The sequence below is a fragment of the Chanodichthys erythropterus genome, chromosome 12 (genome assembly GCF_024489055.1).
Source record: "Chanodichthys erythropterus isolate Z2021 chromosome 12, ASM2448905v1, whole genome shotgun sequence".
In the NCBI taxonomy this organism is placed as follows: Eukaryota; Metazoa; Chordata; class Actinopteri; order Cypriniformes; family Xenocyprididae; genus Chanodichthys; species Chanodichthys erythropterus.
In genome coordinates this window covers 20,699,414-20,771,502 of record NC_090232.1, presented here as the reverse complement: position 1 = coordinate 20,771,502, position 72,089 = coordinate 20,699,414, and the positions used below count along the sequence as shown (strand labels likewise).

General features: G+C 38.6%; 3 protein-coding genes across 4 annotated transcripts in view; 1 reads left to right on the top strand and 2 right to left on the bottom strand.

The window, feature by feature from the left end:
• Positions 1-32,844: 32,844 nt before the first annotated feature.
• dctpp1 (dCTP pyrophosphatase 1) lies at positions 32,845-34,513 on the bottom strand. The gene has a single exon (XM_067404878.1). It carries the CDS (start codon positions 34,385-34,387, stop codon positions 33,896-33,898), a length of 492 nt encoding a protein of 163 aa, XP_067260979.1. The 5' UTR covers positions 34,388-34,513; the 3' UTR covers positions 32,845-33,895.
• Positions 34,514-34,541: 28 nt separating this feature from the next.
• Positions 34,542-60,472, top strand: gatb (glutamyl-tRNA(Gln) amidotransferase, subunit B). The gene is made up of 13 exons (XM_067404877.1): positions 34,542-34,830; positions 40,165-40,315; positions 40,452-40,565; positions 45,864-46,062; positions 46,151-46,273; positions 49,386-49,499; positions 50,449-50,533; positions 55,165-55,209; positions 56,846-57,038; positions 58,733-58,866; positions 59,351-59,429; positions 59,552-59,686; positions 59,899-60,472. Exons 1-13 carry the CDS (start codon positions 34,667-34,669, stop codon positions 60,022-60,024), a joined length of 1,662 nt encoding a protein of 553 aa, XP_067260978.1. The 5' UTR covers positions 34,542-34,666; the 3' UTR covers positions 60,025-60,472.
• A 1,819-nt stretch (positions 60,473-62,291) lies between these two features.
• The window catches only part of fhip1aa (FHF complex subunit HOOK interacting protein 1Aa), a 40,699-nt gene continuing 30,901 nt past the window's right edge, over positions 62,292-72,089 (bottom strand). For both annotated transcript variants that reach the window (XM_067403017.1, XM_067403016.1), the window contains exons 9-13: positions 71,132-71,331; positions 69,441-70,388; positions 68,358-68,536; positions 65,965-66,079; positions 62,292-64,993 (exon numbers count right to left, since the gene is read on the bottom strand). In XM_067403017.1, coding sequence (XP_067259118.1) covers positions 64,791-64,993; positions 65,965-66,079; positions 68,358-68,536; positions 69,441-70,388; positions 71,132-71,331 — 1,645 coding nt within the window. In that variant the 3' untranslated portion in view covers positions 62,292-64,790. The remainder of the gene's footprint in view (positions 64,994-65,964; positions 66,080-68,357; positions 68,537-69,440; positions 70,389-71,131; positions 71,332-72,089) is intronic.

Here is a 72,089-nt window from a genome sequence, read left to right as displayed (position 1 = left end):
GTATGGGAACCTTTCAGCGTGATTGCGTCTGAAGCATGTGTAGAATCATCCCGTGATACATGATGGAGTACCGCTGAAGCTATAAAGGATGCCCAAACCAAACTTCGTTAGCTTCTGGTTGGCTCCAGGCTGTAGAATTTTATAAATGTGTGCAGAGAGGACCAGCCCGCCACATCACACACTTCTTGAGGGGAAACTCCTGACAATAATGCTGAGAGGCAGCCATACTTCTTGTTGAATGAACTCTAAGAACTACAGTTGAAGGAAGGTCATGTGCCTCATAAGCCATAGAAATATCATAAACAATCTACCTGCTTATTCTTTGCTTGGTCGCTGAGGAACCCCAACCGGGTGAACTAAACCATACCAGCAATTGGTCAGTTTTACGCCACTGGGTAGCATGGTGGATGTAACAGTCAAGTCCCCTAAATGGGCAAAGCAAGTTGAGAATCTCTTGGTCCACTGTTTGAAAAGGAGGAGGACTGAAGGCCTGCAGCACAATATTAAGGATGGTCTAAAAAAAAGTCCAGAGTTCAAGAGTTGGCCCCCCTCAGGGGCCAAACCCACAGTTTCCATATAACAATTGTTCAGTAACACAAACTGAGTATAAAGTTAATAAATGTAAGTAAAAAAGTTCGCAAGCAATTACTGAAGACAAGGAAATAGTTAGTAATAAAATAAGAACAAAGAAACAAAGCAATAGGACAAATAAATATAATAGAGCAAAGATATACAAATTAAATAGAGCTTGCTAAGTTTTTCTGGTAGGTCTACCTAACAGAAGAAATACCACAGAAATTGAATAATAAAATGTAAAACAAAACATAGCCTTCACTGTATGAATTTAATACACACCAATACTTAAAGCTACGAAAGTGATTCAGTCAAGAACAGTGAGTAACTGTTGTTTGATTAACATTAATGGCACAGACAGCAGAAGGTATATTAGGCTGCTGTCACTTTAAGAGCAAATGCACGGACCTGATATACTGACACAGATTCTATTCTCCCAACTGTCTACCTTCACTCAAGACATAAACCAACTGTGTTTACATGAATACTCAAATTTGGACACATTTTTGTGTGTAATTGACTATTTAGCCACGCACTGATGTGCAGCCTTCTGTGTGTGGCTAAGCGATCAAATAGTGATTATGAGTTCTCTTTTGTGGTATATTACACTTTTAATAACTGCATGGATATATTTGCATACCACGATACATGAAATATATACAAAAACTTAAATCGATTCACATTTTTATATCATCCCCACAGTACAGTATATATCGTCATATCAACAAGTCCTTGCAAGCATTAATGCTTAAACACACTTGACTAGCTAGTTGCTAAAACCAACCACCAATTAACAATCAAGACTGACTGGCTAACGCTAGTTTTCCACTTGCCACTCCCCTTTTATTCTTTCATGTTATCTGAAGGCAAATCTGAATAATGTTCCAATTTAAACTTAATAAGTAGAATCAACCATGACACCCTCACCTTATCTTATTCCTTATTAATACAGAAAATTCGCTCACACAATGGTAGATGTGTCAGGTTGCAGGTGAAGGAGTGAGGCAAGGACTCAGGTGCAGAGTGATGGGCTTTTATTTAATAAAAATAAACAGACAACAAAAACTACCGCACTGGCGAAAAACACAAGCAGCTTGACTGACAGGGCTAGGCAGGACTGAAACAAGCAAGGCACAGGACCAGGAAACATCAGACAACAAACTGGCACAGGACTGCAAACACAAGGAGAATAAATAGAGCAGCAAACAAGAAGGGTAACGAGGAAGAGACAGGTAGAGCAACTGAACCAATAATCAGGCAACAAGATTGGCAGGGTCAAGACAATAGGCAGGAGAGCACATGGCCAAAAGAAACAAACAAGACAAGCCATGAGCTCATACCAAAAATGACAAAAACACGAACACACGGCCAGCAAACACAATCACAAGCCATGTGCTCAAACAAATCAAGACACGAACATGCAGCTAATGAGAAGCCGTATGTTCACACAAAACATGACAACATGAAAGCACACAGCCAGTGAAAAACACAAACCCCGTGCTACACAGAACACAACAACAAGAGCGCCTGGCCAATAAAAACATAAACCAAGCGCTGACAAAAAACACAAGACAAGAGTGCACCTCGAGTGAATGAACACACAGCTCATGCGCTCCCAAGAGATGGAGCGTGAGTATCTGAACCCCGACACGGAACCACGAGTGTCATAATCCGAACACCACACTCCAAACATAAAACAAGGCACACAGACAAGAGAGCGCATGGCTTGAGCACACTAAAAACCATGCACTCACACAATAAGAGCCCTGATACAAGAGTGTCAGGGCTCTGTCACCTAACCAGGAATAAACTAGACCGAAGTGACAGAATCCTGACAAGATGGAGTCACAAACTGGAGCTCATGTGCATGAAAGTTGGTGTTGGGGGGCCAGCAGATATAGTATAGTATTATAGTAACAGAAATATATATATATATATTTTTTTTCATTCAAATACATATTTTAAATACAAGTATCTGAAATACTGCCCATCAATGTCTGCAGGACTCATTGAGACATTGATTGTAGATTCCACATTCTCAAAAAGTCCAAGGGAATCAAGACTGACCTCTGGTGTATTTTGAGTTGTAGCCCAATGCCCTGAAGTGGATGACCGGCAGGGAACAACCAAACACACTCCTCCAATACTCTCTTCAGAGGCTACTAGTGCCGCAACATTCCCGGGCAGACACTGAGCAATGAACTCGCTGGAAACCACTGTGCCCCAAAGAACCGGAGGTGGAAGGAGTGGTAGAACGATTCCCTGAGTGCACCAAAATGAAGAGCACACACTTAGGGCCCTATTTTTACGATCTGAAACGCAAGTGTCAAAGCGCGAAGCGCAAGTAACTTTGTGGGCGGGTCTCGGCGCTGTTGCTATTTTCCCGGCGGGATAAATGGCTCTTGCGCCCGGCGCAAATCTAAAATGGGTTGGTCTGAAGTAGCTTCATTATTCATAGGTGTGGTTTGGGCGTAACGTGAAATAAACCAATCAGAGCGTCATCCAACATTCCCTTTAAAAGCAGGTGCGCAAGTTCCATTATGGATTGCTATTATTATGGCGTATTTACCAGGCGCACGCCAGGAGCGGTTCACAGCCGAGGAGACTGATGTTCTTGTAAGAGCAGTGAAAGACAGAGAAGTTGTGTTGTATGGGGATGGGAGAAACCCACCCAAAATAGCGTCGGTTAAACAGGTTTTTTCACATCTTCGTGGCACACCACAATGATTTCCGTCATCTCATGTGTTAATATTTTTTTAGTGTAACAATTTATGATTTGCAAAAATAACTTGCATTTGTGTAGATTACATGAGCAAAGTGTATGCGCGTTGTGCACGCTATACATTATGGTCAAGCATGCGCCCTTAAAATAGCATAATGAACAACGCGCAACGCGCCACTGACTTGTTTTTTCTGGTCAGTGGCCCAATTGTTTAATGGAACAGCAAAATAGCACCAGGGATTGTTTGCGCCGGAACACGCCTCCTTTTTTGCGCTGAACCGCCCAGGGAGCGCAAGTTCATTCACTAGTTTAGCGACGTGCTTCTGTGGAGGGAAAAGCACGCTTAGCGCGGGTGCAAAATAGGAATGACACATGCGTCGGTGTACAAAGTCAATTGCGCTGGGTGCAAGTTAGGGCCCTTAGAGTTGGTGTGGACAACTTCTCACCGGGGAGGCCTGCCTTCAGAAGCCTGAGCCCTCTGGTGTCAGGACTTCTTTCCCAAAGCCTTCTTAAGCCAGGTGCACACTGTGCGATTTATAATAGTCCTTTACAATGGTTGCTTGTCAGACTATACGAACATGATCCTCATGTCACACTGTGGGATCTCAGCTGTCATTTATGTCAGACTGTACGACAGTGAAGACGCGTTAAAAACGGACGCACGCATGAAAACTTGTCCGGAGTTTTACATCATCAACTCACACAGGTTCGGTGACTGTGAGCTGCATTACACGCGGGACTGAAATGGTGGCTAACAAAGACATCTCTATGGTTAATTTTGATCACGGCTTGTCTTGAAAAACGAAGACAATTTGACATTCGTCGTAGGAGAAGTCACACTGGAGAATTGTTCTCCAAATCTTCTGACACTGCCAGAATTTCGTCAGAGGTAAAATTTGATCGCAACGTCTGTGAACATGTCAAACTAGCGATCAAAGACTACAGGTTTTAGGCTAGGATTATAGGAATCTTTTAGGATTTGCAAAATTTGTCTCAGATGACCAAATCGTGGCCAAAATCGCACAGTGTGAACCAGCCTTTAAAGAGAATGACGGTCCTCAGATCTGTCAACATTCTGATGCAGCGTTGAGTTCCCTCGAAAGAAAACTGCATCTTTCACTGAAAATAAAGTAAAAGAAGGATACAAAGATAGAATTAGAGGTGAATTTATGACCTTTCTGAATGTGGCATTAAACAAAATTGGCCAAATATTGATATATGAAATAATTCAAATTTCAAATAAATTTGAAATAAATCAGCACACGTACAGTACTTATCCTCTCTATAGGTCAGCAATGAAGATGGTTTCTAAGAAGAATAAGAAATGTGTGTTTACCAACTGAACCCCAACTCAAGATGCTCATCTGCTATCTCAATGTAGCTTGTGCTGAAGACACTCAGCTCAACAGCTTTGACATCTATTCAAGCATCATGAACCTTTTCTTCTGCGTAGACTGATGCATGAATGCAACAAGCTTTGAAGAAATCGGAATGATCATTCCACTCATTATGTAAGGCAAATTTTAGACCCCAAGCCTTGAGGTAGTTTCAAGAGGGACCCCCTCCTGGGTTGAGGATGCAGCTGTCGCTCTATTCTCTCTGGCATCAGTGATCTATATCTTCTGTGCCAGGGAGCTACTGGTTTGCAATTGCTATTTTGATGGGAATAAATGTGGATAAATAAAATGAAATAAATTAATGAAACAGAGGAGTAACGGCACGTTTCAGGCAAACAAAAGCCTGGGTGTGCCAGGAGATTAGTGCCAATATTGATTTTTTTTCATTCTATTCAAGAAGAAACAGCGCTAAATGATAATACTTGTGTACATACTATTGTTGTGTCTTGTTTTGAGTAGTGGAAAGTGGAAATTTGCAGCATTTCCCAAGGATCTAATCAAAATAAATCATTCTCTGAGAGATTTTAGAAGATTGCAGCAATGGTTTTTGAATAGTGACAGATTTATGCTCCATCCTTGCTGAATTACTATTATGGACACATACCTATGGCATACAAAAAATCCTCTGAAACCAGTTCTTTTACCCATTTCCCAAACAAATGCTGGCCTCACTTCGAACTGATGGATGACAAAAGGATGGAAAATATCTTTGAACCAATATTAAAAAAGACTTGATGGTGAAAAACTAATAAGTATTCAATTTAACAGGCAGCCTGAAGCAGGAGCCAAACAGGTGTTCACCATTTAGAGAACTTTGATGACAAAGACACTGTAAAATGTCTCTTCAGAGAAAACTGTGAGGTTAGTTCTTCAAAAACCCACTGGCAAGATGACAGTAAGAGGAATGTGCTCGTCATAGAGGAATTAATAAATTAAGCTAGAAGGATAAAGGATTGTTTGAAGGATAATTTTCTGATACCTAGATTTGTCAGTGATGGGGTTTATTTGACAGATTAGAATTCACAACATTTATATTATTTCTCTGAGGGAATTTGCCCACACTGATTCAGGTTTTTGGGAGAAACTGTTTTGTTGTATAACTAGTATATATATATATATATTATTATTATTATTATTTTTATTTTTTTTTGGGGGGGAGGTATTATTAAAATAATTATTTTATTAGTAGTATTAGTATTGGTGTTGTTAAATAAAATAAATAAACTTCTCAGTATAAAGTATAAAGTATAAAGCCTAAAATAAAGTAGTAACAACATTGAAAGTCCATGTGTGGGTTTTTGCTTGTTCTCTTGAGATTATTTTCTCCATTCCAAATCAGAAAGCTTAGAAAAATAAAATAATGTGTCAAGAGTGTTCCCAAATTGTGTTTATTTCTATTCTTGTTTAGTTGGAAGAGAGATGTCCTATTTTTACGTATATTCACATCGCAACCACTCAAAAATAATCATTTCCAAAGTGTTTCTCCTTTTTTTCTTATCAATTGCATAATAGCAGATAGCCAAGGCTATATACTTTTAAATAAGATTTTATTGTTTTTTTTTTTTCCACTGCTACAACTTCCTTTTTTTTTTTTTTTTTACATACCACAGAACAATCATTAGATCTGTTTTATTAACATTTAAAGATAATGATTTTGTTGGTAAATTGTTAATTGTTACAATTTATTTAGCAATAGTAGTGTATTAGAGATGCTTGAAAATCTGTTGAAGTCTATTGATTTGTGCTCATTTAGAAACATTAGGCTAATCTCAGTCAATCCATTATAAGTGAAGGAAGTGAAAAATCTGCAGTAAACTTTGATGTATTTTTCAGTTATATTTCCTTTTGAGCCATAACACAAGATATAACAAAACAGTTAAAATGCTTATGTGGAAATTATTGCAAAATGCAGATATTAGTGAACAAAATGCAGATATTCAAACAAAACTTCACTACAGAAAAATACATTTAAAATGTTTTTTTGTTTTTTTTTACAAACTAGAGGGTTGTAAAAAATAAAAAAATAAATAACTCCTTCAGATTAATTATGATCATGTGACCATATTAGGCTCTTTGTCTCAATGGCCTTTCACTGTTTGGATGAGTTTCATTCATGCACCATTGTTTGAGCATTCAGTGTTTGAATTATAGATGGAGGTCATGTTTTGTTCTGTTTAATCAGAAAAGACATTACGGTATCCATGGTTTCCAGTGAAGTGGGGTAGTGTGTGTGTTTTTTGTAGGGCGAGGGGTGAAGGCTGATAAACAAGCTTTATGTGTGAGGACAGCACTTTAGTTCACCCCGCTTTTTTTCTGTCTATCCTGCTCTCTCTTTTCTACCCCCTTCTTTTTCACTCAGCCCTTTGAACATGGAGGCCTTGGATTTGTGAAGAGTTGTGGGAACAGCAGGGTTCTGAATAGGTGGCCTTCACTCTCTGGTGCTCCGAGCGGCCCTCTTCTACAGGGAGCTGAGCCAAAAAGAGCTTTCACTATGACTCTGAATGGAAATACGAAAACAGATCCCACGAACAAGAGAGGGCCCAACTATAGGGCCCTACTGTAATTAGTTATCTTTTTACCTGGCAACCCTCTTGCTCACAGTGCACTTTCTATTGAGTGTAGTTCAGATGTGGCATAGAGATTCGGGGCTGAATCTCACTAACTCTCCTCTCGTTTGTACCACTGGGGCCCTTGAGAGGGATCAGCAAAGACCCTCGATGGGCGGATTTGTGTCTTAATAAGGCAGGATATAATCGCTATTTTGAGCTTTTGGGGTCCTCTGAGGTATGCGCCCCCAAGTGGATGCCCCACTATATTACATGGCAGTACATTTTATATTTTCCATCAAGAGATTGGTAGCACTTTAGGTAACACTTTGTTTTACAGTGTCATTGTTACATATGTTACATGTATTTACTGTAGTAATAACTAGAAATTATGCATAATTATGTGCAATTAACCCTAAACCAAACCCTCATCCTAACCCTAACCCTATAGTTATTACATGTAGTTCATTGTCATTACTCAGAAATTAAATGTATAATTACAGTGTAATACTGACACCTTAAAAAAAAAGTGTAACCGCACTTTATTTTACAGCCCTGTTTCGCATGTACATACTATGTACTTATTGTAGTAATGACACTAACTGGGTAATATGTACTAACCCTGAAACGACACCTAAACCTAAAATTAAAGGGTTAGTTCACCCAAAAATGAAAATTCTGTCATTAATTACATTAAACTTTGAAGCTTTATGAATCTTTTGTTTCAAATCAGTGGTTCGGAGCATATGAAAGTCACATGATTTCAGTAAACGAGGCTTTGTTACGTCATAAGTGTTTCGAAATTTCAAAAGTTCACGTGACTTTGGCAGTTTGATACACACTCCGAACCACTGATTCGAAACAAAAGATTCATAAAGCTTTGAAGCTTCATGAAGCAGTGTTTTAAAATCTCCCTCCATCACTATATTATTGAATATTATTGAATAAAGTCGTTATTTTGTTTTTTTAGCGCACAAAAAGTATTCTCGTCGCTCCATAACATTAAGGTGGAACCACTTTAGTCACATGAATGTTTTAAATATATCTTTAGTAGCTTTCTGGGCATTTGAAAGTGTTAATTGTCTTGCTGTCAATGGAAGCTTCACTGAGCCATCAGATTTTATCGAAAAATATCCTAATTTGTGTTCCGAAGAGGAACGAAGGTCTTACGGGTGTGGAACGACATGAGGGTGAGTAATATTCATTTTTGAGTGAACTAACCCTTTAACCCATGTTGTTACCTTACATTACTCAGTATTTTCATTGGTAAGTACACTGTAAGTACATTGAAAGTGCACAAAATAAAGTGCAACCAAGAGGGTAGTGTTTTGCTGGTTAACATACAGTTATAGCTCTTTCTGACAAATGTTGTAACATAGAATTAGCATGAGTAGCATTATACAAATGTTTTTTTTTTTTTCATTTTATAATATGAGATGGGGGAAGATGCCACCCTTAACAATGTGCATATACTTTATATTTTAAGATATATATTTAAAGGTGACATTAACATAAAATACTAAATTAAAGATTCTATTAAAATTATGTTTTGACAATTTAGTTGAATAACAGATGGCAAAATGCCAATAAAAACAATTTCCTGTATTAGCTCCTTGATATCCATAAAGTATGACTGCAAGGGCCAGTTCGCACAGAACACGGTTTTGCAGTTAAAAACCTGAGACGCAGGTCAGTGGAACAAAAAAAGATGCATTTTTTAAAAGTTGAACTTCTTTTAACTTGACCGCCAAATTTTTTTAAATGCCCTGTCATGTTTAATATGTTGCAAAAGACATGAGATGTAACAGTTAAAGGGATACTACACCCAAAAATGAATTCTGTCATCATTTACCCACCCAAACAAACCTGATTTGTTTTTGTTTTTTTTTTTCTCTCTCTCTACTGAACACAAAAGAAGATGTTTTGAAGAATCTGGGTAACAAAACAGTTGATGAGCCCCATTAACTTCCATTGCATTTTTTTTTTTTTCCATACTATGGAATATTCTTCAAAATATCTTCTTTTGTGTTCAGCAGAGGAAAGAAATTTATACTAGTTTGGAACAACTTGCGAGTTAGTAAATGATAACAGATTTTGAATTTTTGGGTGAATAATGCTTTTAAAGATGTCCGTCTAGCACATTTACTTTGAACATGAAAAAGTAGCACAGTGGTATGGAAAAACACTTTCTGGGTAAACAGTGCCTATTTCACTATTCAAATGTACTATTACAATGAAAATCAAATGGAAAACTGCAAGCAGGTGAGACACAAAATGAGGAACTGGGAGGAATGAACATAGCAAACTACGAATAGCTAATAATGACAACACCGACAACACAAAACGTCTCGGTTACGTATGTAACCCTCGTTCCCTGAAGGAGGGAACGGAGACGTACGTCAGTAGTGACCGACGAATTGGTATATCGCTTAGAGAGCCCTATCATCTTCGTGTAAACTAAAACAAGCCAATGGAATTGGCGTGCGATATTTGCATAATGCGCACCGCCCCCAACAGGTGTATATAAATAGGAAGCAGATGCAATCGCACTCTGTTTTTCGCTGAGGAGACAACTGGTGTCCGCACTACAGCGAGGGTACAGAAACTGTGGCGACGGGACGTACGTCTCCGTTCCCTCCTTCAGGGAACGAGGGTTACATACGTAACCGAGACGTTCCCTTTCAGTCGGTCACGTTCGACGTACGTCAGTAGTGACCGACGAATTGGGATCCCAACTAAAGCGCCACAGTTACGAAACCCCTTCCAGTGCCCAGCACAAGCTCAGCCGCCCATAGCACCGGCTGGCGGTGAAGGGGGCGAGCTTACACCGAGAGAGTCTACTGCTGTCTAACCACTACCCACTAAGTAAACTAGACACACTGGGGAAGCGAACCCGTAAGGGACGCTGCGGAAACCACTACCTACCCAATGGGGGAGGAGTTTACGTGGGAATACACACATGGACTGGCCCGGGGGGGCAGTACGCATATGGAGTCCCTGGGATGGCTCCACCTGGTTAGGGGGAGACTCATCTGACAGGTGACAGCAGAGCTGGCTCTGCTAAGGGAAAGACACGGACTCGGCCTGTAGGGAGTTTTAAACCGTGGAAAATACACATATCGGACCGCTCACGTAGAGGGGTCACGACATATGGGCCCCAGCCAACAGACAGCGTCAGCGACGGATGTAGGCCTGGCATCAGACACTCCGCAATGTCCGAGCCGAAGGGGGAGGCGGAGGAACTCGACAGGGTTCGCCAAGCGGGGAACGCGACTGGAGTGAAAGTATGCACGTATCCGGCCAGTGGCGGGAATGGCATTGCAAGCCGACACTTAGAGTTGGTACAACACGTCTACCGACTAGTGGATGCGAGTACACGCGAGGATACCGGCTGTACACGTAGGCTATAAAACCTAGCGAACGTGTTAGGTGTCGCCCAGCCCGCAGCTCTACAGATATCTGTCAGCGAGGCGCCATGAGCCAGCGCCCAGGAAGAGGCCACCCCTCTGGTGGAGTGGGCTCTCAACCCGAGCGGGCAAGGCACGCCCTGGGATTCGTACGCCAAGGCGATGGCATCCACTATCCAGTGGGCCATCCTCTGCTTGGAGACAGCCTTCCCTTCTGCTGGCCTCCGTAACAGATGAAGAGCTGATCTGAGGTCCTAAAGCTTCGCGTTCTGTCCACGTAAACGCGCAGAGCGCGGACGGGACAGAGCAAAGCTAGGGCTGGGTCTGCCTCCTCCGAGGGCAGCGCTTGCAGGTTCACTACCTGATCTCTGAAGGGAGTGGTAGGAACCTTGGGCACGTATCCAGGCCGGGGTCTCAGGATGACGTGAGAAGCACCGGGCCCGAATTCTAGGCACGTTTCGTCGACCGAAAATGCATGCAGATCCCCTACCCTCTTCAGGGAAGCCAATGCAACCAGAAGAACCGTCTTAAGAGACATTAGTTTCAGGTCGACTGATTGCAAAGGTTCGAAGGGATGACCCCGGAGAGCTGTGAGAACCAGGGTCAAATCCCAAGAGGGTACGGAGGAAGGGCGAGGAGGATTCAGTCTCCTGGCCCCCCTCAGGAATCTGACGATCAGATCGTGTTTCCCCAGGGACTTACCCTCAACTGCATGGTGATGTGCGGCAATGGCGGCAACATACACCTTGAGGGTGGAGGGAGACAGCCTTCGCTCCAACCCATCTTGCAGAAAGGAAAGCACGGATCCGACCGAACATGATCGGGGGTCCTCTCGGCGAGAGGCGCACCATTTGACGAACAGGTTCCACTTCAGCGCGTAGAGATTCCTAGTAGAAGGAGCTCTAGCGGAAGTGATGGTGTCTACGACCGCTTGCGGGAGATCACTCAGAACCTCCGCATCCCGTCCAGGGACCACACGTGGAGGTTCCACAGATCGGGAGGCGGGTGCCACAGGATGCCCCGTCTCTGAGTCAGGGTGTCCTTCCTCAGAGGAATTGGCCAGGGAGGTGCTGTCACGAGGAGAATGAGGTCTGAGAATCAGGTCCGAGTGGGCCAGTACGGAGCCACTAACAGAACCTGCTCCCCGTCCTCCCTGACCTTGCACATGAATAGTGCGAGAAGGCTCACTGGGGGAAGCGCATGTTTGCGCAGACCCGGGGGCCAGCTGTGTGCCAGGGCATCCGTGCCGAGCGTGCCGCCGGTCAGGGAATAAAACCACTGGCGGAGGGCAGTTTCCGGGGAGGCAAGCAGGACTACCTGGGCCTCGCCGAACCGCTGCCCAATCAGCTGGACCGCCTGGGGGTGGAGCCGCCACTCGCCCGCAAGTAGATGCTGCCGTGACAGCTCGTCGGCTGCACGGTTGAGCACACCTGAGACACGAGTGGCCCGAAGGGACCTCAGATCCTTCTGACTCCACAACAAGAGATGGCGGGCGAGTTGCAACATGTGACGGAAGCGTAGACCACCTTGACGGTAGGTGTACGCAACGGCCGCAATGCTTAGTGAGCGGACTAGAACGTGCTTGCCTGACAACAGCTCCTTGAAGCGGGCCAGCGCAAGACGAACCGCTAGCAACTCGAGGCAATTGGTATGCCAATGCAGCTGAGGCCCCGTCCAAAGACCTGTCACTGCATGCCCATTGTACGTGGCCCCCCATCCCGTGGCAGAGACATCTGTGGAGACCACAGCGTGCCTGGACACTCGTTCGAGGGGTACTCCGGCCCACAGGAACGAAGGGTCCAACCACCGGATAAGGGTGCGACGGCAGCTCGGTGTCACGGGGACACGGAGCGTGCCGCACTGCCACGCCCATCTCGGGACCCGGCCGCGGAGCCAGTGTTGAAGCGGTCTCATATGAAGCAATCCGAGCGGCGTTACCGCGGCTGCAGATGCCATATGCCCCAGGAGCCTCTGAAAATCTTTCAGTGGAGCCGCTGTCCTGCACTTGAGCGAGCTCAGGCAGTTCAACACCGACTGGACGCGCACCTCGGTGAGACGCGCAGTCCGTGCGACCGAGTCTAGCTCGAGACCGAAACAAGAGATCCTCTACCCGGGGGCGAGTTAGCTCTTGTCCCAGTTGACCTGAAGACCCAACCGGTTGGGAGCTACAACCATGTCGGGTAGGACTTTGTACTGACATGCCCGACCCTCGAACGCAGACCGACCTAGGAAGGGTCTGCGTCGAGGCAGAATCGAGACATGAAAGTATGCGTCCTTCAGGTCTATTGCTGCAAACCAATCCTGGGGACGGTCCAGGATTGGCCGTAGCCCACCGCCCTTTTACGGTACAATGAAGTAGGGGCTGTAAAACCCCGACTTCATATCGGCTGGAGGGACCGGCTTGATTGTACCCTTCGCCAGGAGGACAGCAATCTCCACCCGGAGAACAGGAGCACTGTCCAACGACACCTGAGTGAAGTGGACAGCCCTGAAGACCGGGGGACGCCGGGCGAACTGAATCGCATAGCCGAGTCTGATAGTACGAATGAGCCAACTGGACAGGCTGGGGAGCGTGCTCCACGCTTCCAGACACTGAGCCAGCAGGACCAAAGGCACCACAGACGCACCGGGGGTGGGGCAGCAAAGCAGAGAGGGACCCGACCCGGACGGCTTGGGGGTGGCCCGGAGTGGGGTCAGACTCTGCGAGGCAGCAGTGTGCATGGGAGACCGCGCACGGGACGCGGTCTGCACCATCACACTGCCACCTGCTGGCGAATGGGGAGGGAGCTGACAGCAGCGAGGCGGAGCCTGGCACACTGGCAGACACCCCCTGTTGTGACCTGGAGTTTGAGGAAACTGCTCCTTTTGTGGCAAAGTGGGTACCGCTGGACTCCGGAGAGCCAGCGGCGGTAGATGGACAGCCGCCACAAAATCCCCCCCGGCCCTCCTCCGGGGGTGGGAGAGCAGATGGAATACTCTCCCAAAGGGCAGGAACCTTCCGCTCCAGGTCGCCCGTCTCAGGGCCGAGTTTTCCCCGACCGCTTACCACCTGGCTGGCAGAGACGGGCTGGGCACCACGTCCGCGCCCGGCACCCTGCTGTTTGGCTGGTGTAGGCTGCTGCTTTGCCAACTTAGCAGGGGCGGAGGAAGACGCAGGCGGGCGCCCTCGGCGACGAGCGGGCTGAGGCTGAGCCACGGGCGGCTGGGTGGAGGCAGCAGCGGACCGCCGTGGCATGACATGTCTGATAGCCTCAGCCTGCTTCTGTGCAGCGGAGGACTGTTGGGCACAGCTCTCCACCGCGTCGCCGAAAAGGCCAACCGGAGACACGGGGGAATCCAGGAACGGATGTTTGTCGGTCTCCCTCATGTCTGCCAAGGTCAGCCAGAGGTGGCGTTGCTGGGCTACCAGAGTAGACATCGCCTGGCCAACAGAACGCGCTGTCACCTTCGTTGCCCGGAGGGCAAGGTCAGTGGCAGCGCGCAGCTCCCCAAGCAGCTGTTGGTCAGGACCTTCCTGGGGCATCTGCGACAGCGCTTTTGCCTGATAGACCTGCAAAAGGGCCACCGCGTGCAGGGCAGAGGCAGCCTGCCCACAGGCACTGTAAGCTTTCTCAGTCAGACCGGCTGAGAATTCACAGGCCTGGGACGGGAGACGCGGCTCACCGCGCCAGCCAGCGGCCGTTGGACACAACTGCGTCGCAACAGACCGCTCGACTGGCGGGATCTTCGCGTACCCCCTGGCTAGCCCGCCGTCCAGGGAGGTGAAGGCAGACGAGGGACCAGGCCCTGTACGAGCCCCATGCGGAGCTTGCCAAGACCTGGTCACCTCATCGTGTACTTCCGGGAAGAAAGGCATTGGGGCGGGACGCTGGATTTGACCAGCGCGACCCCCCGCCAAGTACCAATCGTCCAACCGAGATGGGCCGGGACAGGGTGGAGGGTTCCACTCAAGCCCGACGCACAAGGCGGCCCGGGAGAGCACAGCCGTAAGCTCGGGATCCGACTCGGGCAACGCTACCGTCCCGGGCGGCAGCGCGTCCGAATCCTCCCCCGAGGACTCAGGCTCACCTTCCGATGCAGCGATCGACATCCGATCCGCCGCCGGCACACCAAAGGTAACGGCTGGACAGTCCGTAGAGGGCCCAGCGGAAACCAACGGTGGCACGATGGGTTGCGGTGCTGATGAGGCGGCAGGGGCCCGAGGAGCGTTTCCGCTCGGCGGGGAAGCCCTGACCGTAATCCTCCGGTCACCCTTCCTATACAGCGCCGTACCGTCATTCCGGTTCCCGGGGCCGGAAAAAACGGTCGTACGCGGCATAGGAGAGGGGACCCCCGCTTCCTGAGACTTCAGGAAGGAGAGTCTCGACCTCAGCATCGCGATAGTCATGTTCCCGCAATGGGAACATGAACCATCCACAAAAGCTGCTTCAGCGTGCAGAATGCCCAAACACGAGATGCAACGATTGTGCCCATCAGCAGGGACCAGGGAACGACCGCACCCATTAACGCACAGACGAAATGACATACTGTCAGGGTTCGTCTGTAAAGCTCTTTTAGAAGGGGAAGTCAACTCACTCGTGCTGAAGCACCCAGGGAGCGACGCGATGTGTCAGGTACACCACTCCCTGACACACCGAGGAACCGGCCCAAATCGCTACACACGCACACACTCTTTGTGTTGCTGTGAAAACAGCAGTTTTCGAGCTTATAGCTCAGCTCCTCGGAGACTCGCGACCTCGCTGAACGTGCCCTTTCACCAGCACTGAAAGCTCGCTGTAAATCCTCTTCTGAGGCAATGTTTCAGAATAAAACAAACGAAGAAAGGAGTCTTCTAAAACAGGACACCAGTGAATGGCTCCGAAGCGAAAGACAGAGTGCGATTGCATCTGCTTCCTATTTATATACACCTGTCGGGGGCGGTGCGCATTATGCAAATATCGCACGCCAATTCCATTGGCTTGTTTTAGTTTACACGAAGATGATAGGGCTCTCTAAGCGATATCCCAATTCGTCGGTCACTACTGACGTACGTCGAACGTGACCGACTGAAAGGGAACTGCTCTTATATAAGCTCAAATAATATAAAAGCTTTTATCAGATCTATGATGTTTCTAAATTCTGCAGCTTTTAACAACTATAAAATATAGTTTAGAAAGGATAAGATTAAATGTATTGCCTTGATTTATTTAAAAGAGCTAAATATTACTGAAAGACTTCATAGATTCCTAATTTCCAAATTGCAGACAAGCCATTTCCATAAAGAATACACTTGAATCAGTTTCTTTAGCTCAAAAGAAGCACCAATGTCCAAAATCTTTAGTGAGGACCAACAAACTTCAGACAGAATCGCCTGTAAAGTCAGAGGGACTCCGCTCCTCATGCACAACAGAAACCATGAGCAACACTCATCACAAATTCATTTTCCACAGATGAAATGACTAATGGGCCAGAAGGCTGGGGAGAGATGGTAAATGAATAAAAACAACCTTGCAGCAGGAGGAATGTGCTGCCGGATCTTATATTAAGCAGAATAGGAATGTAAAGCAAGCATGAAATGAAGGCGGGCAAGCAGTATTCAGCAGCATGCATGGAAAGTAGGTCAAATATGCTCGGAGAGACTCATTTCAGGATTTAATTCGCTGTTAATCCGTCTACTGTAATTTCCATATATAAACATCGGTAGTTAAACACCTATGGGGGAGAGCGAAATTAAAAACTATTTGTTACTAACAGATACTTTACATTTAAACTTTAATAAGATACTAACAGTAGAATATTTGACACGTATCTGCATTATAACCTGCAAACATCCAAGAATTGATTCAGATGTCAGCTGATTATCAGTCAGATTACTCCACCAGTGCACAGTGCAGGAAAGCTTGCATTGTCCATGAGAATTTGGACCTCTTTCAGCAACACATAAGAGTGAATATGATCCTTCTGTTTTAAAATTAATATAAACTTCTTCAACAAACATGATGAAGAGATCTGAAGCTTCCCAGCATGCCAATGAAATATGCAAGCAGACATAGCCCATGCCACAGGCGCCATACATAATCTATGACCTCACACACATAAACCAGTGCCCAGCTGTGACTCGATCATTGCTGCCTGACGCCACATTGGATAAGAGCTGTGCTACGGTTGGCGTAGATGGCGCCTTACATTATACTGAGCCAAGATTTCCCTGAACAGGGATGCCTATATATCACATTATGAGGATCAAAGCCTGTTGAAGTATAGCAGTTCCATACAGAGGAATGACCGTGACTATTTTAAACGTAAAAAGCAGAGTTGCAATGCAAAGAAATTTTATGCAGATAATGCATTCTGGGAAATAAAGTGTACTAAGCTAGCCAGTGTTATTGGTACTAAAACTAAAACAAAACTAAATTAATTTTCACTAAAGCTGGAATTAAATAAAATATAAATGAACTTTAAAAACTAAAAAAAAAAAAATAGAAATGTAGCCTTGTCAACTAACCGAAATTTTAAAAAAAAGTTACAAACAACAACAACAACTAATAAACATATTACAAAATATTACAAAATGTCAGGGTTCTGTCACTTCAGTCTTGTTTATTTCTTGGTTTTGTGACAGAGCTCTGACACTCCCGTTCTTGTCGGGTTTTTGTGTGAGCGTACGGTCTCGAGGGTTCTCGGGGCTGTGCGCTCTCTTGTCTGCGTGCCTTGTTTCATGTTGGGGGCGTGGCGTTCGGATCCCGGCACTCGTGTCTAGTTTGGTTTCGGTTTCGTGTCGGGATTCGGACACTCGCGCTCCCAGTCCTGTCTTTATTGTGAGCGCACGGTTTGTGTGTATGTTCACTTGCCGTGCGCTCTTGTCTCATGTTTTGTGTAGCACGCGGTGATTTCCACCTGCCGCGTGCTTTCATGTTGTGGTGTTGTCTTGTGCAGCACGCAGTCGGTGTTTCACGGGCTGCGTGCTCTCATGTTGTCTTGTTTTGTGTGAACACGTGGCTTATGAGTTTTCATAGTCACGTGTTCATGTGTCGTCTTGTGTAAGCACATGGCTTGTGATTTGTCTTCATTGGCCATGTGCTTGTGTCTTTGTTTTGTTTTGGTGTGAGCACATGGCTTGTCATGTGTTTCTTTGTGCCATGTGCTCTCACGTCTATTGTCTTGACCCCGCCCACCTTGTTACCTCATTATTGGTTGATTTGCCCCACCTGTCCTCCCTTGTTACCTGCCTTGTTTGCACTCCTATTTATTCTCCTTGTGTTTGCAGTCCTGTGCTGGTTCGTTGTCATATTTTTCCTGGTGTTTCCTTTTGTCAAGTCAAGTCAAGTCAAGTCAAGTCAAGTCAAGTCAAGTCAAGTCTGTTTTCCCCCACGGGGTTGTTTTTGTTGTGTTTTTGTTTTATTTTTTATTATAAATAAAAGCCCTCTTCCCTGCATTTGAGTCCTCGTCCTTCCATACCTGACACAAAAAGCACAAAATTACTAAAGTGTAAACAAAAATATACAATTTCAAAATATTAATATATATATCATAATATACAAATAATACTAAAATAAAACTGGTTCTACCTTGGTCCACAAAGTTAATATCTTAAATATAATTAAATATAGGCTATACACCGCCGATAAGGCTTAACATTATGAGCACCTTCCTAATATTGTGTTGGTCCCCCTTTTTCTGCCAAAGCAGCCCTGACCCATCGAAGTATGGACTCCACTAGACCCCTGAAGGTGTGCTGTGGTATCTGACACAAGATGTTAGAAGCAGATCCTTTAAGTCCTGTAAGTTGCGAGGTGGGGCCTCCATGGATCGGACTTGTTTGTTCAGCACATCCCACAGATGCTTTAGATTTAGAGGCCAAGTCAACACCTCAAACTCAGTGTTGTGCTCCTCAAACCATTCCTTAACCATTTTTGCTTTGTGTCAGGGTGCATTATCCTGCTGTAACAATGCTTAGGTAGGTGGTACGTGTCAATGTAGCATCCACATGGATGGAAGGACCCAAGCTTTCCCAGCAGAACATTGCCCAAAGCATCCCACTGCCTCTGCCAGCTTGCCTTCTTCCCATAGAGTATCCTGGTGCCATGTGTTCCCCAGGTAAGCGACACACAAGCACCCAGCCATCCACATGATGTAAAAGAAAACGTGATTCATTAGACCAGGTCACCTTCTTCCATTGCTCCGTGGTCCAGTTCTGATGCTCACCTGCCCACTGTTGGTGCTTTTGTCGACGGACAGAGGTCATCATGGGCACCCTGACTGGTCTGCGGCTATGCAGCCCCATACGCAACAAACTGCGATGCACTGTGTATTCTGACACCTTTCTATCAGAACCAGCATTAACTTCTTGAGAAATTTTGAGCTACAGTAGTTCGTCTGTTGGACTGGACCACACGGGCCAGCCTTCGCTCCCCATGTGCATCAATGAGCCTTGGCCGCCCATGATCCTGTCGCTGGTTCATCACTGTTCCTTCCTTGGACCACTTTTGATAGATACTGACCACTGCTGACTGGGAACACCCCACAAGAGCTGTAGTTTTGGAGATGCTCTGACCCACTCGTCTAGCCATCACAATTTGCCCATTTTTCCTTCTTCTAACACATCAACTTTAAGGACAAAATGTTCACTTGCTGCCTAACAAATCCCACTAACAGGTGTCGTGATGAAGAGATAATCAGTGTTATTCACTTCACCTGTCAGTGTTCATAATGTTATGCCTGATTGGTTTATATACTAAATACAAATTTCAATAGGTGGCATTTCATACTGTATGTATTTATCCAAAAGCCTAAAAACAAACAAAAAAAAAAAAATTCAAAAAGGCTTTGACAAGCCAAAATTCAAAGTTTGTCTTGAAAAATTATTTTAATTTCATTTTAATTCTACTTCCATACATTCATATACAAGGTGCAATTGTGCATTCTTTGCTACCTTGAAATTTAGTTCAGTTCTGACTGGAATGCTACCCTGCTAAAAAGATCTTACATCTGATCAGCGTATTGTAGTTCTGTTAAAGAAACAGTGGGAGACCATAGCTCTAAAGAGGCTGCTTGAGAGAAGTAGTGGCATTATGCCCATACAGACTAGCAGTGAGATTTAATAAAGCTTTCTGTCCTTTTTAATGATTTAATGCATGCTAGAATTGGACACCGTGGTTGTTAATTGCAATTAGCAAAATTCTGTTGCCTTACTTTGACTGAGCACACAGTTTCCACCCTTTAGCATCTGCAGATAAAGTTCCACAGTGAAAGTTGCTGTCATGCTCTACTCGGTTTCCCATTTCATCAGCAAGCTCAGTGAATCCCTCCCACACCAAGTTCTCAAGCTAAGCTCTTCACGTCTGGCAAAGTAGCCATATCTCCAGCAAATATTTGGGAGTTTTAACTTCACTATCAAGTATAAACTGACAAGGAACCTTGTTCTTGTAATCCCTGAAAATAGCATGCTGGAAAAACAGCATAACTCATTGCCCGCACCATAATCGCACCAAGCTATCCAGTATAATTATGCAGCAGGTTAAATTGCATGCATTTTAGATATCTTAAAGCTGGGAATTAGAAACTTATTTAGGTAATCAAAGCCACGTTACTTTGGAAGATGTGTTTCCTGCCCCGATATGGCATGACCTGTCATATCAGGATAAAGATGAGGCAGCTGGGAAATGATGTAGCCGGAGTGAAAAATACGTGGAGGTGTGATACGACAGACAGACGGGGACAAAACAGCTGAGGAGACTCCTCCACGTATTACATCAGATTTTGTCATTGTGATGGAGGTTTTTAAGAAAACATAGTTCTGTTTTATTCTGGGGCACGATCTGAAAGTGGAAGGACACATTATAAATCTCATCAGCCTTTTATTACAAGTATGACACGGTTTCAAATACCTAGTTGTCATTCATATTAGATACCAGTTTACCAATACCAGTCTAAAAATGAAACTTTCCAAAAACAGCAATCATTCATTTTGTCATTAAAGCTTAATAATTAGACCTAAACCATATTTGGTGACAGCTATATTATTTGAATGTATGTTCTTTTCTTTTCTGTTGTTAATTTCTTCTATCCTCAGGAAGTTGCTTGCTGTCAGTGTCTCAGCGTACTAACTGTTACAGGCGCAGTTTGGGTCATGTATATTAATTATATTTCAATTAAATATGTGACGTTTGCTCTAAATGATTTGCTGAAAGCAGATGTTTAGAGGTGAGGAGATTAGTTCAACCCACAACTAGATTCGGCAGAGGTTGTTGCTCAATTGTACAGTGTTGTGGATGTAGTAAAGTCAGGTCAAGTCAAGTCACCTTTATTTATATAGCGCTTTTTACAATGCAGATTGTATCAAAGCAGCTTTACATTGATAACTGGTACATCATTTTTGCTGCACAGCAGCTCTTCAAGAATAGTGTCAATGCAGGCAGATCAAAGCACTGTTGAATAAATTTCAAGAATACTGTTGAATATCAAATGTCAAGTGTCCCCAACTAAGCAAGCCAAAGGCGACAGCGGCAAGGAACCCAAACTCCATCAGGTGACATCAGGTGGCAAACAAGTGGCAAATAGGTGTTAAAATGGAGAAATAAACCTTGGGAGAAACCAGGCTTAGTCGGGGGGCCAGTTCTCCTCTGGCGAGTGCTTTGTTACGAATCAGGTTGCTATCATAAATCTGAAAGGATCGCAACATTCAAAGTATTTATTTCAGTTCCATCCAGTTGAGGATCGTATTCATCACGCCGGTATGGAAGGTCTGTTGAGGAACTGTGCTACTGGTTGTGGTGTCGATGAGGCCTTCACAATGGATGATCTAGTTGACTCGATCTCTGCTGATACTTCAGGGCTGCGTTGTGGTCATGTCAATGTGCAGGTCCTTGGTCTCAGCTGGATAAGGCCCGGATCCGGTTGACTACGGTAAACCTCGGGATAAACAGAAAGACTAATATTAGCGTAGATGCCATTCTTTTTCTGATGTAACGAGTACATCTGGTGTTATAGGAAGTGTTCCCGGTTCCGGCTGATCTAATTTATGCAGCCTAATAATCCTTTAACGGATTTGAAAATATAAATTGATAATGTGTTATGTGTATGCCATGTTAAAGAGATGTGTTTTTAGTCTAGATTTAAACTGACTGAATATCCCGAACAATGCTAGTTAGATTGTTCCTGAGTTTGGGTGCCAAATAGGAGAAGGATCTACCGCCTGCGGTTGATTTTGATATTCTAGGTATTATCAGCTGGCCAGAATTCTGAGATCGCAATAAACGTGAAGGACTATAATGTATTAAGAGCTCGCTTAGGTACTGGGGAACTAAACCATTTAGTGCTTTGTAAGTAATTAACAAGATTTTAAAATCTATACGATGTTTAACAGGAAGCCAATGCAGTGATGACAGAACTGGGCTAATATGGTCATACTTCCTAGTTCTAGTAAGAACTCTAGCTGCTGCTGCTGTACGAGCTGTAGTTTATTTATCAAGCGGGAGGAACAACCACCCAGTAGAGCGTTTCAGTAATCTAGCCTTGAGGTCATGAACGCATGAACTAACTGTTCTGCATTTTTCATTGAGAGCATATGTCGTAGTTTAGATATATTTTTAAGATAGAAGAATGCGGTTTTGCAGATGCTAGTAACATGGCCTTCAAATGAAAGATTGGTATCAAAGAGCACACCCAGGTTCCTAACTGACGAAGAAGACTTAACAGAGCAGCCATCAAGTGTTAGACAGTATTCTAGGTTACTGCGTGAAGTAGTTTTTGGTCCAAAAAATTAGAATCTCTGTTTTTTCTGAATTATCACACAAAACATTTTCAGTTAACAAATGTAAAAGTTTAAAATTATGTTTTATTATTCTTAATCAATCAAAGGCACAATCTGTAAGTTTTCACCAACAGAGGTCGCTTTTTCAAAACAATAACAAAGGCGAAGCTTGATGATGCTATGAAGGAGATGATGCTAGGAATGATGAGAGATGTCGTTTTCACCATGCAGAGATATATGGAATTCACAAATCATGTTCACGGATGAGGTAATGAATTTGTTTTTGTATTACCTGTACATTTGATCACAAGACTTAATGTCAACGTAATGAATTAGCTGCAAAGGAATGTGAAATGTAAAGCTATATTAGCCTGTTACTGATATGTGACTTGTAAATGATTTGGTGGGTTAATGCTGAGCAGTTTACGTGTTTAAAACAATCATATTAAAAGTAAATGTAAACAAACCACAGTATTTGCAACTAATGGCTAAATATTTTTGTGCAACACATACTGTAAGTTTGCAGCGAAGCTCTCTCCATCTCGAAAACACCACGCCAATATTGATCCTTGTTTTATTTTTGTGCAACAGAAGATGTTAGCAGCAGATCTTTTAAGTCCTGTAAGTTGTGAGGTGGGGCCTCCATGGATCGGACTTGTTTGTTCAGGACATCCCACAGATGCTCGATTGAAGAAATTGAAGAAGAAAGAGGCAGGAACCGGCTAATGATTCAATCACTTTAATAATGAAATAAACAAACTGAAAGTAAAAGCTGCAGCCCCTCATGGACGACTGCCGCACACACATAAACAAAACATAACGTAAAACAGTCTCTTGTTCTTCACTGTCGTCGCTTCTCCTTTTATGCTTTCAAAGCTCTTCTGTGAGAGATACAAGACCGGTGCAGCGCGCAGATGACGCTCATTATCAGTCACACCACCGGCTTTGCATTGTTCTCTCATGGCTCTCGGCCCCACCCTGCTTGCGACATTCTATTTGTCCCAAAGCCTCTTTGTCTCAGTTGATCTACATTTACCTTTTGTTGGATTTTCTACATGCCAATGAACAATCGTGATCCATGATGTCTGAACGGCACAACATTGGCATGCTACATGCTGTATAACCACCTTGTCCGCATTTGTCTACTATGCTGGCATGGTTTCTACGAGCGGAAACCTAGGATAGCGAGGATAATACGTCACTGATCTGCGACAATGACAAGGAACAAGCCATTATTTAAAATTGTAATTTCTCTGGATTTACAAATTACAAAACTTGGTAAATTTGGTCTTTAGCAGTATTTAGCCTCCTTGTTAGAGCGCCCAACACCCATGCCGGCAGACCCGGGTTCGAGTCCCGCTTAGAGTGGGTGGTTTGAACAAGAGGGGTTACAGTGGTGCCGTGACCCAGATGGTTGTGAGGTTTAGGGGGTAAGTGTAACTGACGTAGACCAGTAAGAGCTGAGCATGTAAACCTCACTCCCCTGAACTCAAGAGGCGCTCTAGCGACTGACGCTAGAGACTGTGGTCCCATGCCGGCAGACCTGGATTTGAGTCCAGCTTAGAGCAGGTGGTTCGAACAGAAGGGGTTACACATACATTAAAAAATATTTGAAAAACAAATGTGTCAGTATTTTTCACTAAATGTGGCCTAATATCAAACTTAGCACATTTAAAATGAGTGTTACAACTGTACCCTGCATGCACTTCTTTATTGTAACTATTAATTCTGAAAAATAGAAATGACTTTTGTAGGTATTTGACATTTATTTTATTGATAGACAGATAAAGGTGTCTCATGAGAAAAAAAAAGCCCTATGCTGATCAGTCTTTGTGCACTACAAAAAAATGTTTTTGTGCTCTACTATTCAATTGTGTACTATTGTGAATGTATGCTGTCCAGAAAACTACATTTTTTTTTTCTTGTTTGAACCTCAGTCATGCCAAATAATCATCTTTAAAATATGATGATCTCTCATAAAAAGATTGGGGAGTTTGGGGGACCATTTTATTCATTTCTAAAAGTGGAGGGATATGCTTCCCAATTATAGTAGTTGCAATACAAAAGATAATTTAATAAACTCTGATTGTGTATTGCATTCTGCTGTGTTCTGCTCTATACTGACTTGGTTGACACCTACTGTATAACTGTGCTGCCTATATACTTTGATATTGATCACTTCACGCACATGAACTGCAGTGCAAGAGTGTATTTAATGTGAGGATGTCAATTGTTCATCTGTATTCAGCTTTAGTCTCAAGTAGCATAAATTCTGCCTTCAGGCCCTGCTACCTGAGTGTTCCGAGAATTGCGCAATGCACACACTCAATTGTGCACACACACACACACCACAGATGCATGATCAGTCAATACTTAGATGAAGTGTGTAGAGTAGAAGAAGGCCATCTGTTTTTGACATCTGCATTTTTATGGTGATGATGACATTGTAGAGGTTGCCTCTCTGGAGCGACAGACTATTTAACACGCGCAACCTTAAAATTCAGCCCAAACTATTGGATATTCATGCCTCCACAAAAGAAATTAGCTCAATCTTTTATTTAAAAGGGACAACGCACCATCTGTGATTCAGCTGCTTTGTTACTGATACAGTGCACACTCACTGACAAGATTACTGTGCCATAGACAGCTGCAATAACAGGTTTTATCTCTCCGTTGATCTAATGTGTGTGATAGATCTCTGCAAATCAGGCATGTGTGTGAGTGTGTGTTAACAAAGTGATTGGATTTGCATGTCTCTGTTTGTGTATGTCTTAATGTAGAAATGCAATTTTCACATGAGTCAAGAAAATATCTGCAAGCAAACTGCATATACTTTAATGAATCACAAACTCAAACTCAATTGATTTCAGTCATATATCACAAGCAAAATGTGACATGTGAAAAATGCCCTCTGGTGGTAGCTTTTCAGACAGCCATTGGTCTGTTCTGATTGCCAGTACAGCTAGTCAATTGGAATCTCTTCCATAGCAACAGTCCTACATGGCAACAACTATCTTGAATACAAGATTTCCATTATGGTCTGCCACCCTCTCAAGAGAGACGTCAGTTGGAGTCTTTTATCCTGAGAGGGAAACTGCAGCAACAGATAAAAAGCCGCTCTCTGTATGCATCACAAATATTAACAAGTTCAAAGATTTGTGTTTTTGTATTTTTCATTTTATTTATAATAAATACAGACAGAACTGTAATAATAAAGTCTCATCAGAAATAAGATATGGCAGGTGATGTAGTCAATATAAAAGTATCACTAAAAATATAATGAATAAAAAGAAAAATCTGTCAAGGACATATAATGTGTGTTCATGATAAAGAAAAGGGGAAATAATAATATTAAAAAATTTAAAAGAAATAATTGTGTCAAGTCCTTAGTACTCTTTCTATTCATGTTGGTTTCATTTGATTTTGAAAAACATTTATACCATTTTTAAGAAAAGTTACCATCAGCTAAAAAAAAAAAAAAATAAATATATATATATATATATATATATATATATATATATATATATATATATATATATATATATATATATATATATATATATATATATATATATATAATATATATATAATATAAATATATATTCACACCCTAAATAAATGTGTGTACATAGCTTGATCTTTTTTTTTAAGAAAATTGTTTTTAAATATTTAAAGATAAAAGGTACGCTCTAAAAAATGCTGGGTTAAAAACAACCCAAGTTGGGTTAAAAATGGACAAACCCAGCGATTGGGTTGTTTTGACCCAGCTGTTGGGTTGAATCTTTAACCCAACCTGCTGGGTAGTTTTATTTAACTCAACTGATGTTTAAAAATCACTTTATTGATCAATATTGGAAAATAACATTTATTAATATGTTTAATTAATAATAATTAAATAATAAACACTTATTAAATTGCTTATTAATAAATGTTCATCTTTTGATTATTATTGTTGCCTAGTAATTATGTGTCTGATTTTTAATTTCCAAAATATTTTGCACTCATTTTAAGCCAGCCATATAGTCATTTTAAACAATAGTTGAGTTAAATAAAACTACCCAGCACATTGTGCAAACATTTAACCCAACTGCTGGGTCAAAACAACCCAATCATTGGGTTTGTCCATATTTAACCCAACTTGGGTTGTTTTTAACCCAGCATTTTTAGAGTGTGTGTTTAACGTAAATCTATAATTATTAATTATAATTATATTAATATTTTTTTAGTTCCAATGTAAAGTAACCTTTTGTTGAAATATTTTTTCAAAATTTTTATAATAATAAAAGATTAAGAATTTCATGAATGTTATCATTTTAATGAAGCAATTTTCTTCATTATGACATCAGACCAGTTGTGTCTCCCTGACATTTTTTATTTTATTCCCACTCAAAGGTCAGGAATTTCCTATTAGAAGACATATTTCCCCTAGCAAAACTGTTTAAAAGTTTTAGTAATGAATAAAGTTTAAAGGCTAAAGGGATAGTTCACCCAAAAATTAAAATTCTGTCAGTTGGTGGGCTCCTTTGATGTCCACTGTTTTTTTTTTTTCCATATATGCAAGTCAGTGGGGCTTGGTTGGTTACCCATATTCTTCTAAATATCTTCTTTTGTGTTCAGCAGAAAAGGAAATTCATACAGATTTGGAACAACTTGAAGGTGAGTAAATGATTTTTGAAACTATCCCTTTAAGTTCCATCAATAGTTTGCTTTCATTAGTTTGGTTGGATGACTTAAGGTGCTGGCAGTTTGTCAGACATGCGGGTTCAGGGAGGCCAGGTGAAAACTTTGAGAAACAGGAACTCTATAGGTGAATGGTCTTGTATTACTTCAATCTTCAATAAAATCACTATACTGCAGTACACTTTTATATTTTCTTCTCTCAGACCCTCTTTTCACCTCACCCATGAAGGTTTTGCAGGAAATAAGTGATGAAATCTGAGTTTCATGTGTACTGATCCACGCTCTGGTCCACTTATACAGAGGCTGGAGTCATCAGATCCATTACTCAAAATGTGCTGATGTTATTGCTGTGGGAATGTGTGGCACTTTAGTGTCATTGTGAGAAATTCACTAACTGCTCTTTCCCCATGCAGCACTGTTCCATCTCCACAGTATAGCACTTAGATTTGACTGACTGGATGTTACAAAGTGCACATTTTCATCCTGTGGGAAAAGGTTCTTCTATTGGATCTATATAGACGGCACCCCAGAACAACAGATTCAGATCAGCACAGGGATTAGTCCTTTCTGATGGGAGGCATGGAGCTGAATATAATATAAGCCAATAGCTGACTTGAATATTGAGAATATCTGTAAAGAGAATTAAAGTTTGAGGTTCAAACTAGGTTCAATTGTAGCTTTTCAGACAGATTTTATAGCCTGACTACTGCGTTCATGTGAAATGCAACCCATTTAAGTGCAAATGGTTTAATACAAAATTGTTATATCCACTTTGTTATATCCACAGACATTTTACTAACTACAAGTAACTTTGCAACTACATGTCAACCATCAGTCATTAGAGTATTACTGTTTGCTTAAAGGGTTAGTTCACCCAAAAAATGTCATTTATTACTCACCCTCATGTCGTTCTACACCCGTAAGACCTTCATTCATCTTCGGAACACAAATAAGATATTTTTGATGAAATCTGATGGCGCAGTGAGGCTTCTATTGTTGTCACCAAACCTCTCAAGATCCATAAAGGTACTCAAAACATATTTAAAACAGTTCATGTGAGTACAGTGGTTCTACCTTAATATTATAAAGAGACAAGAATACTTTTTCTGCGCCAAAAAAACAAAATAACAACTTTTCAACAATATCTAGTGACGGCCGATTTCAAAACACTGCTTCGAAGCTTTCTTTTGTTTCGAATCAGTGATTTGGATTCGAAACAAAAGATTCATGAAGCCTCAAAGCAGTGTTGGCCATCACTGGATATTGTTGAAAAATATTTCTTTCTTTTTTTTCTTTTTTTTGGTGCACAAAAAGTTTTCTCGATGCTTTATAATATTAAGGTTGAACCACTTTACTCACATGAACTGTTTTAAATATGTTTTAAGTACCTTTCTGGATCTTGAGAGGTTTGGTGACATTAATGGCAATAGAAGCCTCACTGCGCCATCGGATTTCATCAAAAATATCTTAATTTGTCTTCCGAAGATGAACGAAGGTCTTACGGGTGTAGAACGACATGAGGGTGAGTAATAAATTACATTATTTTTATTTTGGGGTTAACTAACCCTTTAATATCTGCTCTCACTTTATTTTGATGATCTCCAACAGACACAAGTAAATTTGCAAGGACATGTCAACCTATTCTAGTAATCCTAACTTTAAAGGTGCTAAAGAGGATCTTTTCGTCGACTGAGAAACCAAAGACTGTTAGTGAGTTTTTGAAATGAGCGCATGCGTAAGAACAACCCAACTCCTTCACAGCTCATTTCGACGGAACGCCTCCCAAAACTTGTGCACGAATATTGGAACACAAGTGTTTACCACTGGCATTCGCTGTGTCGTGTTGGTGGATTCATTATGTCGGACTCACCGCAGGTAACTCATAATCTGCAGCTGTTACTCCTGTCTCCAGACAAAAACATTGCATGCGGCGCCTGTGGAGTGTGGAAAGTTACTGGAGCGCGCACGTCTCTCACAAGGAACGTCACGGCAGGGATTGACAAGCCAGAGGGCCAATCGTTTACGCGATTGGCTGATGTTTTTAAGGCCCTACCTCGTGCACAGATGATGTATATTAATATTATTCCTTTCAGTGCACCTAATAAATAGTCTTTTATCAGTTAGTAAAGACAGTTTCAAGTAATATTGCAAAAATATATAAAACAAAATATCCTCTTTAGCACCTTTAACTCTATCCCTAACCTAACAGTCTACTACACTAATGAGAGTTACTTGACATGTAGTTACAAATAAATTTTTGCAAAGTTATTTAGTAGAATATCTAAAGTGGATATCTGAAATAAAGTGTAACCAGAATAAAGCTAAAACATTAATAAAATGTGAAAAAATTGAATATTTTTAAGATAAAATATCATTTTATTTTTAAAAAGTGGCCATCTTACAATTGAGACCAGGCAACATTTTCCCAATCTTATGGTCTTCTATTACTGTAGCCCATCAACTTTAAGGTTTGACATATTTGGAGATGCTCTTCTGTATAGCACTATATCGTAACACTGATATTTCAGGAAAATTCCAGAGGGATTCTGTAATGCTTATCTCTAGTGGTGAACTGAATTAAAGTGTGATCACTGAAATCACTGTATATTCTGTGGCTGCTCAATTATCCGTTTGAATGTGTGTGATTCAGTGAAATTGGGAGAAATTTGAGGAAATGAAAAGTCTGCTGTAAGGGGCAGAGGAGTGTTTTCGTTCCCTGTGAACGTCTCATTTGGGGACAAAATAAGACTTGATGATATGGCTCAAAATTGTCCTGTTTGACGAAAAGTTATTGTGGATTTGGATAAATCTCTAGGCCTTAGATCTCCAAATGCAGCTTTTTAAAAGCAAGATTTCACAGATTTTTAGATTTCTGAGACTGTTTACCGCTTCTAAGATAGACAAAAGAGAAAACATGTTGGATTTTGACATTTTCGTGCAGAAATCAAGTGGCGGGTCTTCCATTCACTCAGCTCTAAATGACATCAAATGAAAGACAGATGCTGGGAAAATCACTAAAGTCTGAGCGGCATGAGAAATCACTGAGCGAAGGGGAAAGCAGCAGTAAGGCATCCCCTATGGTGCAGAATGCTGACAGCTCACTCTGACCCCCACTATGGCGAACACAAAGAGAGAGAAATACACAATAGATCAACAATGTCGGGGAGATGCAACTTCTGTTCGTATCATCTTCTTGATTATGCTGTGGCTGTTGTGATGCTGCAATAAAAACAACTTATTTGCTAAGGGTTTAAACAGCAGTCAAAGATGAAACCTCTGATAAAACAGACTTTGGTAAATAGATCTCAAATCTTTTAAATCCAGAAACAATGAAAAGCTGCAGGTGGCCCGCTTCGACCGCCAGCACTGAAATGGAAAAAGATCAAATCTACTGATCACATACTATTCTGATACTTGATCGGGAACAGTGCAGTGAGAGCACTGAAAGCAAATGGTTTCCTGTAAAAATGAAGCAAATATAAACATTTTCAAATCTCTATTTGCCACATTGGTCTGCTTTGCTTTTATCTTTCTTTAATAGTGCCCCTCAGCACTGCAGTGCATCTTACTAATCTGACACAGCTAAGGAGACGAAACACTCTACTAATGAGCTGATCAATTGAAGCAGGAGTCCAGACGTTAACTTAGCTAATTAGAGGTGTACGTACCATCAGAATATCAAACATTACAGGAGGATAACAAGAAAGCCAGACTGTTCCTTAATTCTCTGAATGGCATAGAGTGCTGCAGAATGTAATTTTGTAGGCCAAAACCTGTAAACAAGTTTGTATTTTAGCACTTCCAGTTCCATTACCCAAAGACCAGTGGTATTTTGAATAGGTTTTTCATTAAATAACTTAAATAAGGTCTAGGGTTAACACACGCTCAAGATATTTTATATCAAGAGATTTTATAAAGGGCGGATGCTAACATGTGATTAAATGGGACTACATGTTACAGGGGCATTACACGTCATACACTGAACAAAACAAACTCCCTATAGTCTCCCTAGTCCATTTTCTACAAGTAAAATTAGTAAATTGATCAAAAACAATAAATCACATGGCCACATTTGAAACATAGAATCTGGAAGAGTTTACAGTGCAATAGATTGATTAGATACTGTAACTGATTGTGATTAAATAACAACAGTCATGTTTTAAATTCATACAAAAAGAATAATCAGCTTAAGTCCATTGAGAATTTTAGATTAAAATGTCAAAAATGCATTCATCAAAATGTTTAAAACTTTAAATGTATAGCAACTTTAATGCAACACTATATAAAAACTACTACACAAGATTAATCAGTATTATTACTAACATTTATGTAAATCAATTAAATACATACATGTTTTTCATTGTACTTCATGAGAATCAGAATTTTTTTTTGTGAATTTAGTTTTTTTGTTTGTTTTTTCATTAGGTCATTACATTGTTTGGATCATAAACAAATGGAATAAAGACATTTTTGAAAAAGAAAAAAAATATTCTGCTATGTCTTCTGTAGAGGACAGAATTATTAAAAAAAAAAAAAAAAGACATGGCAAAAACAATGGATTTTTTTCATTTAGTGCAAACTTTTAGTAAAAAGTTCATAAACGTTGTGTTCAAATGTGAATATTAACAGGACTATGAATCATTGTTGGTCAGACCTTTTTTTCTGCAATAATCCAAAAGCCAATGGAAAAATCATATTGGGTTTTTGTTGAGGGTGATACAAGCTTCCAGGTTGGCCTACAACAATATGCCAACACTGCAGCGCTCAATTGGTTTTGGTTGTAATATCAAGTGTGCACTGTGCGGGTGGATGAACAGGGTAATTATGAATTATTACAGCAAAATTATGACATTCAGTATAAAAAACTGTTACTGAACTCCTCTGTCAAAATTGTTTTGACAAATTACCTAATCTTAGATTAGGTGGAAAGGAGGGGTGTAACAATACCCTCATGTCACGAATCAATACATATCTGAACTTACGATATGATATTATTGCGATACTCCAAAACATATGGTAAAAGAATAACAAAAAATGTACTGTTGATTAAAATGCTTAATTTGGTATTACATTGGGGGTGGAAATGAATAGGCTTGGAACTGGTGCTGTTAACCCAATGCACAGAACAATAGTGACACCGGAATAAAAATATTCATGATTGTAACACTGAAACAGATTTTAGATGAATATGTTTGCACTCTGTCACTGACCAGATATATTTAAAATAATGTGGACCACTTGTTAATGGTAACATAAGACATCTGGCATTATCAGGACCCACAAATGTTCAACCATTGCATTATTATACATTATATTCAACATTATAGTTGAATGTAGTACTGACATTAAAACTCTGTAAACTTGAATTTTTCTCTCACAGTGATTTTCATTTTGGGTGAACTATGCACAACACACACTCTAAAACAGGGATGGACAACTCCGGTCCTGGAGGGCCAGTGTCCAGCAGAGTTTAGCTCCAACCCTAATCAAACACACCTGAACCAGCTAATCAAGGTCTTTAGGATTAGTAGAAAGTCATAGGCAAGTGAGTTCTTATCAGGGATGGAGATAATCTCTGCAGGACACTGGCCCTCCAGGACCGGAGTTGTCCATCCCTGCTCTAAAAAATGCTGGGTTGTTTTAACCCACATTTGGGTCAAATATGGACAAACCCAACCGTTGGGTTAAAAAATGCATTTAAAAATTTAACCCAATGGTTGGGTTTGTCCATTTTTGACCCAAACTTGGGTTGAAACAACCCAGCATTTTTAGAGTGCATATTGTCACTATCCACAATACGATATTGTTGCATTTTTGTATTGTATTCTACTTGTACACAACTTTTCATAATTGTACCCATTTTGCAATCTCTGAAACTAAAAATGCAATTGCTTTTAATGCACTCCAATAACGCTCTATATAAAATTAACATTATTATACTCAAACATATCAGATATAGGAAATAGGGACATTTTCAATAATAGTCAGTAAAGCTATATTGTTTCTATTTTCAAGTAAAAAACTCTTGCACCATCAGCACTTTTAAGTATGTGACTGAATGAATCATATAAAAATGCACTGGCAGCATAGCATTTCCTTTTAAAAAACATTTTCTTATTACTAGACCACAAAACTGTTGACCTAAACCAGGATTCTTCAATACTGTTCCAGAAAGATCAACTTCAATCCTGATAAAATGCACTTGCCTGCAATTGTTTTAGTAATCTTTGAATTGAAAACCTTGATTTGCCTGTTCAGGTGTGTTTTGAGTGGACCTTGAAGGCCAGAATGAAAGAAGCCTGACCTAAATGTGCTCCACATGGACAAGTACTTAATATGGGGTGAATTCAGGTTGATTTGGACACTTTTTCTCAGTCATCTCAATGGCAAAAAGTGTCCCAATCAACCTGAATTCACCCTGTTGTTTATAATATACTTTGCAGCTTGAAAATGTCAGTTGAGGTTTCCAGAGTGAACAGTCGCACAGAGACCATGTGTGCTGCAAAACATTTTACTGTGATGCAAAAACACTACAAAGCACAAAGTAACTATCAGCAGCTTTTGTTTGGTAAAATAAAAACTGAACAACTTTAAAACTAAGTTGATTACAATTGGAAGTGTGCAAACATGGTTTTTTACATACAGAATTCTTACATAAAAAGCTTAACATAAAACAAAGTATAGTAGTGCCAAACGCCGGAGATTAAAATGAATAAAATCAGCAACTAAGAGCCCAGTGGACTTTTACAGTTTGAAACCTTTAAGGCACTCAACATCAGTTCCCTCGAATAAACTATTCAGTAACGATCGTCTTTGGCTACATCATGAAATCACCCAATTCAGTCCTTGTATTCAGTGTATTTCTTGGCTGATCCATGAACTTTGCTGGCCGGGTACTTGAGTCGATTCAGAGCAATTTTGCGCAGAACAGCTTGAGGTAAATCAACGTGGCATTTCTCGGCCAGTTCAACCAGATAGATCAGCACGTCGCTGAGTTCCTGGGCCAGGTGTTCCCGCTCCGGCTCGGTCCAGTCCGGTAGACCTTCCGCTACCTCCCCGCGCCACTGGAACAGCTCCGACACTTCCCCGACCTCTCCGACCAGCGCGAGCAGCAAGTTCCTCGGCTGGTGGAACTGGTTCCAGTTCCTCTCGTCCGTGAATTCAGCCTGCATGCGGCGGATATCTTCAAGTGTAGGTTCGGAGGTGAAAGTAAACCGCTCGGCCTGCTCGCGTTTGATTTCTCCGTTCCCGTTCACAGATGGGTGATGGCTGGAAGTTTCGCCGTTGTGTTTGGGCATTTTGGATGCGGTCCCGTTTTGCTGTAGTGCCATTATAACTGAGACAAGCGAAAGGCAGGTATTGAAAACAGAGAAGTGCTTAAATTATCATTCACGTGCAGGACCATGCGTGAATCTCCCGCCACCAACTGACCCACAGTTATGAATTCGCGGTTTGTGAATGCCGTCATAAGAAATCGCCGGAAACTTTGACGTTGCGCCACTAGCATTGTGGGAGTTGAAGTTTTGTCTTCGTCATCCTGCGGTACACCAGCGAGTTCCTGGAGGCTTTGTAAAACTACATGCACCAGCTGCCCAAACACAAACACAAGCATGGCAGCCTCCTCTTCAGGATACAGCAGAATGCTCTTTAGCCTGAGAAAATATACTAATAAATCACGAAGTTTGTATCATATTGATACTTTTAGTTTCGTGATAAGGACAATATGGACATCCAGATCAAAAAATCAACTTAAGGCCAAAGTACAGACTAAAAGGTAGGCATTAACAATGTATATAATGTAATGTTGTCTACTGTAAATAGGAGGTTGATAAGTTTGGAGACGGAGACACAGGGATTGTTACATTTGTCATCAACATGACACACTGAATCTGAGTAATAGTCTTTCTCTGATTTAATCGAACTTTTTAAAGGAGTGTATGTGTGCTGCTGACAGACTGCAGACTGTAAGCCCACACTTGATTGCTGACCTTGACTTTACATGTGCCCTGAAAAATGTTCATAAAGTATATCCCATTGATGGATACTACAAAGAAGAACAGATGGTGTTTGTTAGGGTTAGGGTAACTCATTAATTAAAGCACTTTTTTTTTTTTTACTTCAGTTAAGAATTCTTAGGGTAGGTTTATTTTTCTCAGTAACCATATACAATCTTGGATATAAAAATTGTATTAATCAAATTTAATCTGTAAAATCAGTAAGTTGGTTATAATTATAGCATCATCCTGACATTCATGAAGAACACCATTTCAACAGTTTATTGTTTAAGTAAAAATATGACGATAATGGAATTTAGTTTTGGTGACAGAATTTACAAACACATTCTATTTAATTAGGGTTTTAAACTACATTACCATTCAAAATATTTTAGAAGAAGTCCCTGAATAGAAATAAGCTGCATTTATTTGATAAAAAAAAAAAAATGAATAACAGCAATATTGTGAAATATCATTACAATTAAAATAAATAACTTTTGTCTACTCTAATAGCTATATCTTAAAATGTAATTTATTCCTGTGATTACAAAGCTGAATTTTCAGCATCATTACTCCAGTCTTCAGTGTCACATGATCCTTCAGAAATCATTCTAATATGCTTTTGGTTCTCAAGTAACATTTCTTATTATTATCAATGTTGAAAATAGTTGTGTTGTTTATTATTTTTGTGAAAACATGATAGATTTATGAAAGATATAATTTTTCAGGATTCTCTGAAGCCTAGAAAGTTCAAAAGAACATAATTTATTTTAAAAAGATATTTTTTATGTGTTTTTAAATGTCTTTACAGTCACTTTTGATCGATTTAAAGGATTAGTTCACTTTCAAATAAAATTTTCCTCTCCCCCATGTCATCCAAGATGTTCATATCTTTCTTTCTTCAGTCAAAAAGAAATTAAGGTTTTTGATGAAAACATTCCAGGATTATTCTCCTTATAGTGGACTTTAATGGCCTCCAAACGGTTGAAGGTCAAAATTAAAGTTTCAGTGCAGCTTCGAAGGGCTTTACCAGATGAGGAATAATGGTCTTATCTAGCAAAATGATCTGCCATTTTCGGAAAAAAAATTAAATGTATATGCTATATATAGACAAATGATCGCCTTCCAAGTGGTTCCTTTAAAACCGCACTTCCGTATTCTTCAAAAATCATGCGCTGTATGTGCTACGCCTTCCCTACTCTACTTACGGAAAAAATGGAACTGGCGCTGCGTTCATTCTGTAAGTTCAATAGGGAAGGCATAGGACATACAGCGTAAGAATAATCCTGGAATGTTTTCATCAAAAACCTTGATTTCTTTTCGACTGAAGAAAGAAGGACATGAACATCTTGGATGACATGGGAGTGAGTAAATTATCAGGACATTTTTATTTGAAAGTGAACTAATCCTTTAATGTGTTGTTGCTGAGTACAAATATTAATTTATTTTATATAAAAAAGTCTTACTGACCCCAAATTTTTTAACGGTAGTGTAAGTATTTGAAACCAACATAAAATCCAATGTTCTTGAACTTTTGACTCGAAACATAATAGTTACTGAGATACATATTTATTTTACTAAGTCCTTTTTCTTTTTTACAGTTGCATATTTTTAATTGCATTTTTTAAACACAACCACTATGTTAAGACTCTATTTTAAAAACTAGTTTGACAAACTGGCCATTAGCCAAGGGGTCTACCAGTCTACATTTTATGCAACTGACTTAAAAAAAGTTATGACCAGTCTTGAATTTGAACAGCCAGTAAGACTAGCAGTTTATGCAACCAACAACTGTTCTCACCAATATTAAATTCTTATAAAATAAACTTTGATTTATATATCTTCATATACATTGGGTTACGGAAAGTATTCAAACCCCCTTTCCTTTTTTCACTCTTTGTTATATTGCAGACATTTGCTAAAATCATTTAAGTTCATTTTTTTCCTCATTAATGTACACACAGCACCCCATATTGAAAGAAAACCACAAAATTGTTGACATTTTTGCAGATTTATTAAAAAAGAAAAACTGAAATATCACATGGTCCTAAGTATTCAGACCCTTAGTATGCTGTAACACTCATATATTTAACTCAGGTGCTGTCCATTTCTTCTCATCATCCTTGAGATGGTTCTACACCTTCATTTGAGTCCAGCTGTGTTTAATTATACTGATTGGACTTGTTTAGGAAAGCCACACACCTGTCTATATAAGACCTTACAGCTCACAGTGCATGTCAGAGCAAATGAGAATTATGAGGTCAAAGGAACTGCCTGAGGAGCTCAGAGACAGAATTGTGGCAAGGCACAGATCTGGCCAAGGTTACAAAAAAATCTGCTGCATCTAAGGTTCCTAAGAGCACAGTTGCCTCCATGATCCTTAAATGGAAGACGTTTGGGACGACCAGAACCCTCCCTAGAGCTGGCCATCCGGCCAAACTGAGCTATCGGGGGAGAAGAGCCTTGGTGTGAGAGGTAAAGAAGAACCCAAAGACCACTGTGGCTGAGCTCCAGAGATGTAGTCGAGAGATGGGAGAAAGTTGTAGAAAGTCAACCATCACTGCAGCCCTCCACCAGTCGGGGCTTTATGGCAGAGTGGCCCGACAGAAGCCTCTCCTCAGTGAAAACACCTGAAAAAACACCTGAAGGACTCCAAGATGGTGAGAAATAAGATTCTCTGGTCTGATGAGACCAAGATAGAACTTTTTGGCCTTAATTCTAAGCGGTATGTGTGGAGAAAACCAGGCACTGCTCATCACCTGTCCAATACAGTCCCAGCAGTGAAGCATGGTGGTGGCAGCATCATGCTGTGGGTTTTTTTTTTTTCAGCTGCAGGGACAGGACGACTGGTTGCAATCGAGGGAAAGATGAATGCGGCCAAGTACAGGGATATCCTGGACGAAAACCTTCTCCAGAGTGCTCAGGACCTCAGACTAGGCCGAAGGTTTACCTTCCAACAAGACAATGACCCTAAGCACACAGCTAAAATAATGAAGGAGTGGCTTCACAAAAACTCTGTGACTGTTCTTGAATGGCCCAGCCAGAGCCCTGACTTAAACCCAATTGAGCATCTCTGGAGAGACCTAAAAATGGCTGTCCACCAACGTTTACCATCCAACCTGACAGAACTGGAGAGGATCTGCAAGGAGGAATGGCAGAGGATCCCCAAATCCAGGTGTGAAAAACTTGTTGCATCTTTCCCAAAAAGACTCATGGCTGTATTAGATCAAAAGGGTGCTTCTACTAAATATGAGCAAAGGGTCTGAATTCTTAGGACCATGTGATATTTCAGTTTTTCTTTTTTAATAAATCTGCAAAAATGTCAACAATTCTGTGTTTTTCTGTCAATATGGGGTGCTGTGTGTACATTAATGAGAAAAAAAATGAACTTAAATGATTTTAGCAAATGGCTGCAATATAACAGAGTGAAAAATTTAAGGGGGTCTGAATACTTTCCTTACCCACTGTAAATTCATATTTTAATGGAATTGAGCTGCTAATGTTTAAAGCATTATATAATTGTATTTTAATACCCGATGTACAGTTGTGGCCAGAATTATTAACCCCCTTCATAAATATGATCAAAGACGACTCTAAAAATAAATCTGCATTGTTTTTCGTTTTGATCTTTAATTTATAAAATTAGCAAAAATCTAACCTTTCATTGAAGGAAAAAAATTTAAAGTGGGGGGGAAATAACATACATTTTTTCTCCAAAACACATTGCCCACAGTTATTAGCATCCTTTTATTCAGTACTTTTTGCAACCTCCTTTTGCCAAGAGAACAGCTCTGAGTCTTCTTCTATAACGCCTGATGAGTTTGGAGAACACCCGAGAAGAGATCAGAGACAATTCCTCCATACAGAATCTCTCCAGATCCTTCAGATTCCCAGCTCCATGTTGGTGCTTCTTCTGTTCAGTTCACTCCACTCATTCTCTTTAGGGTTTAGGTCAGGGGACTGGGACGGCCATGTCAGAAGCTTCATTTTGTGCTCAGTGACACATTTTTGTGCCGGTTTTGATGTTTTTTTTGGATCATTGTCCAACCACAGCCCATTATAAGATTTCTAGCAGAAGCGTCAGGTTTTGATTTTTTATCTGTTGGTATTTGATAGAATCCATGATACCATGAATCTGAACAAGATGTCCAGGACCTCCAGCACAAAACAGGCCCACAACATTAAGGATCCAGCAGTATATTTAACCGTGGGCATGGGGTACTTTTTATCCATGTGTGCACCACCCATTTGGTGGGTTTGCTGCCAAGAAACTCTTGTTTTAGTTTCATCTGACCATAGAAGCTCGTCCTCGTCCAGTCTTGTCTGACAACTGAATATGCTGGAGATTGTTTCTGGATGAGAGCAGAGGATTTTTCTTGAAACCCTCCCGAACAACTTGTGGGGATGTAGGTGCTTTTGATAATTTTTTTTTAGGCTTTCTGAGATTCAAGACTCAACTAATCTCTGCAATTCTCCAACTGTGATCCTTGGAGAGTCTTTGGCCACTTAAACATTCCTCCTCACCGCACATTAGGATTATTTAGACACACGTCCTCTTCCAGGCAGATTTGTAACATCTTTAGTTGATTGGAACTTCTCAATTATTGCCCTGATAGTGGAAATGGGGATTTTCAATGCTTCAGCTATTTTCTTACAGTCACTTTCTATTTTGTGAAGCTCGACAATCATTTGCTGCACATCAGAACTATATTCTTTGTGTTTCCTCATGTTTATACTCCTGTGGAACAGGAAGTCATGGCTGGACAACTTCATGTTCATGATCACCCCGGTGAATGGGAATATACTTCAGAGATATTTTACTCATAAAAAATTCTAGGGGTGCTAATAATTGTGGGCAATGTGTTTTGGAGAAAAACATTTATTTCTTAATGTTATTTTCCCCCCACTTTCAATTCTTTTCCTTCAATGAAAGGTTAGATTTTTGCTAATTTTATGAATTAAAGATCAAAATGATAAACAATGCAGATTTATTTGAGTCATCTTTGATCATATTTATGAAGGGGGCTAATAATTCTGGCCACAACCCTATTAGAGTAACTGTAGAGTGTCACCAGTTCTCACCAACTCTTCATCTCTTATGCTACATTTTCTAGTCTTCCTCAAATGGTTGGTGTTGTGGGTCTGGAAATCCACGCTCAGATTCAGTCCACATCAAAGCTCTTTTCTGGATCTTATGTTAGATTCTTGGCTCCACCAAACTCGCTCGTCTCACATTTTGATGCTTCGTTACCAGGAACACTGCCAGTAAGTGAATTGAATTAACATAAAAAATAACATTATTTTTTTAGATTCTCTTTTTGATATCAATCTAAATCAATGCTATTGTAATTTCATTGCATTTATAAATGCTATTGAATGTCTTGCTGCTTCATTTCCTAAGGTGCTGAACAGAAGATGTGTGGAGGCTGCTGTATTGACAGGCCTTGCTCTCAACTGTACCATCAACAGGAAGTCACTGTTCGACAGGAAGCACTACTTTTATGCAGACATGCCTGTGAGTTCCCTGAGCTGCACACTTCTGGGTGCTTGATACATTTGTCAGCGTTTCTTAGTTTTATCTTCATATTCTAAAGCATAGAAGTGCTGATAATACAAATGCAATAAACAAGAACATCTCTCTTATGCTTCCAACTCTATGTGGTTGTTATTTTTGATTAGCTGCTTTATAGATCCATCGTTTGTCAAAGAGACGTGCACATATATCCAGTGCATCACTCTCTCTTTTCCTGAGCTTTAATGAAGAAGTGATGGCAATCCATGCTGAACAGGCAGGAAACCGAAGAGCTGCCACTAATGTAGATGAATAACAAGTGTCCGCTCTTAAAAGCTTAAAACATTCAAGCTATGGTTCGAGCAATGTTTCAGCTCTTGTATTGGATTTGTGAGGCCATATAGTTGTACAAGTGTTTTTTTTTTTTTAGACATTTAGAAACATAAATATGTTAACAAGCACTACAAACCCACCTCTTGAAAGTATATCAAGAGCTTTATTTGAATAACGTTTTCCCTTAAAATTTGAGTTGATGAGTTTTCCTGTTTGGTGTAATAACATTTAATGTCCTTGTAATCCTCTGTAGTCCCATTTAGCCACTTGTTAGCAACTGCCTTTTTCAAGACAAGCAAAAGCTATAAAAAATCATTAGGGGGTATTACTGATGTATTTTATGCAGTAGAATAAAACATGAAAATATCTTGAGCTTGTGTAAACCTCAGACCTTATTTCAGCATTTAACCTGAAACCCTTTTAAAGGGGTGGTTGATTATGATTTAACTTTTTTAACTTTAGTTAGTGCGTAATGTTGCTGTTTGAGCATAAACAAGTTACGATGCTCAAAGTTCAATGCAAAGGGAGATATTTCCTTCTACAGAAATAGCTTTTTAAGGACTAAAACAAATGGATGGTAGGGACTATAACAAGATTCTTCACAGGTTGGTAAAAAACCCCAAAGTTTAGAGAAGAGGAAGAGTTGTTGTTGTAGAGCGTTGTTATCATGCCGTCATTTTACACCGGACTGCTTCACAAACGAGGGTCAATTCAATGCTGGATTTCCCCAAAAGATTAACATGATGGCACATGCTAGTTGATGAGTTGATTCACCTCCACAGCAACTACATAAGTTTATCCACTAACCATTCAGAAATGTCCAGATGCATTCTAAAAGTTGTAACTTCTTCCTGAAACTCTCCATCAGTGTCCGACTCCGGTCTGAACAATTTAAAGGGGACCTATTATGCCCCATTTTACAAGATGTAAAATAAGTCTCTGATGTCCCCAGAGTGTGTATGTGACGTTTTAGCTCAAAATATAAAAGATAATTTTTTAAAGCATGTTAAAATTGCCACTTTTTGGGGTTGAGCAAAAACGCATCGTTTCAGTGTGTGCCCTTTAAATGCAAATGAACTACTGCGCTCAGCCTAAGAGGGCGGAGCTTCAAGAGCTCATTCTCTGGTGTCAGGAGTCAGTCAGGACTCAGAAACTGTGAATATATGCTGCATGGAGATATAACAGGTATAGTTTAGTTCAGTTACGGCTATAACTTATATTTTCTTCTTTCTACTATATTAATACAAGGCTGTTGTAGCGGACCCTGTCCGAATGATGGCCAAAGCTATACAGATGAGTTTTATGATGTTTATTGTACTTCACACAAAAGATGAAGCGTACATTTTCAATTTAGAAAATTACTGTAAGAGCTTAATAAAACATAGTGCAAGTGTGCATTAAAATATTATCCATAAACTCACTCTCCCTTGCATTATCATCAACATACACAGCGAATTACACAGAAACACTTGTTACAACTAACAGTAAACAAATATAGAAAGACCTTATGCCTTTTCGGGTGGTGTTTAATAAACTGGTAAACTTTATATCTGTAAATGGACTCCGATGAACTATAATAAAGTGCTCTCGCCTTCATTACTGCCGTATCCAGTATCACTCTGGAGGCTGTAAGATTGATCACGAACAGTTTGTACTGATCTAACCTCTGTTTTGTATTGTCCCTTTGTATTGACATTCATTCACTAAGCAGTCCGGTGTGAAATGATTTGCGCAGACATTTCGGTAGAGTTGAGGGAGCATTTTCTTTGAAAACAAAATGAATGTACAACTCGCTGTGAACTCGCTCAGGACGGTTCTATGTTAAAATGGCAGTGTCTGTAAACATGCGTGGGCGGGGCTTGTGGCTTATGTGACATTATGTCACATTGCCAGGAACCTGAAAACGGCTTTTTCTGATACACTGCTTATGATTTATGGGGATTTAAAAAAAAGGAGTGGTTGGATTTTTATCATTATAGGGTGGTTGTGTACACACACTGCCAACACACATTTATGTCCAAACACCATGCAAAAGTGAATTTTGAATAATAGGTTCCCTTTAACTCTGAACACTGTTACTGACGATATTAATTTGGCTGTGTGAGATTCTCCAAACTTCACAGACACATTCTGGGGACACCAGAGACTTATATTACATCTTGTGAAAAGGGGCATAATAGGTCCCCTTTAAAAAACAAACAAACAAAAAAAAACATTGATTTCCAGATGATGGAAACGGAAGTGCTAAAATGCTAACTTTACATATTTTGAAAAACAATTAGCTATAAGTCTACAGTATAATATACAGTATATATACAAATAAATTAGTTGATTTTAAATGTGGAGTGATTTCCAATGTTTTATGGAAGTGGTGGATTACTGTTGAGTCAGATTGCTGCATTTCTTGCATGGGAACAATGCCTTCTCTTATTGGTAGATCTCTTTTGAGCAGTGTGGGTAATGTAGTACTCCATTGGGAATTCTGCAACTGAATCGGATGTTCTTAAAATGAAATTGTGTAGCTACTACTGAAGCTATCTCTAGCAACCCCAGAGCTCAAGATACCCTTGAAAGGTTTATATTTATCATCATTAAAAATTGAATAATAAATGGGATTTTTTCCCCCTGGAACACAAATGTTGTGCTCTCGAGTCCTTTTAACAATCCTTTGGCTAAAGTCCCTTTACAGATTGATTTATTTACATCAAAGCATCATATTTGAAAACTAGATACGTTGATATCTCTTGTGGTAAGACACAGTGTGTGAAATTAACTTGTAATTAAATAGCATTATTAGACTAAGTGCAAATGTCATTTTAGTTCAGTCACAAAATAATGGCAAAACAAAATATTGAATACTGTTTTGAATTCATGGATATATTTGGACTGTTATACAAGTGATTTGTGAGGTATGACCTCTTTTCTTATGCATTTTGTAATGCTATATTACCAAATGGACTGCAAAACCAATTTTAAGCCAAAATAATCAAAGGTAATCAAGAACTTAAAAAGAGAGAGTCTGAGTTGGCATTGAGAAAGCTCAGATATTGAACGGGAGGAGGGTATCTTTGATTTCTGAGGAATCTGTCACTCTTCATTAGTGCCAATTAAATTTCTTTGGTGCTTACATTTGTTTGTTTTCTGTGCCGGTGATGAATTAGTTGATCAGGTACAGCACACAGATGGTAATGGATAATTGCTTTTTTTCTTTCCTTTACTCTTTTGCATGCCAATAACTATGATAAATTTCTAGTGGCTTTTGGTCATGGTGTTGCCATAGCAACAGTTACGAGTGCTCTGTTTTGCTTCACAGTGAAACTAAAGGAGGTTGAAAATGTAGCCAGATAACAAGTATCTGTATGCAGTTTCATTTTGTCATAACCCTAATCCTGGCCTTTTAACCCTGTTCAACACCAGATTTGATCCTGATGATGGTTCTTCACTAAAGACTTCCATGATTATACAGTATCGATGTTTTAAGGTCATTCAATTAGATTTCAAGTCAAGTCTGACCCAAACCAAAGCAGTGGCTTTGATGCTACAGTCACTCCCCTAAAATAAAAAAAGGCAACTATATATTTCATGTTTAAAGAAATACCCAATTTATACTGTGTAAAAAAATAAATACTCTACCATTTAAATGTTTGAGGTTGGTCTGGTTTTTAAAATATTTTGACAGAAGTCTCTTATGATTTTATTTGGTCAAAAATACAGTAGTATTGTGAAATTTTATTACAATTCAGAATAACTGTTTTCTATTTAATATATTTTAAAACAAAATGTATTCCTGTCATGACAAAGCTGAATTTTTAGCATCATTACTTTTCAGTCTTCAGTGTCACATGATCCTTCAGAAATCATTCTAATATCAATTATCATTGTTCAAATCAGTTGTTCTGCTTTATAGTTTTGTGGTTCCCGTGCTGAATACAATTATAGAAACTTCAAAAGAAAAGCACTTATTTGAAATATAAATGTTTGGTAACAATGTAAATTGTAAATGTCATTTTTGATCAATTTATTGCATCCTTGCTGAATAAAAGTATTCATTTCTTAAAAAATATATATATATATAAATGACCCCAAACTTTTGAACAGGAGTGCATGTGGAAAATATTTAGTTTCTATTAAGTTCTACTAAGGGCTCATTTACACAGAACACATCTTTACATCTAAAAACACAAGACGTGGCGTGGCCGTTCACATGAAACACATTTTCCCATTCCAAAGCGCTACTTTTCCATTGTTTTTCTATGTAAACGCGCCATACGGACATGCAAAACCGTTGCGCTCGCTTCTGTCGTCTTTTGAACCATCTCGCGCATGACATGGCGTTCAAAAAACACGACATTCAAGTTAAAATCAGTTCAACTTTTAAAAAATGCATCTTGAGACCGTTTTTTCAAAGCAAAAATGCGTTCTGTGTGAATGAGCCCTAAAAGACTGTTTTTTTTCTAACTCTGTATTTTTAGATGTATAAACCCGCAGAGAAAAATAGCAGTATGGATGTCAATAGAATAAAATAATTGTGATTTAATAATATAATTTCAGACCAGTTTTTAAAATGCAGAATGAAAATGTAACAAAATCTATTAATATTGTTTTATTATTATTTTACGTGGCTCTCCTAGCACTCGTCTGCTGTTTGGAAACCCCTGGTCAGAAACAGAAGAATATTACTGTAACAGATCTATTTAGATCTAGATTAAACTTCTGTGTAGCAATTCAAATTGTCTTGACAGTGACCATTGCTTAGTTGTGTAACAGTTGTGTGTGTGTGTGTGTGTGTGTGTGTGTGTGTGTGTGTGTGTGTGTGTGTGTGTGTGTGTGTGTGTGTGTGTGTGTGTGTGTGTGTGTGTGTGTGTGTGTGTGTGTGTGTGTGTGTGTGTGTGTGTGTGTGTGTGTGTGTGTGTGTGTGTGTGTGTGTGTGTGTGTGTGTGTGTGTGTTTGTGTTTGTGTTTTTTTCAGGCAGGCTACCAGATCACTCAGCAGAGGCTTCCCATAGCAGTGGATGGCACACTGGTCTATAGTCATTTTGAAGGTCACAGAAGGAATCAAGTTGTAACCAAGAGTGTGAAAATCAAACAGATCCAGCTTGAGCAAGACAGTGGAAAGAGTCTCCACGACATTGAACGGAGCCAGACTCTTATAGATCTCAACAGAGCAGGTGCTGCTGCTTCACTCTTATACAGAAACATAATGACTGTATCTTTGTGGACAGGATATGAATGAAGGCTGTGTCTCTCTGTCTGTAGGTGTAGGTCTGATGGAGCTGGTGATGGAGCCAGAGATGTGTTGTGGAGAGGAGGCAGCAGCTGCCGTCAGAGAGCTTCAGCTCATCCTGCAGGCTCTGGGCACCTGCCAGGGCAACATGGCCGGTGATTTAATACACCCCCTACAGCTAACATTGATCAGAACCTTTAACGTCTACACACATTTATTCCCATGAGTTGGTATCAGACACAAATCACATTGCTTGCACCAACGTTATTAGTAATCCAGTTAGTAATCCACCCAGGACCCATAAGAATGGGCCATATGGCTGCAAACCTCTATATCTTTCAGCCATTTGGTTATATTTAATTTATCTCAATATTTATGTCAGAAGAACATCATTTTGACCAAACAGCCCCTGTCAAAAGATAGATTTGTAGAAAATGTTTAATGCAATAAGTAAAATACAGTAAAACTAAATCATACTAATATTAAATTAATATTTTAACAATTAAAAGGGATAGTTCACCCAAAAATGAAAATTCTGTCATCATTTACTCACCTTCAAGTTGTTCCAAACCTGTATGAATTTCTTTGTTCTGCTGAACACAAAATAAGATATTTTGAAGAATGTTGTTAACCAAACAGTTGATGGACCCTATTTTTCCCCCGTACTCTGGAAGTCAGTGTTTTCCATCAACTGTTTGGTTACCCATATTCTTCTCATAGATGCAAACTCCTCACCTTTCAGTGACAACTCACCTTTTTGAGATCAAAATAGGTCACCTATGGGATTTGCATAGATCCAATGAGAAAGTGTTCTTATGGGATACTCTTTACTTTAAAAATGATGTCTATAAATAATCTGAGATATGTGAATGTTGAAGAGAGAGAGTTTGCAAACAGTTTGCAGTTCAGCTCAGTATTGCCATCTAATAAGCCAATATTGTCCTAAATATCCTGCATAGCACTTCATCTTTTATAACATGAGATTTTAACTACAAAAGTAACTACAACTGACCATGTAAAGCAAATAAAAATCCATGCGGAGCGTGCCTCCGCCCCACGCAATGTTCCCTCCTTTCCCCCCCCTATCCCTGTCTTCTAAATATCTTCTTTTGTGTTCAGCAGAAGAAAGAAGTTCATATAGGTTTGGAACAATTTGAGGGTGGGTAAATGTTGACAGAATTTCCATTTTTGGGTGGACTATTTCTTTAATACAATAATTTACTATGCAAACACTTTTGAGTAGGCAAATGAGGTGTTGAATGAGAGCTGATTCACTGAAAAGGACAGTTTGAACTAATTTACAGAGATTAGTTGAACCTGAACTTTAAATTTAGGTTTGCTATTAAAATATCTGTTTAAATAAGACAGGTGAAGATTGCATTATGCCGAAAAAGCATGTTAAAATGATCACAATAATCATAATGTTGCTTAATTTTATATCGGCAGCAAACTCTTTGCAGATATAGTGTTAATAAGCAGTAGAACAACCAGTCCAGTACACAGTGTTCCATACATCACCAAGATGTCTATTAAAGAGCAAATCATGTGGAAAGCCTTGCACACTATTTTTGTGTTAAAATGTTCTGATAAACATGGACTCGTGTACATCTTAAATCATGAATATTGCAGTAATGTCTGCTAAATGCCAACATCTTAACATACAGTGCTGCTTGAAAGTTTGTGAACCCTTTGCAGAATCTGTGAAGATTTAACAAAATAAGAGGGATGGTCCACAAGACAAAAAAATAGCTGAATTTATAAAAAACGGCCCGCTCAAAAGTTTGTGAGCTCTTGATTCTTAATACTGTGTGTGGTGACCTGGATTATCCACGACTGGTTTGTTTTTTTTGTGATGGTTGTTCACGAGTCTCTTGTTTGTCCTGAGCAGTTAAACTGCCCCATAGTTCTTTCCAGCAGTGACTGTATGATTTTGAGATCCATCTTTTTACACTGAGGACAATTGAGGGACTCAAACACAACTATTACAAAAGGTTCAGACATTCATTGATGCTCCAGAAGGAAACACGATGCATTAAGAGTCAGGGGTGAAAACTTTTGAACAGGATAAAGATGTCCCAATTTTTCTTATTTTGTTTAATTATCTTTTCTTTTCTTTTTTTTACATTTAGTACTGCCCTTTGGAAGCAACAGTAGACACTTAAATGTTTGCCAGAAGACAAATTAAGTACAATATTCCTTGATCTTCAAATTCAAAAAGTTTTCAACCCCCGGCTCTTAATGCATCGTGTTTCCTTCTGGAGCATAAGTAAATGTTTGAACCTTTTGTAATAGTTGTGTTTGAGTTCCTTAGTTGTCCTCTGTGTGAAAAGTCAGATCTCAAAATCATACAACCATCACAAAACAAAAAAACAGTCGTAGATCATCCAGGTAACCACACACAGTATTAAGAATCAAGGGTTCAAAAACTTTTGAGCAGGTCGTTTTTATAAATTCAGCTATTTTTTTTGTCCTGTGGACCATATGTACAAAAAAAAAAAATGTAAAATATCTTACTTAGGATAGTGCTAAATAAAAAATAACATGAATATTGTATGATCCCTCTTATTTTGTTAAAATTATTCACATTTTCACAGATACTGCAAGGGGTTCACAAACTTTCAAGCAGCACTGTATATTGTAATTTTCACAAAATTATGTTTTTTACAAATCTAAAGAAAAAAAGAATCTCTAAAACTGAAAAGGCACACATATATATGATGTCTTGGCATTGTAACACATATTATCAGGTTGGATATATAAGCATAAAAGAACTGTAGATACCACCCCCCATTTTCCAACCAATGTGTAAACACTTTTCCCCCTTTCCAGCTTCACTAGTATTTGTGCTTTGAATGCACTGAGATGTATCTTAGTCACAGTTTCAGTTGCACACTTTAAGAACATTAAGGAACATTGATAAAATGTAATGTTTGTCTAGGAGACACAAATTCAAATGAGAAAATAACTGACCTATTCCTCAACCCTTCTTAACGTGTCACCGCTCAATCAACCTATTGTCTTCCTGTGATGAAAAATTCAATAGCTCTTGTTTAATCAAAAACCCCTGAAGCAAAATACAGCAAATTGTTTATCTGTTGCAGACTATTCAACGGTGCACTCCAGAATACAGTATTTCATGCAAATAAATCATTCAAATTCAAATGTATGCACTGTTTGTTAAGCAGGGTTTTGAGAGCTGTGGATGGTTGAATTGTAATGACTGTTTAGAGTGATTCACATCAGATCCCTCTTTCTTTTCTCTCACAGAGGGGCAGCTTAGGGTTGATGCCAATGTGTCCGTGCATCGACCTGGAGAGCCTTTGGGAGTGAGGACAGAGGTCAAAAACATCAACAGTGTAAGGCACCTGGCCAAAGCCATAGGTAAGGATATGTCTAACTGATAATGAGAGAGAATTTTATGGATATCAAGATCTGCCTGTTGGTTTGGAGAGGGTTTTTCTGATTTAAACACAAGTGTACAGTAAAATCTCTTTGCCGCTCCTCAGTACAGCAAGACGTGTCGAGGGAATGAAATAGACTTTTAGCCAGTGGGTTTCAGAAATCTTTTAATCATGCTGCACTCGTATTCACACACACACGCAAAGCACTTTAGTAATAACTGGAAATCACTTTTCTTGTATGGTTGTCACATTTAGCCCAGCATCAGTTGAGTGTATGTGTGTAATTATGCCAGAGCTGAAAGTCAGACTGCAAACTCCAGATAAGAAACACGAAGAATAAGCATTTTCACCTCACTCCGTCTCTGTCTCGTGTTAAATGCTCTGTCAAGTTGTGCACCGCTGAATAAAGGCTGCAGAAGCCATCATCTCTGCCGCATTAACACACACACACAATCACAAAGTTGTGTGTTTGAAACCAGGAAATCTGACTGATTTGATCCAAGAAAATGAATGCTGAAGACACACATAAACATGCCTGTCAAGGACGAGAAGATTAAATAGTAGTGTCAATGAAAGAAAGAATAAACATTGAAAACGGGAAAATATTTAATCGCTGAATGTGACAAGATTCTTTTAAACCCCATTTTACACTGTTCCCCGAGAGAAAGTTTTGCAATTAATATGTAATACGTTTTGATTTGATGTCTTGAAAAGACAGCTATTATACTTGTTTAATACTGCACATTGGCTTAAAACTAAAGGACTACCAGTGGTTTTCTACACTACTGCAATTTCCCCCGAAAGCTCGTTTAAGCAGTCATGAGGAAAAATGCTGATGTGCAGCCATCTCAAAAGTACTTTAGGGTCTTTTGTTGGCAGAAGGTTGTGGTTAGAGTTTGATTGGACCTCTCTTGATACATGTTCCATAGACTACGAGATCCAGAGACAGATGGAGGTTCTACAGAGCGGTGGGACGGTTCTTAATGAGACCCGAGCATTTGACAGCAAATCTGGGTAAGGGGGCCCAGAACAGGCAGATTTCTACAAGCACTGCATTCTCTTGTGATATCAACTGGAACAGAGCAATGCAATTAGACGAGCTTTGTTTTACATGGTTTGAGTCTCAGATTCTATATTGGTTTCTTATTGCATTTTAAACCCACAGCCACTTAAAATTATTCATGTTGGATTAAATGTTTAGCGTCTCATGGCTGATCACACACATTGAACACATTGAGCTTCTACTTCAGGTTTAGTCAGTGTTTCTGTCAGAATTTTGTTTTTGCAACAGAGAAGCCCATTTTCTAATGGTAATGGCAGTTTATTTATATAGCACAATTGAATACAACCTACACTGTCCAATGTGCTTTACAATAGCTAAAAACACAGAAAAACACAAAAAGTAAAAAAAACAAAAAACAAAAAAAATATATTAAGCAATAAAACACATACAGATAAAATAGACTAGAATTAGTGCTTCAGCGTTATAATATAACAATAAAATACAATGTAAGGGTGCTTCAACATGTATTATATGCTTTGTCAAACAAATGTTTTTAACTTAGATTTAAAAACAGATGAAGATGAAGCCAGTCTAATAGAAATGGGCAAATCATTCCAGAGTCTAGGGCTAACTACAGAAAAGGCCCTGAAATTTTAACCTTGATTTAGGGATAGACAGGAGTCTCTCATTAGACCACCAAAGTGATCTCGTTGGATGGTGCTCAGTCAAAAGGGTGGAAAGGTAACTCTTAAACGGTTCAAACCAACCATATAAGAACATAATACAATGCCAAAAAAACAACCAATCATAATGCTGCTAATTATTGTTTCACAAGTTATTGCTTTGATTCGAGCTGGACATCACTTAAAGTCAAGACTTGTGGTTCAGTAAGTACACCGTTTGAAAGTTCAGGGTCAGTAAGATTTTTTTAAGAAAATAATACTTTTATTCCTAGGATGCATCAAAATTGACTGTACATTTTTTTTTTACATAGTTATTATATGATAAAAATATTATGAAAACCTCAGTGATAAATAGAATGCGAACAAATGTTTAATAATATTAAAATGTTTATTGTGTAGGGTTAGGGAAAGGTGTAGGGAGGGATTTTATTCTCCCAATAAGGCAGCATCCATTTAATAATTTTAATAAATATAATCATTTACACTCTATGATATTATTGCATCCTGTTAATGTACAAAAATACTGAGGTGCAAATAGTATCTGCCAATATAAAGTATAGATAGCATCTAATTACAATTTACTCTTATTGCAAAGTACTAATACTTTTACATGGTGTAAATAGTATCTGTTGCAAATATTAAAATATAAAAAAAATATTAAGCAGCACAAGCACAACTGTGATAATAATTAGAAATATTTCTTGAGCACCAAATCAGCAATGATTTTTACATTTTTGAAGGATGATGAGACACTGAAGACTACTAAGCTGCTAAACGTCAGCTTTGACATCAAAGGAATACATTATATTTTAAAACATATTATAAAACATATAATTTTGAACGATTGTGCAACTCAAGAACCACTGTGATTGATTCAGTGAGTTCTTCAAAGGATCCATCATACAAACCCGATTCCAAAAAAGTTGGGACACTGTACAAATTGTGAATAAAAACAGAATGCAATGATGTGGAAGTTTCAAATTTCAATATTTTATTCAGAATACAAGATAGATGACATATCAAACGTTTAAACTGAGAAAATGTATCATTTTAAGGGAAAAATAAGTTGATTTTAAATTTCATGGCATCAACACATCTCAAAAAAGTTGGGACAAGGCCATGTTTACCACTGTGTGGCATCCCTTCTTCTTTTTATAACAGTCTGCAAACGTCTGGGGACTGAGGAGACAAGATGCTCAAGTTTAGGAATAGGAATGTTGTCCCATTCTTGTCTAAAACAGGCTTCTAGTTGCTCAACTGTCTTAGGTCTTCTTTGTCGCATCTTCCTCTTTATGATGCGCCAAATGTTTTCTATGGGTGAAAGATCTGGACTGCAGGCTGACCATTTCAGTACCCGGATCCTTCTTCTACGTAGCCATGATGTTGTAATTGATGCAGTATGTGGTCTGGCATTGTCATGTTGGAAAATGCAAGGTCTTCCCTGAAAGAGACGACGTCTGGATGGGATCATAATGTTGTTCTAGAACTTGGATATACCTTTCAGCATTGATGGTGCCTTTCCAGATTTGTAAGCTGCCCATGCCACACACACTCATGCAACCCCATACCATCAGAGATGCAGGCTTCTGAACTGAGCACTGATAACAACTTGGGTTGTCCTTGTCTTCTTTAGTCTGGATGACATGGTGTCCCAGTTTTCCAAAAAGAACTTCAAATTTTGATTCGTCTGACCACAGAACAGTTTTCCACTTTGCCACAGTTCATTTTAAATGAGCCTTGGCCCAGAGAAAACGCCTGCGCTTCTGGATCATATTTAGATATGGTTTCTTTTTTGACCAATAGAGTTTTAGCCGGCAACGTTGAATGGCACGGTGGATTGTGTTCACCGACAATGTTTTCCGGAAGTATTCCTGAGCCCATGTTGTGATTTCCATTACAGTAGCATTCCTGTATGTGATGCAGTGCCGTCTAAGGACCCAAAGATCACGGGCATCCAGTATGGTTTTCCGGCCTTGACCCTTACGCACAGAGATTGTTCCAGATTCTCTGAATCTTTGGATGATATATTTGGATGATATTATGCACTGTAGATGATGATAACTTCAAACTCTTTGCAATTTTTCTCTGAGAAACTCCTTTCTGATATTGCTCCACTATTTTTCGCTGCAGCATTGGGAGAATTGGTGATCTTCTGCCCATCTTGACTTCTGAGAGACACTGCCACTCTGAGAGGCTCTTTTTATACCCAATCATGTTGCCAATTGACCTAATAAGTTGCAAATTGGTCCTCCAGCTGTTCCTTATATGTACATTTAACTTTTCCGGCCTCTTATTGCTACCTTGGAATGTGTAGCTCTCATGAAATCCAAAATGAGCCAATATTTGGCATGACATTTCAAAATGTCTCACTTTCAACATTTGATATGTTATCTATATTCTATTGTGAATAAAATATAAGTTTATGAGATTTGTAAATTATTGCATTCCTTTTTTATTCACAATTTGTACAGTGTCCCAACTTTTTTGGAATCGGGTTTGTACTTATTAAAACTAATAACGTTCATTTGTTTGTGAATCAGGCTACATTTGTCACGCTGTTTTTTGTGTGTGCAGCCAGTGAAGACAACACAATAGACAGACATGTTGTCTTGGCATTATTTTGTGATACACAGTTTTTTATGTTCAATTTAAACTGCAAACTGTTTTCTTTTGTTGTGGCTCTGTAGATTGTGCAGCACTGGCAAATAGTGATTCAGGAAATATTGCGTTTAGTCATAGGCAGCATACTTTTCCCTTGGTCTTTTTCCTGTCCATCTGTGACAAAAGATGAATGTGGTCATTTGACCTCAGTAGTTCTGTCATGTGTTGACTTGTACACATGGCAGCACCAGACACACATACACTAACTCATGCTCTCCACAGATGACAGAGCAGTATTATTGTGAGCATCTGCCCATGAAATACAAGTCTCATCTCACAGCTGTGTCCTCCTGCTCTTGGATATGATCTGCTCTGCTAGCACAAACCACCAATCTATAAGTGCTTAGTACACAACCTTCTGGTATACTTTATTCTAATTGGTCAATCGCAGCAGTCAAATATCTTTGTATAATGGCCACAAAACTATAATTGACTTTTGGTCTCTTCTCACATAATTTCAACAAAATTTAGGATCCATTCATGTTTTATTTGGTTAGTAGCCATGCAATTTATTGGATAATGTACAATGAGCTGGTTGTTATATCTAAATAAAGCCCATCAGGTTGATACAAAAGCAACATAACACATAACCCAAAAAGTTTTAATTAACGAAAAAGGGAACCTCTCTGTGTGTGTGTGTGTGTATATATATATATATATATATATATATATATATATATATATATATATATATATATATATATATATATATTACTACAATATATATATATATATATATACATGTAAAAATGTATTAAAAAAATTCACATTTATTCAAATTCATGCAAAAAATTGTTTGATAAATTGTTAAAATTGTTTACTATTGTCACTTCATTGACAAAGCTATCAGTAGAATTTGTAACTGACAAAGAACAAAGGTAAAATAATTATCATAGTTATTATAAAACAGAACTTGTGAAGTCATAATCACTCAATGTTGATTTATAATGTATAATCACTTAAAATGGTAGGTAATAAGTTAAATAAACATAAGAAGTTTATTAAAAAGGCATTTGTATAACGACTGTTACTTGTTTTATTGCGGTTTTGTCTGTTGATTACTGAAATTAAATTACACATTAATAGTGTCGCTATTAAGTCCTGGTTATCATCTAGTAAGTACGCTAATTATGAGCACACCACAACTCCTGCATGGTAATAATGACCAGCTGACTGTACATGTAAATTCTAAATTCCTGTAAGAACCTTCCATCAGAACATACTTTGCTTGTAAGTTTTTTTTTAAGCTATATAACTTATTTATTTACATCTCTCTCTCTCTCTCTCTCTCTTGCCAGTAACACAATTCCAATGAGGGATAAGGAAGGCCTACAGGACTACAGGTGAGTATAACCTTCCAATGAACCCTGCAGGGAAGTGAAATCTGCTCCATCCTGTGGAGTGCTACAGGGAGGATAGATAAAGAAAAACAGGAGAGGACACTGGAAAGAGTGATGAAGTAAAGGGGAGATAGTTCAGGATAAAAGGATAAAAGGAAAATAGGTGAAAGGAAAGGAAAGCAGCAGAAAATACTGACAACTTTTAGACAACAAGGGAGTAGCATGGAGATGGATAAAAATGAATATGGTGCCATGGAGGGAAAGAGTGTGATCGGGGGGACAAAATAGAGGAGGAAGAGGACAGGAAGACAAGTGACAAGTGTTTGTATGAAGGACTGAAGATGCATCACCTGTGCTGTGATAATGCGGCTGTAGATCCACATAAATGAGGAGGGAGGGAAGAGTGGGTGAAAGTAGTAAAGAAATGGAGCAAATCATGCAGTGCCATCTACAGACCGTGAGCAGAACCTTTATAAATGATTGGAAAGCCACTTTCCATCTACACACATATAACTTTAAATATATATACATATATCTATATATACAGTCAAACCAAAATTTATTCAGACACCTTGAACATTTAATTCATTATTACAGTTTATTCACTATAGTTTAAAAAAATGATAATAAAATATGACAAGATCTCAGAGATCTCAGATCTCAATCTTAATTATGTCAGATACTTAAGCAAAACATGGTCAGATCAAAGTGTCTGAATAATTTTTGGTTCCAAATTTTTATCAATTTTACTGCTAGTCCACTGTATGGAGAATTTTTAATAATAATATGTCACAGTTTACTTGATTTTGTTATCATCGCTTACATAAATGAGCTTTAGTGTCCTGCACCCACTTGTTAAAATATATCAAAAATATCTGAATAATTTTTGGTTTGACTGTATATATATATATATATATATATATATATATATATATTCAAAAGAGTTTATATAATTGAAAACAGTTATTTTAAATTGTAATATTTCATTGTAGTATTACTGTTTTTTCATTGTATTATCATTGTACTGTATTATGAAATAAATGCAGTCGTCTTTCAAAAACTTGCAAAACATGTTACCGAATCATACAGTATTAATGATTGGTTAGCTATGCAGAAAGAAGTAATTTCTCTGTTTTCAGTTTTGCCTTTTCAGCCGCATTTTTTTGAGAAACAAATGTGTAATGTGAATATATCCATTCTGATTTGGTCATTTTATTAATCTGAGACGTGTCCGCTGACATTCAAGCAACGATCAGTACTCTCCTCAGCTACAGTACGACGCAGGAAAAAATATATGCATGTGAGTTATGCTTATTTGTAAATTGATCAAAACAGGAGTTAGTTTTATCACATCAATCGTTAAATTAATTATTAATACATTTTTAAAGGGGGCTCAGCCTCCCTTGCCTCTGATGGACTGCTGGACATGTGTGGCTGGTTTAGGTTGAAGAGGAGTGTGTGACAGACAGAGAGGGCTAGAGATTAGGCCTTGAGATGACACACGCCGTCTGAACACAACAAACGCTGGCTTATCTGTGCACCTGATAAGAACACGCTCTTGTGTTTCCACACATGACCTGCTTGAATCACGCCTTCTGTTGTGTTGTATGTACATACATTCTCTCGCTTTATCTCTCAGGTTCATGCCAGAGCCCAACTTGCCGCCACTGTTTGTTTATGAGAGTGAAGCTTCAGTGCCTGCTGGTGTTGACCCCACCCAGGCTGTGGTGATTGACAGGCTGAGTACCCAGTTGCCAGAGCTGCCGTCTGTGAGGAGAATGAGGCTTGTGGAGACGTACGGCATTCTGCGGGAGCACAGCTTCACGCTGGTGGTGAGAAAGTCTAAATGCTAGCTATGCATGCTTGTTTTATGGCACACATTTCCCATCAGGCACTCTGATCCTTTTAATTGAATTAATTCCAATTGTATTTTTAACATTGTCCAGTTGTAAGCACTATGATTTAAAATCTCACAGTTGCAATAGAGGGTATGCATTGATGTCACTTTCCCGCAGGAACACGCCCTCCTTGGCTGCACTGAGTGGCAAAAGAGCCTGCTGCATGACTGGGAAAATGCGAGTAAAACATACTATTATCAGTTTAAGTTAAAGGCAGATGGACTTGATAGTGTTCCTTACAATTTACTAAAGAACAAGTGATCCATGGATGTTGACATACAGGCCCAGGTATCGTGCTTAATGTGCCTGGTTTTGACTCTGGGAAATACATAAAGCAAATTTGCTTCTGAACGCTTTATATATAAATAAATTATAGAAAGGTCTAAATCTGGGTGATCACTTATATCAGTGTTCTATGTATCACCATATTGTCCAGCCCTAAAATTTGGATGTTTTTTAATAAACTGACAAAAACTGTAAAATTATGAAGAATATAAGATGGTAAATATTTAACTGATGAGTTGTCAGTACAATATATAATTATTAAAATGGTATGGTATATCATGGTATATCGTATATGGTATGAATTTAACCCAAAATTCAACATTATGACACACTGATAACTGCAAATTGTACAAGTCTAGTTGTTTCTGTGAATCGCAGCAATCCATTTGCTTCTCTTTTCTGTATCCTTTGGCAGCCTGTAAAAATATTCTTGTCAAATCTACAGTTAATCACACAACCATTTCCCATTGTAGATGTTTCTTGTCTGCCACTCAGCTGCTGACGGTGACATCACGTGCATACACATATTATTTCTTCAAATAGTGAATCATACCTTCATATCTCACAATTGTAATTCTCACAATTGCATAATTATTCCTTTTAATTGTGAATTTATATCTCACAATGGCAACTATTTCATCTAATTACAACTTTTTTCTTAGTATTTGCAACTTTTTTAACTGCATCTATCTTATAATTGCAACTATTTATATATATATATATATATAATCTATATATATATCTATATATATATTTATATATATATATATATATATAATCTTACAATTGTGAGCATTTCTCATAATTGTGACTTTATTCCTCGTAATTGCAAGTATTTCTTGTAAATGTGATCTCACAATGCCAAATATTTCTTATAATTCTGAATTCATCTAACAGTTACTACTATTTCTTGGAATAGTAACTTTATTCCTCGTAATATCTTTATTTGTTTTAACTTTGAATAGTTTTAATCACAACTTCTCATAATTGTCTTGATTTCTAACAATTGTGACTATTTTTCATAATTGCAACAGTATTCCTTGTAACTTCTATCTCACAACTGCGACTTCTAATTCGTCTTTATGTCTCACAATTGTGACTTTATTTCTCATAATTGCAACTTTATTTGATAATTGTCAATTCATATTTCACAATGTGACTTGATTTCTTAAAATTTCTCACAATTGCATAATTGCTGTATGGTTTTGTTCACAATCTTGTGAGTTGGAAACAGGCTTCCATAGTTTTGGGTTAATCTTATCATTTGTTATACTTTTTTACTTTTTTCACAGATACTTATTCATTTAAAAGACTCAAATTATATAATAACTATTCAATTTCAGAATGAGGACGGGCTTATGGACTACTTTGAGAGTGTTGTTCAGATGACCAAGGCAGAACCGAGGAAGGTGATTGGCTGGGTGATGAATGAGCTGATGGGAAATCTGAATATTCAGAATCTGAAAGTCTCTCAGAGGTGAGCCAGCACTGTGAACAATCATTCAATAGCTTTGATAGATCCAACACATTGGAAAATAAATTAGAATAAATAATTCCAAGAAATTGGGAGAGAGGAAGTGTGACTTGTGTGTACACGCCGGGGGCTTATTTCCAGTCTGTTTGTTTTATTCCTTCTCACCAATATTGTTTCCAGTCAGTAAATAATAAATAATGGAGGCTGCGTTCACTCCGTGCCTAGGGATGTATATACGGGAGTGTTTTTCTGGGACTCCAGCTCAGTGATCAGAAACTGCCTCAATGATCATCTCTTGTTTTCTTGAACTCACTAGTGTATGAGTAGGGCTAAATTGTGTGAACACACAGAAAGAAGCCATGTTTAACCAATCCAGTAATGAGTTCTCCTGGGCTGGGTCATAATATTTCTAATTCTTGCTCACAGAGATATTTTTTCTCACATCTCTCTCTGTTCTTTCTAACTAATCTCTCCCTTTCTTTCTTAGTCCCATCTCTCCATGTGCTCTTGCTGAGCTGATCAATCTTGTGGAATCGGGTCACATTTCTTCCTCGACTGCCAAACAAGTAAGAGAGAAAAACAAATGGGGAAAAATCCTTAATTTGGCTAATTGACAGATGTTCAAGTCATGTTATGTGATGTTCTCTGTAAACCACTGGCCTGTTTTGTTTGTACGTGGTGAGCACAGGTTTTCCAGGAGATGTGGAAAGCTCCAGAGAAGACAGTGGGCCAGATAGTGAAGGAGCAGAATTTGTGGATGATAAATGACAAAGAGGAGCTACGAAAGATCTGTCAGAGGGTTGTGGACAGTCATACTGAGGAGGTAAATCCAGACATTAGTTTGTCTTTATTTTGAGCTAGTACAAATATAAAATGTATAAAAGATGAACTGCTTGCCAAGAATAATTTGTACACTATTCCTTCAAATTATTTTATTTTTGCATCTTCAGATTATCAGAATAACTCTATTATTAACTAGTTGCCAACCCTGATAACTGGCAAACTAATTTTTGTAAATTAATTTTGTTGTTGCAGGTTCAGATTATCAGAGGGGGTAATAAGAAAGTATTGAACAAATTGATGGGTGAAGTTCAGAGAGAAACTAAAGGCAGAACTGACCCAGTCCAAGTCAGAGCCATACTACAGGAAATGATCTCATGAACTGCCTAGCATGCCTATTTTGAGGGTTAATGCCGTGTTCTGGACATGCGGCCTAATGGTGCAATGGACTTTACATTTAATAGCCTCTGTACAGTCGTTCCAGAAATGTGTCTCTACTGTAAAATGTATTCATTAAACGTTTTGATAACAAAAGTGTTTCATGCAACATTACTTTGTGTTGTTTTACTTCTAAAGATTTCAGTATTTAATTCATCACAGCTCAGTTAATTCTGGCCTCTGAGACATTTATCACTCAATGATCATTGATTCCTTAATAGTCAGGCCCTGTGAGAAAAGCTTGGGTGTGCACAGAATCTTTTTGTGCTTCTTTAATTTGTTTGCAGCTCTGTATAGATTTTCTATCAGAATTGGATTTTGTGGGATTATTCGTCACTTTTAGACTTTAGCAGGTCAGGCCAAGGTTGCCTGAAACTTCTGATGTGTAATCACCATTAGCCATTGCTAGCACAGTCAAGGTCTTCTGGCATGAAAGTTCTGCTGGCAGAGTGATTGAAATAAATGCAATGTTTTTTGTACTTCTAAGACTACAACTTTTTTCGGTCAGAACCAACATATTTACATGTAATCTGGATTACGTGATCAGATTCCAAACATTAAGTGCTTGTAGTTAGATTATATTACATTTTAAAATACTCGTAATCAGACTAAAGTTACTTTTTTTATTGAATACATGGTTACATATTATCCTCACAATGGCAGTAAATTATTCATAATTCATTGATTCTCCCTACAATTTTTTTTAAAATTTTCTTTCTAAAAAAAGCCTGCTTATATACTTTCAGAAAGTCTTCCAGGTTTGTGTAATTGCACACACAGACCAGTCACTAGACATCTTCTCAAAACTGAGACCCACAGCATTTGATCACTTGATTTGCAGAAATCACATTTTCTCAGCATTTCAACATTGCATATCTAAATCAACTCCTAACGAACACATTATTGTTTAACTTACCACAGAGTGAATCATTTAACTATGTATTACTGTCTTTTGTCTTTCAAATCCATTAAAATGTACAAATTCATGTCATTTCATACTTACATGCAGGGATACCTCTATCTAACGTTTTTTTCAGCTGAACCTCACTGACTTAATATATTTACTTGAAATAGCTTATTAATGTAAAATCTTAGGGGTTAAGTCAATAATAAGTTTTATATCAAAAACTCTATTTATCAATGCGTATCCTATTCAAATCAATGTGATAAATGAGTTAAGTCAAAGTTAGGTCAAAAGTTATCTATAATGAAAAAGTAGTCAGATTATATTACCTTAAATGTGTAATGTAATGTATTACGTAACTAACTACAATTTTTGTCATGTAATTGGGAATCAGTTGGTAATCTACCCAGCTCTGACGATAACTTGATGGTGGTCTGTAAAGTACACTCATGTCATGAGTAACTAGCGCCCTCTGGTGGAGCATGATTTTCACATACAATTATTTCTAGACCTATGAATCATCTCAGTACCATGGTCATCATACTTAATTTGAATTCAATTGAATTTGAAATGTCTGTAAAATTTGTTCAGTTTACGTTTCGGTTGTTATTTTTTAATTTAATACAAATATCTACACTTTAAACATTCTGGGAAGAAAAGAAAAAATAAATAATCAGCTGAACGAGAGTACTTTTTGTTTTGCTAAGATATATATGTATGGACATTGCTCAGCGTAAATGAGTACACCCCCTTTGAAAAGAAACATTTTAAACAATATCTCAATGAACAAAAACAATTTCCAAAATGTTTTACTTAAAATAAATTTAACTTTAAATAGTTTCTCAAATTAGGGTGATGCAAAAATGAGTACACCCCACTTAAAGTCTCTGGAGCAGTTAAATTTTAGACTACAAATGTCTAATTTAACAAGAATTCAACAACAGATGAGTCTAATTATTCATTACACAGGTGTCCAGCAGACAGTTGACTATAAAAGGGTGTTAAAACCCCTTCCCATTTCATGCTGTCAGCAATGGCACCACATGACCACATGGAAGAGAAATATCACAAGACCTGAGAAAGAAAATAATTTCTTTACACCAGAATATATATATTATATATATTATATATATATATATATATATATATATATATGTGTGTGTGTGTGTGTATATAAAGCAATGAAGATTGACAATGTTATTGCCCATTCACTCGTATGGCAGTTCAAAGTTCTGTTAGCCGACGTGAGGTGTCTTTATTCAAGACGTCATGCCTTATACATTTCTGACATAGAAACTATTGCCAGTTGACATACACAGAAAATGTTTAAGTTTCCTTTCTAAAAATAAAACAGGAGAAGGTGAAAATATGAGTTGGTAACATTTATACAGATTCAGCATTTCTTTTTACAATCAAGACATACAGAACTGTACAATTTAAGTAATGCTTACCACCAGTAAAGGCAATTTAATCTAGCATTTCTAACCTATCACTTGTTCACCCCCTATAAAGCAGTCACCTACATTACATAAAAATGCATATAAATATCTTTGGACTGACAAGCTACATTGTGGCCTCAGGATGTTTGGTAATCAGGTTTTGATTGACAATTTGTACAAGAGAGAAAGCAAAACATCTAAAAGACTATGGAGAATATTCTTAATATAAAAAGAATATGTTTAAGGCATTTAATCAAATAATATGTCAATATTATTTAATTATTTTAAATGTTACTTTTCTCTGAAAAACTATTTAAAGCATAACCACCAATGTTCATAATCAACTGCTTATGGTGCATTAGCAACTATCAGTTTGTACTAAAAACCAATGTACTGAGGAATCTGGTGAATTTCCAGAGTTTCAATATACAGTCTTTATTGAGCATTGTTCATTGTGTTTTGATGTATATAACATGACATCTGCAGACTGCAAAAATACTTTAAAATCAAGGCAACTTTTATACTAAAGGACACTTTCTCTTTTGCATATAGGGTGTTTAGATACACTGGAATTGTATATCAATTGCTTTCTTATATACATTTAAAATATGTGATGTATATGCATAGTCTTTCTGATTGTTTCAACAAAATAAATGCCATTCATGACCATTTTCAGAGGCCATGCAAACAAAGTAATTGCCTATTTATTGTTATCTTGAATCCCCAATGTCTTAAATCATTTTATGTAACTCTAAAATAGTTAAAATACACTATTGTTTAAGTTTTTTTTTTAATGCTCTCCAATGCTGTGTTTATTTGATAACCAATACAGAAACAATTCTGTGATGGCAAAGCAGACTTTTTGGCATCATTACTTCAGTCTTCAGTGTCACATGATCCTTCAGAAATCATTCTGATATGCTGATTTTGTGCTCAAGTAACATTTATTATTATTACTATTATCAATGTTGAAAACAGTTGCTCTGCTTAATATTTTCATGGAAACGGTGATGTATTTTTCAGGATTATTTGATGAATTTAAAGTAAAAAACAAAACAAAAACAAAAAACAGCATTTATTTATTTATTTATTTTTGTACCAATTTAAGTCTTTACTGTCACTTTGGATTAATTCAATGCATCCTTGCTGAATAAAAGTGTATATACATATATACAGTCAAACCAAAAAAAATATTCAGACATTTTTGATATATTTTTTTACTAGTGGGTGCAGGACACTATAATTCATTTATGGAACTAAGGATAGCAAAATAAAGTAAACTGTGACATATTATAGCCAAAATTTCTTCTTACAGTGGACTACCAGTAAAATGTATAAAAATTTGGATCCAAAAATTCAAACACTTTGACCTGACCATTTTTGCTTAAGTGCTTAAGACGTAATTAAGATTATTTTTTCTGACACAGTTTAACTGAGATCATAACATTTTATTACCATTTTTTTAAACCATAGTGAAAAAACTGTATTAATGAATGAAATGTTCAAGGTGTCTGAATACATTTTGGTTTGACTGTATATTATATATATATATATATATAAAAAAAAATATATATATATATATATATATTAAAGATACATCCTGATTAACAAGTAGGCATGTTGCTAGTTTCAAAAATTTTCGTTATCAACTTAGTACAATGTGAAAGTTACTACGTTAATATCAGTGATGCTCTACAAAGAACCTGAACTGTATAAGAATTACTTCTCAAAATCACGCAATTCTACAGGTCATTTGGTCAGTTGTATAAAACAGCCAGTGACCAGGTTTACAAAGTATGTTTACTGTCTAGAAAACTGTACAGACAATGTTGAAAATTAAGGACTAAAGAAATAGGCACTATTAGTATAAGGCCATCAGGAGAAAAATCCAGCAAAAGACATCAGCATCACTGAACAGTCTGCAGAGCATTCAGTCGTCAAGTGTTGTTATTAATGTCTAATGCCCCGTCACCTTTTTATGATCAATGGCTGTATGGCCGTCACTCTTTGGTTTTGGCCTGAAGTTTCAGTTAGGCATTGTCCAGCATTTTGTGTCTGTAAGTGACTTTTATGAAGTGAAGGCACATCAATTCACTGCCTTATGGCAGGTGACGCTTATGAGTGATGATTTGTGTGCAACTGTGGGTACTGGGAAATGAGGTTTGGTAATGCATAAATAAATGATTGCAGTGCAAAGACTGTTCACACAACAGACAAAAACACGCTGAAGGAATCCCCCATAAAAAAAAAAAAAATAGAAAGACATTCCCACATTAATTTAGAGGTTATAGCGCTTTCAACTAAAATTCATTCAAAATGTCAAAAGTTTCCTGGAAACAATAACAACAAACAAACAGAATCAAAGGCTACTGCTCTGTGGGAAGATGAGAAAGGATGGAGTGTTCTTGTGCAATGGCTGCCAGTTCTTTTAGGAACTCTGTGAAAAGAACTGTGGCATATACCTCAGTTTTGTTTAAAGGAACCACAGTTTTAGGTTGGATTTGGTTCTTCTTAATTCTGTCAGCTTCAGAACCATGGAGCCAATCTCCAATCTGTGGACTCTGAGAGTCTAGATTGAAATGGAAAAAAATAAATAAATAAAAAAATAATTGTAAAATACATAAACATTCTCATAATGCCTATCATTCAAACCTATAAAAAGATGAGTAACTGAACAAGTCAAATGAAGAAGATGAAGCAGTTTATATTGCCATACAAAAAAAAAAAAAAAAAAAAAAAACCTGCAGCTATGCACCCCTGTAACTGAGAAAAATTACTTTAATATATATATATGTATATAACAAATTAAAATAACTTAGATTCAAAGTAAAACAAAGTGTGTAAATCAGAGCACAGGTTCTTTCACAGGTCTATATATTATATTATATTATTCAAAATTTGGAATCGGTAAGATTATAAAACAGTAATACTGTAAAATCTTATTACAATTTAAAATAACTGTTTTCCATATTGTATATTTTAAAATGTAATTTATTCCTGTCATGGCAAAGCTGAATTTTCAGCATCATTACTCCAGTTTTTAGTGTCTATATTACATTACATTACATTACATTACATTACATTACATTACATTACATTACATTATATTATATTATATTATATTATATTATATTATACATTACGGTGTCACACCATATGGGGTAGGTTGTCATGACTGAATCCGCTATTAAAATTATTATTGGCTTTTCAGCAATATGCAAGTAAAACAATAAATGAATAAAACTTTCCTCAGATACAGTTAATAACCCCTATACAGTTAATTTTAGTGTTTTTTTCTCTTGATTATTTTCATGATTACAGACCCTGTGGACAAGCTACAGTACACCTGTTGTGTGCAACTGTCTTCTTCAGAAAATAGTCTGCTGACACAGAAGCAGACAACCACTGTAGGTCATGTTTATGAAACATTTACTGTACATATCGATCATTCATAAAACAGTTTTGTGTTTATTAAGCTTTGCTACTTCATGTCTTAATATATAAAACAACATGACTGAAAGGATATGAACATACTCTGACCTCTTAGTGAACTCTCTCTTGCCAATAAGCAGTGCTGAGCAGCTGTGAGGAGCTCAGGGAAGTCTTTATTATTCGCTGACCACTGCTCTATCTGGTTCTTTACTGAGGCCAGTACCTACAAAATTAAAATGAAAAGGCAAGAAGGGAGAGGAAAATGAATGAATAAACAGATTCCACACTCTCCTCTTAATACAATGTATTAATGACCACATTTCAGGTGATCCATCACAAGTTGACAGTGCTATATACAGTTGTAAACATGGTCCAAAAAATTGTGATTGAATCACTCAAACCACTTCATGGAATATCCTCATTATGTCCATTACCAACATGCAGTGACTGATCATCTGAAACACATCTGAAGAATTCATGTACTTCATGGAAATAACAGATTTCTGCTTGAAATACTACACTTGTTTAGTAATGTTTAGGAGAAAAGAACCAAGAGACCCTTTCCCCTTGAAATCCATTCAAAAGTGACTGGATCACCTAAAACCAAAAAACAGTTGTAATGGTCTGTTTTACACCTAGGCTAATGTCTTGATTAGTGCAAAAACATTTTAATTAGAATAAACGGCTTTTAATGTGTCTGTTAAGACAGAAAAGAACATTCAAATGTGACAGGGTTTTGTTTTCTTACAGAGAGATGTAATCTCTTCCTTTACACTTCAAAAAACCTGGCCAACCAATAAGATTTGCTTTTGGTCACATGACGCTGTTACTCAGCAAAATAGTCTGTTCATGAGCACCACCAAGTTGTAGTTTTATAAGAGTCAGTGAATAGCAGAAGTATTCTCTTGTCTCAGTACTCTTGTAGTTGGTGTTGTTTGATAAACACCAAAGCGAATCGGCTGTTTGAAAACACGTAAATACAGTTGAACTTTCATTCAGGTGTCAGAAATGGAAAACTCTGCATTGATGCCCTTGTCTACCACTATATTTCTGCATTTCTATAAGTGGTACCTACTGTCAGAGACTTAATTTGCATTTTCATTCAGTTCTTAGAAAAATAAAATAAAAAAAAAACTCAATTGAACAGACAGAAATGTGAAAACTGTTCCAAATTTGTGCCAAACATTTGTGTAGGTGTAAAGGCTTTGTGTCAAAGCACATCTTTGTGTCTGCTGATATACAAATGAAGCGGCAGATCTAACACATGCCTCTCAAAGACATGCTGATCAATGCAATGTGACGTAGAATAGCAAGACAAAAGCTTTTGAAATGGGTTGAGAAAGCATCTGGTTGCCCCATGTATTTAAATGTACCTGCTTTTAATGATAGGAAACAAAGTATAATTCAGTTTATTTACTCGTTTACAAATAAAACTGTAATGAATTATGTAAAGCTATGGAAAATAATCGCTTTTACGAATTGCGATGCATCAATGCATATTTTTAAAAAATGTAATTAAATCGGCCTGTCATATGTATTAATGTACTGTTCCATTGTAATTAAAGTACTCTTATTATATATTATTAAAAAAAAAAGTTGTGCATGTCCTTTGGAAGCAAATCACTTGCATCTGATGTTCGCAGATAATGTACTTAACTACTTGAAAGCAGATATTTGGTCACGTTTTGGTTTTTAGAAAAAAGAACATGCATAAATAAGAAAATAAAGTGCATTATACACTTGGTGTTAAAAACAGTAAAGCGCAATAAGCAACGAAAAAAGATCTCAATGTGTTATTCACGCTAATTATTAATAAAAGAACTGGAGGAAAAGAATGCATCGAGAATAATTTTATAATCTAATCCTTACCCTCTGAATTGTAATCGAATTGAATCATGATGCAAATGAAGATTCACACCTCTAGAATTCTGTATCAGACAGCAAGATGATCATGCAAAGAGCCATTTCACTAAGATTTTGAGGACTCCATGCCCATTTTAGAGAGACTCTCCTATACTGACAAAAGCAAAAACTTGGCACTTTCATTCTGAGATGTGCCAATGATGTTGTTTTAGCTGGTTTATGTATTTGCATAATATTAGAGTTATAGAGACAAAGGTTACATTCACACCACAGCTGAATGTGGCCCAAATCTAAATTGTTATCCCTTAAATCCAAGGCAATGTTCACATGAGCTCTTAAATGTGCCCCACATTAGACAATGGTATGAACAGGTGACATTTCTAAACTGACCTGCATAAATAAAACACTCAAAACATCTGGCATGTTAATCTGAGTTCAAGACTTCATTTATTCAGACCTGACCCTCTAGCTGCTAAAAATCCACATTTGATTGAAAGTGGGACAAATCCAAATTGAAAATATTAAATCTTTAAAATAAATAAATAATAAAAAGGGGCAGAAATATTGCCTTACTGTCCATGTCAAAACATATAAGAACAGATATACAAGTAGATCAGACAGTGGATGTACTTCAGTACCTGGTATAGTGAGCGGACGCTGGGCTGGAACACCATGTTTGTGTTGAGAAGGAAGGAGCGCAGCAGGGGCTGAGGGTAAGCAGCTAACTGAGCCAGGATGCCGGTCAGAAGCAGGTTCACATGGAGAGAGTTACTCGGCATGTTTTCTAGACGAGACAGCAGTACACTCACAAACGGCCCTAATAGAGACAAGAAGTGTGGAACTCAAAAAACACAGGAATGAAACTCAAATAAATAAATAAATGAGCCAGAACAACACAAACCTAAATATCATACAAAACATTAAACTAAAGCTAACACTTTATGAGATATTGGGTCCCACAATGCAATGCACTCAACTTTGACCTTCCATTTCTAGTAAAAATAATAAAATCAGCAGCATCAGTTGGGATCTTTCTTGACTCATGACTGCCATGCAAATGTAAAATGATTGCATAAATGGCATCTAGATACCACTTGTTGAGTTAAACAGTTAGGTCTGTGACATCAGAAGCATAGTACAGCTGAAATTATAGCATACTGCATACTGTTTTACAAACAATTTCTTTAAATGAGCAGGCAATATACATTAATGTACTGTTCAGTATGCTAGTATTCCATGTATTCCCTGCTTCAGGTATGTCTGATTTGGGTGTAGAACAAAAAAATTGTCCCTGGCTGTATCCAAAATAACCCCATAAGCACTCATTAACTATTTCCTAGATTAGTCCACTGAATGAGTGAATAAAAAAAAGTGAGCAAATTTGGACACTGAGTGTGCGCCGTAAGTGCTATGGATGTCCTCTTCTGGTGCAAAGTGGGAATTCATTCGCCGCATGCTCGCAGTGCATAGATATTCTTGAGAGTCTTGCTGTATAGTGTACATTAGTTGTATACATGTTATTGAAGTGCATTATGGAATTAAATGAGTGCACTCGATAATGTCCACTATAGTTGGACACCACTACAAATGGCCATCACCTCAAATAGTGCAGTATCTAAGGGTATAGGGGGAAATTTCAAACAGCCACTGTGATGAAACAAAGTGCAAGAAAAACAAATTTCTTTAAAAGAATTCCAAGTTAGCAAAATATGTTTTCTGACCTGTAAAAGGCGCAGCATGACCCTTGCTCCCACTGCAAGGTTTGGTCCCAAACGGAGACAGCAACTTTTCTGCCTCTGGTGTCTCTGGTGAGAGAGAGTTAAAGTCCATCTCATCCTCCTCATCATCCATGTGGTCTGTAGGACTCTTGAGTTCACTGTCTGCTTTTGCTGGACTATTAGGCTGTGCTCCCAGAGTTCTAATCAGTTCCTCATACTGGGCCATGAGGTCCTCCCCTTCTGGGCCCTCTGGCTTCTGGTCTGATTGTGACCCTTTCTTTTGACCATCCATTTCATCTACTGGGGAGCTCAAGCCATTGCTCATTGAAGATACTGAATTTGTAGTCTTTTTATCGGTTACTGGTCCATCTAACACCTTCTGCTCTGCTGGTTCAGAAGGTTTGGATGACAAATTATAGTTGTTACCAGAGTCATGGGCATCCTTCTGAGCTACCAGGTCATAGACCATAACATCATTCTGGAAGTCCGATTCTTCAATGTAAGAGCCCTTCACAATCATAATAGCAGTTCTCCTTAGTTCTTGAATGTGCTTTGGGGGTTCTTCCACGATGGGACGAGCCTCCTGATCTTCCTCTGGATGCAATTGTGTTGGACAAGCATCATAACTATCATCCCACTCCAGCTCCAGCAATCCGGGAGTAGCAGTGAGATCTTTGAGGGGCGGACCGGAGTGATGCTTCTGATTTGGGGTTTTCCTGCTGTTAATTGGTGGCCGAGTCCTACCTGCTTCTTCCAAGGTACTACGCTGGTATTCTTCTGGAGGAGGGTTCTCACCGTCGTATGGGGCGGACCACACACGGCATGATCGCATACAGTGACTGATGCTGTTTTGTGCGTCATACAAATAATGCAGGTAACTGACATCCAGGTAGATCTCTGAGCCAATGACACAGGAGTTACCACAGTCGTCGTCCTCTGATAGGACTGGTTCTAGAGAAAGATATACAAGCAATATTAAAACTGTTGTTAATACACTTCTCATTTTGTTTCATGACCTCCTTTTCACAAAAAACTGATCCTTACTAAAGTAGTGCTCTGGAATTTCTATTAGCTTGTAAACCTTTTAATAACAGGCACAGACATAAGCGGATTACATAGTCTGGAATGAAGAAATTAAGTTGATGCAGTGAAGTATGTTGCAGATTTAATTCATAAGACGGAAGTCACTGAGACATGAATGGCATTTCAGCCCACAAAAATGACAAACAGCCCACAGAGCAATTTTGATCAAGTCTTTAACACATAATTTTGTGGAGACCAATACAAATGGATGCATGAAATCATGTCTCACTTTTGACACTGAAACTTAAAAGTGATAATTGTTAAAGTCGTTTTTTCAAAGTAATTCAAAGGCTATTCATTAATCTAGGACAGGAGTGTCCACTTCTTGCTCCAGGAGGGCCAATGCTATGGACAGTTCAGCTCCAAATTGCTCCTGCCCTGAAGTTTCTGTCATCCTGAAGACCTTAAATTAGCAGGTTCAGGTGTTTAATTGGGGTTGAAGCTAGATCGCAGGACATTGGCCCTCCAGGGGCAAGACTGGACACCCATGATCTAGGTCCTTATAAAATTTTGAATGTTTTGTTATTAAAATTACACATTATGCACACTGCAAACTCAAATGATATGAAATGGCAAACTGTTCGACAGGAAGTAATGAAACTACATTATACCTATTGTTCCTGAATGGGAGCCATCAGTGACTTTTGACCACAGGATGGAGTCCAGTTGTCTAAGTGGAGGGGGGATGATCTCTGGAGAGCAGCAGGAGGGTGTAAGGGCTAGAAACTTGGCAGCCGATACAGAGTAACAGTCTCTTTCTCTCAGGACTCTACGCTGACTCAACATCATATGGTTACAGGGGATCAGGTACCTGTGGGGGAAGGAGAGAGACCACTTATAGTGCCACAAGAAATGCACTTTAAGAAGCTACACCCAAAATGGAAAGTGATTAACATGTCACATGACCAACACCGAGACTATGGCTACGTTCACACTGCAAGCCTTAAGTGTTCAATTCTGTTTTCTTGCTCAGATCTGTATCTTTGGGTGGCTGTTCACATTATTATTATTATTATTATTATTATTTATTCATTTATTTTTTTTAAATGTGGCCAATATCAGATTTGAGTGTGAACTGATCATGGTCCTAAACTGACCCACATGTGCAAAAGAACAATAACAAAGACGGCACACAGTCATACAGAAGTAAACATGGAGGTCACTAAAGTCAATGTTTACGCATTCATTTATAAGGTGAGGTGCAGTGGAAGAGGACACAGACAAGGATGAGGAGATTTTTCTATCACTGTAATATTTATAACAGCTCACTGACTAACTTTGCTGCGATCTTCCAAATTAACAGAGAGACCAAAGAACTACCGATATGTAAAATCTTTGGACTGCCTCTCATCAGTATAAAATTGTGACAAACATTGATCTAAAGTGATGTAAAAGTTGCATGAATTCTGATATGACTGTTCAGACTAAGGTCACATGGCAAATCATCTGACCTGTATCTGATTTAGGACCACATATGGAAGTGGCCCAAATCAGAATCGAAAAGATTTAGATTCTGACCACTTACCATAAGACCATATTTGCCTGCAATCTGAACATAGCCTTTGAGAA

Bases quoted from the DNA above. Each gene is read 5' to 3' on its own strand.
- dctpp1 (XM_067404878.1), bottom strand. From the start codon at position 34,387: ATGGCACTACAGCAAAACGGGACCGCATCCAAAATGCCCAAACACAAC.
- gatb (XM_067404877.1), top strand. From the start codon at position 34,667: ATGGCAGCCTCCTCTTCAGGATACAGCAGAATGCTCTTTAGCCTGAGA. The intron at 40,316-40,451 runs GTAAGTGAATTG...TCATTTCCTAAG, and splicing joins CGTTACCAGGAACACTGCCA to GTGCTGAACAGAAGATGTGT. The intron at 57,039-58,732 runs GTGAGAAAGTCT...ATTCAATTTCAG, and splicing joins AGCACAGCTTCACGCTGGTG to AATGAGGACGGGCTTATGGA.